Below are 65,564 nucleotides of genomic sequence, written 5' to 3'. Positions count from 1 at the left end.
TAAAGATATCTGAGCAAAACGTTCATTTAGCTCAGAAGGAACTAGCCGAACGGAGTCCCGAAACATGGAGTGCATTTACATTTTATACATTAAATGACGTAGGTAGATTCTGGCAGTTCGTACTCCTGACTGGTCGCTGTGAGTGGAGGGCGGTCCCCTTCAGGCTGATATCAATGTTCCATTGGTTCTTAGTAGTGTTCTTTGTCCTTGGAACCCAGCCCCGACAGAGGGGTGTGGGTGTGTATGTGTGTGCGTTCGTGCAGTGGCATTCCTGTGTTTCTGCAGTCATGAGATAAGAGGAGACAGTAACCAGCAGTTGTTGTCTTAGGGCCAGGGGTTCCCTGCCTGGAGGAATGTTGAGCAATTACCCTATTCTGGCAGTTTAGTTTTATTGCTCCATAACTGTTTTTGTGCGGTCTGCAGTTTTATAACACTGGGTATCCTGTTCATGCCTCAGCAATTTTGTGCTTTAGAAATGGGGTGTGTTGAACAACAGACCATGCTTATGAAAGAAGTAGTTATAACAAGTTTTAACTGTGTATTGTTATAAATCAAAAATATCATTTATTACAGAATCCAGCCATCATTTCCGATTTTTAAAATGTTTTACAGCGAAAACACAATATGTATTTATATTAGCTAACCACAATAGCCAAACACACAACGGCATGTTTTCACCATGTTTCCACCGCATAGGTAGCTTTCACAAAACCCAGAAATAGAGATAAAATTAATCACTAACCTTGAACAACTTCATCAGATGACAGTCTTATAACATCATGTTATACAATACATTTATGTTTTGTACGAAAATGTCGCTTATTTGAGGTATAAACCATAGTTTTACATTGCAGCCACCATCACAAATAGCACCAAAGCAGCCAGAATAATTACAGAGAGCAACGTGAAATACATAAATACTCATCATAAAACATTTATGAAAAATACACTGTGTACAGAAAGATAAACATCTTGTGAATCCAGCCAATATTTCCGATTTTTTTAAAGTGATTTACAGTGAAAACACAATATAGAATTATATTAGCTTACCACAATAGCTAAACACACAAAAACATTTATTCACCGCGAACATAGCTTTCGCAAAAACCAGCAAAAGATATAAAATTAATCACTAACCTTTGGACAACTTCATCAGATGACAGTCTTATAACATCATGTTATACAATACATTTATGTTTTGTTCGAAAATGTGCATATTTAGAACTGCAAATCGTGGTTATACATTGTGAATACGTAGCAACAATTCACCAGAATGTCCGGAGATATTTTGGACACTCACCTAATCTAACCAAAGAACTCATCATAAACTTTACTAAAAAATACTTGTTGTACAGCAAATTAAAGATACACTGGTTCTTAATGCAACCGCTGTGTTAGATTTTTAAAAATAACTTTAGTACAACATAATGCCGTATTGTGAGACAGCGCTCACATATTCTCCGCCTTGTTAGAGCCAACATTTACCACAAAAATACGAAATAACATCATAAATATTCTCCTACTTTTGCTGATCTTCCATCAGAATGTTGTGCAAGGAGTCCTAGTTCCAGAATAAATCGTTGTTTGGTTTTAGAATGTCCATTTCTTCTGTCGAATTAGCAACTTTGGTCTAGCCATGTCGAGCTCACGTGTCCTTCATCTCTTGGCGCATTGAACGAAAAATTCCAAAATTCCCAATAAACGTCGACTAAACTGGTCAAACTCGGTTGAAAATCCATCTTTATGATGTTATTATCATATGTATCAAATAAATTCAGAGCCGGAGCAATTCACCGTGTATACCGAACGCTTTTCAGAAGACAATGTGAGGTTCCCCTGCGCGCCGTCGAAAACTGACAAAATACCGGACCTGCCACTCCAAAAGCTCTTATTCGGCCTCACATCAAGCTAGACACCACATTCAACCTTTTACTGCCTGTTGACATCTAGTGGAAGGCGTATGAAGTGCATACAGATCCATCAATAAAAGCCAGTTGAATAGGCAGGCCCTGACACAGAGCCTCGTTTTCAGATTTTTCACTTCCTGTATGGAAGTTTGCTGCCAAATGAGTTCTGCTTTACTCACAGATATAATTCAAACAGTTTTAGAAACTTTGGAGTGTTTTCTATCCAATAGTAATAATAATATGCATTTTGTATGATCTAGAACAGAGTACGAGGCCGTTTAATTTGGGCACGATTTTTTCCAAAGTGAAAACAGCGCCCCCCTATTAAGAAGAAGGTAATGCTAAGTACTAACTTGTCAGTAATCAGAACCATTCATGCAGAATGATGAGTTCAACGTTTCTAAAGTTGCTGTATCACGTCAACCTTTTTTTAATGTCCCGACCCATCCAGGCTGTGATTGGTCGGTTCACGAAAAGTGACATTGATGAGCGCTTGTTTCAACAAAAGGCACCCGATATAACTAAATAGCCAGACCCAAACATTGCTTATCTTATCCCTATTGTCTTCTGTCTTACCGCTTCAGCTGCAAAACCCTTGACTAACAGTTGAACTGGTATCGCTGTTCTCTCTGCTCTCTCTTCTCTCTGCTGCCAGTGCCTTCAGGCTCCCTATGCTGAGATGATTGACTGGTAACGGCGCCAAATGAATCATTTGTTATTTTAAAACATTTGGCTGCATCAGCCTCAAGGGACTTCAACCTCTTCTCTCTCCTCTGCTCCACTTCACTATTTATCCAAATGTCACCACCTAACAGAGATGGAAAAGGGGCGGGGCCAGGTAAAGTTAGAATGGACTAGACCCAAAGTAATTGGCTGGGAGAGAGAGGCTGACAGATGTAATACCCAACCACAGTGGCAGTGGGCCGGCAGCCCACTCACCTGGGCCAGTCTGACATAGAGCATTGGTTGTTTTTATTTATGTGGAGGCTGGGGTTATTTATATATTTTGCGTTGCATCGGCCCCAATTGTCAAGCGGCCCACTGGGAACACCCGGTGGGCCGCTTGATGCTCCAGATGGCCAGTCCGTCATTGGCTCAGAGTATCCTGCCTTGGCAAATTGCGCTGTTAAGACACTGATGCCCTTTACAACCACGTACCTATGTGAGAGTGGATTCTCGGCCCTCACTAGCATGAAAACTAAATACAGGCACAGACTGTGTGTGGAAAATAATTTAAGACTGAGATTCTCTCCAATACAACCCAACATTGTAGAGTTATGTGCATCCTTTCAAGCACACCCTTCTCATTAACCTGTGGTGAGTTATTCACCAATTTTTTTTATATGTAAGTTGGTTAAATAAAGAGCAAAATTATTGATTATTATTATATTATTATTTGTGCCCTGGTCCAATAAGAGCTCTTTGTCACTTCCCACGAGCCAGGTTGTGACAAAAACATTAATTCTTATGTTTTAGTAAATGTATCGTATAGTGTGTGTGTGTGGCAGGCTTACAATGATGGCAAAAAAACACAGTTTGAGAGTGCGCTGACCCTGGTGCTAGAGGGGGTACAGCTGGAGGTTGAATGTTTGAAGGGGTACAGGATTAATAACAAGTTTTGGAACCACTGATCTATCTAATCATGGTCCCGTGTGGCTCAGTTGGTAGAGCATGGCGCTTGCAACGCAAGGGTTGTGGGTTCATTCCCCACGGGGGGACCAGGATGAATATGTATGAACTTTCCAAATTTGTAAGTCGCTCTGGATAAGAGCGTCTGCTAAATGACTTAAATGTAAATGTAATCAGGCCATTATGACCTCACAGAGAGACACATGGAATGGTAACCACTGTCACAGAGGAACTCATCAGAGAAAACAGTGAACAGACTGATGGTGTTAATCTCAGTGCACTGCTGAGGGAGGTGATTCATGTAAAATAAAAAAAGCTGTTGAAACCATGGTCTCTGCCATTAAAGTGGTGGCCCATGAAGAAATGTCACTGAGCTGATTGGTAAAAGTTGGAAAGGAAGGACTTACCATTCCTATAGGTCAAATAGCTGAGGTGAAATGTAGAATCAGAGCCTGGCCGGAGGGAGGAACAATGATGGATCAAGAAATCCACATCTCCATATTCATCCCCGGTGGTCTGAGTGCGCAAGAAGGACAGCAGCCTGCGGTTATGTAGAGAGCTGAATCGCGAGACCATCCCTGACCGTCATCTGTTTCCACGGATATCAGACCTGCTGGAGGATACACATGGTTCTTGAAACTCACCCAAGGCAGTGCTTACCATCAAGGATTCGTGGATGAAAGCCAAGCCACCGCATTCAGCACCCCCTGGGGGCTATATGAGTGGATCCGTATCCCATTTGGATTGACCAACGCCCCATCCGCTTTCCAGAGGTGTATGGAAGGAGTTCTAGAGGGCATATCTGGACGATGTTCTCTGTTATTCCAAGACGTTCAGTGATGTGGAAGACCAGAGAAGAAGAAGCCGGATGAGGAAGCGCGGTATCAAACTGCGGCCGGAAAGGTGTGAAGTCCTCAGACGACAAGTGAGGAAGCAGAAAAAATAGGATGTTCCATGGGTGGCTGCGCTGCAAGTCAACTCTAGAGAGGGTGGTGTGTCACCTGAAAGCCATCACACCAGGGAGATCAAGGCTGCACAGCACATGCAATAAAATGCTAATTAATTACTTAAAAATCATACAATGTGATTTTCTGGATTTTTGTTTTAGATTCCGTCTCTCACAGTTGAAGAGTACCTATGATAAAAAGTACAGACCTCTACATGCTTTGTAAGTAGGAAAACCTGCAAAATCGTCAGTGTTTCAAATACTTGTTCTCCCCCCTGTATATCATATGTGTGATATGAGTAGTATTTTAATATCCTACTCAAGGAGAGGTACTGTTACTGATATGCATGGAAGAGATCATGTCCAACAACGTTCAGGTAACCATAGTGCAGTTAACTTAACTGAATCAGTTCAACTGTCATCCATCTTTGATCTGACCCCATCAGAACCCATAATATACTCTTGTTTTACTCCATTGTCATAGATACAGTCACATGTAGTTGGTGTATGTTCATTTACATGGGATAAAACGTTTCATTTAATAAATAAACCTAATCATTACTTGACTGTTCTACTGTTGACTGACTATGTACTGTCTTCTTCCAGAGATCCTACTTGTTGAAACATACCAGTGATGCTGCAGAAATAACCTGAGACATGGCTTCTACAAGACAATCTGCTTTAGAGTACATTACAAATGGAAGGTTACGTCTCGTTGGAAGGCTCCAGAATCTGCCCCTCATTGTGGAAAACCTGTTCCAGCGCAAGGTTCTTCACGAGGAGGAAGTCAGTAAAATTCAGGCTGAAGTTGACCGTTTTGACCAAACCAGAAAAATACTGGACTGGGTCTCAGCCAAAGGAGAGGCTGCATGCTACGAGTTACTGATGATTCTCGACATCACAAGGAAGAGGACCTTAGGCGACGCTGACTTACAGCAATGGATCAGCTGCTTCCCCTTCGAGGAAGACCCAGAGATGACAGACTACCTTGTTGGTAAGTGATTGTATAGTATCCTATTAGTATACACTATATACAGTTGAAGTCGGAAGTTTACTTACACCTTAGCCAAATACATTTAAACTGAGTTTTTCACAATTCCTGACATTTAATCCTAGTAAAAATTCCCTGTCTTAGGTCAGTTAGGATCACCACTTTATTTTAAGAATGTGAAATGTCAGAATAATAGTAGAGAGAATGATTTATTTCAGCTTTTATTTCTTTCATCACGTTCCCAGTGGGTCAAAAGTTTACATACACTGAATTAGTATTTGGTAGCATTGCCTTTAAATTGTTTAACTTGGGTCAAATGTTTCGGGTAGCCTTCCACAACCTTCCCACAATACGTTGGATGAATTTTGGCCCATTCCTCCTGACAGAGCTGGTGTAACTGAGTCAGGTTTATAGGCCTCCTTGCTCACACAGAGGTTTTCAGTTCTGCCCACAAATGTTCTATAGGATTGAGGTCAGGGCTTTGTGATGGCCACTCCAATACCTTGACTTTGTTGCCCTTAAGCCATATTACCACAACTTTGGAAGTATTCTTGGGGTCATTGTCAATTTGGAAGACATTTTGCGACCAAGCTTTAACTTCCTGACTGATGCCTTGAGATGTTGCTTCAATATATCCACATAATTGTCCTTCCTCAGGTAGCCATATATTTTGTGATGTGCACCAGTCCCTCCTGCAGCAAAGCACCCCCATAACATGACGCTGCCACCCCCGTGCTTCACGGTTGGGATGGTGTCTTCGGCTTGCAAGCCTCCCTATTTTTCCTCCAAACATAACGATGGTCATTATGGTCAAACAGTTCTATTTTTGTTTAATCAGACCAGAGGACATTTCTCCAAAAAGTTTGATCTTTATCCCCATATGCAGTTGCAAACCGTAGTCTGGCTTTTTATGGCGGTTTTTGGAGCAGTGGCTTCTTCCTTGCTGAGCGGCCTTTCAGGTTACGTCGATATAGGACTCATTTTACTGTGGATATAGATACTTTTGTACCTGTTTCCTCCAGCATCTTCACAAGGTCCTTTGCTGTTGTTCTGGGATTGATTTGCACTTTTCCGCGACAAAGTTTGTTAATCTCTAGGAGACAGAATGCGTCTCCTTCCTGAGCGGTATGACGGCTGCGTGGTCCCATGGTGTTTATACTTGCGTACTGTTGTTTGTACAGATGAACGTGGTACCTTCAGACGTTTGGAAATTGCTCCCAAGGATGAAGCAGACTTGTGGAGGTCTACAATTTCTTTTCTGAGGTCTTGGCTGATTTCTTTTGATTTTCCCATGATATCAAGCAATGAGTTTGAAGGTAGGCCTTGAAATACATTCACAGGTACACCTCCAATTGACTCAAATGATGTCAATTAGCCTATCAGAAGCTTCTAAAGCCATGTCATCATATTCTGAAAATTTCCAAGCTGTTTATTAAAGGCACAGTCAACTTAGTGTATGTAAACATCTGACCCACTGGAATTGTGATACAATTAATTATAAGTGAAATAATCTGTCTGTAAACAATTTTAGGAAACATGACTTGCATCATGCACAATGTAGATGTCCTAACCGACTTGCCAAAAATATAGTTTGTTAACAAGAAATCTGTGGAGTGGTTGAAAAACGAGTTTTAATGACTCCAACCTAAGTGTATGTAAACTTCTGACTTCAACTGTAGTATACAATTGGCTGGGCTGAAAATAGCAGACATGTTGAAATTTGTCTTTCAAATATTATTTTAGGTCTGGTTAATTTAGCTTACTGTGCGACTCAGTGAACATCGTTTGTACTTTTGGCACTATTCATTTGGTTCCATGCTGCTGGGGAAGCTATTTTAAGTGCACATTGAAGGGGGTTAATGTACCTTTTTAGATTGTTCATCAAAAACAAGGACGACCAATGTCCATTTCATGAAGTAAAAAACCTTTATTATGATGGCATGTTCAATAGAGATTGTGTTATTGTCCTCCTTGATGAAGGCTATGCTGAAACGTGTCAGAGTCTTTATAGATATTGTTCTATTGAACATGCCCATCATAATAAACGCATTTTAACTTTGTTTTTACTGCCCCTCGGTCCTTCTTGTTTTTGATGACCATTTATCCCCAAAAGATCACCTTCAATCTATGAAGATCTACTAGTGTATCCTTGTAGCTTTCTATCCTGATTTTCTCTCGTCCTTTAGATTGGCTTTTATTTGTTGGCACAGTGCATTTACTCTCTCTTCCCTTAATACCCTTATTTAGGTTCAAAACCCTGTCACAGATATCAGACACAGCTGAAATGTGAAGCACGGAGGATTACAGAAGCACGGAGGATCACAGCGGGTGCATGGAAACAAAGCTGTGGTCTCCCACCAGAGAGATGTAGAAATGAGGGGACTTTCTCTTACACCCCTCTTGTGTTAGATACACATGTGGATTCATCTGACTCTAAAATTAAAATGAAGAATAAAAGATGCAAGAAAGTTCGCCCTAAAAAGCTAAAGAGCTTCATCCCCATGGCCAAACAGGAAACATCCCCGGCTGAGCTGCTAAAAACACATGAGAAAAAAATCCTCCTGGTTGGAAAACCTGGAATTGGAAAAACAACAGTCGCCCATCAAATGTTGAACCTCTGGGCAGAGAAAGATCACAGAGAACTAGATTACCTGTTTTATTTTGACGTGAGAGACATTTCACACAGAAAACCCATGAGCCTGGAGGACCTTCTCTTTAACATGTACAGTGAGCCAAAAGGAAGCAAAGAAGAAGTGTTACAGGATATTAAGAAGAACTCTGAAAACGTTGTCATCATATTTGATGGAATCACAGACCTCTCCTATCTATCGGTAGTAAAGAACCTTGTGGAGAAACTCCTCCCTGATGCAAAGATTGTGACCACATGCAGACCAGATCAATCTGAAGACTTCCTGACAGACTGGCCCACAGACTGGTTCAGAGTGGAGGTCAAAGGGTTCAGTGATGAATCCATCAGGACTTACTTAACACAGATGCTGAGTGCTGAGCCTGACTCCTTGAGCAGTGTGTTAAACAACCTAGAGTTGTTCAGTCTGTGCCATGTCCCAATGTACGCACTGATGGTGGTTGCCTGCATTTATTTCCCTACCTCAGAGGCTCCTAAACAGACATGCACTATAACTGAAATGTATAGCAACATCCTCCGTCACTGCATCCAAAAACACAGTGCCAAACGATGTAAGGATACCAACAAGTGTCTCAAAGAAAACAAAGAGAAAATATTGTCTTTGGCAGAAATTGCTTTTGATGCGACAAATGAAAAAAACATGAACTTGACAACACTGAGTTGTGAAGAAAGCAGTGTCCATTTTGCATTCTTGGGGGCACTTATGGTTAAGGTTGCACCCACAGCGTCAGACACCTACTCAGCATTTCTCCACTACACAATGCAGGAGTTCTTTGGTGCCCTTTGGCTCTTACAGAATCCAGACAAAATCAGAGAGGTTCTACAGAAGTGCCAGACTGAAGAATGGAAACACACAAAACACTTGATTCCTTTCCTGTGTGGCCTTCTGAATGAGAGGAATATTAGATTGGTAAACGGTCTAGTTCCAGATCAACAGATCAAGAAGACGTCAGAATGGTTCTTCAAGGAAGTGGTGAACACATTTCTTCCATCTCAAACAAACCAAGATCATGCAGAAGGTGGTGCTCCTGAGTTTGAGATAGATCTTCTGTTTTTGTGTCAGTGCTTGTATGAATATCAGTCTACTGATGCCTGTCAGCTTCTCCTGGACAAACTGGACTATCATCTAGACCTGAGTGGAGAACATCTTGATCCTCACCAGTGCTGTGCAGTCTCTTACGTGACCAGTCAGTCTGCAGAGAGAAATGTTGGCTTGGACCTGGACAGCTGCACTGTGTCAGACCAAGGAGTAAGGCTGATACTGGGCTCTCTGAAGAACGTCAGACATCTTGGGTAATATTTGTGTTCTCTAATTCACCAGTTTATTTCCAATTAATCAGCCAAAGAAAGAGAAATGGGGATGAAGCAACCCATCTTTAAAAAAATATATCTTATATTCTCTTCCCTGCAGATGCTTAGTTATAAACACTTCTGTGTCATGCTACTTTTAAATAATTAGTATAATCTTATTTATAATCTATTATTTAAAGACCATCCTCTGGTGATTCATCTGACCCCTCAATGCTGTGTCAACTCTGGACAACTTTGCTGAGAAGTGAGGCAGAGATGGACTTCACCAGCTTACTTGGTCTCTGTGGAAATGAGTTGCACCTTCCAGTCCAGGGTGAAAGACGAGTGTTTGAGAGAGCAGAAGAAGTGATGAAACAGAGTCTAGAGAGGGTTCGTCTCTGTCTACACTGGGGTCAGAGAACTGTTCTCAGTGAAGCTCTCAGCAAAACCATTTTAAAGTGTCTAACAAATATCAACAAGCTCAGGTGAGTGTTTTCACAGCCAATGTATATTTACTCAATGTCTTTGTGACTATTAATTTATTTAAGTCAATTGAGAACGTATTGTTCTTATTTCCAATGACAACCTATCAAAAGGCTAAGACGGACAAACAAGACATTACAGCAACACAACAAGATGGACACACATGACAACAGTATTCAGTCTATAAAAGAGGCAGCAGTCACATTCTCCCTGCTTCTATCTGAACATAGACATTCTTTTGTTTTATGGGTCACAGGTTTACCCCTCTACAGCATCAGAGAGGATCCCCTGAAAGACTGGAGACAGAAGAGAAAGCAGTCCTACTAGATTTGTGTCTACAAGCAGCACTAGATCACAGAGATACAGTCCAGAGAACTGTGAACACACTGCTGTCAATGTTCTCTGTGTATCAAACTGAGAGATATGACATCCTGCTGGATCTGTACTCTCATGTGAAGTACAATAGGAATCAAACAGCCAGGAGTGTCCTTCCATCATTGAACCCGCTTTACCAGCCAGCTCCTGCAGTCTGGTCCATAGACCTCTCAGAGAGAAAGGCCTCCCTCCTCCTAGAAGTGCTGAAACTCCAACCAGAGAAGAAACCAGTAGAGCTGAAGGGCTGGTCAGATGAAGAGAGTGAAGTGAGGAGTTTCCTTCAGTGTCTGCCCTACATCTCACAGCTGAGGTGAGTTGGATCAGTACAGTTCAGAGATTGTAGTTGTCTGTCCCTGTTGTCGTGTCTTTGCTATGCCGGATTAAGTGTTATGACATGCTATTCTATAAAATACTTTCTTCGTAATTAATATTACCTGATTGAACTAATCATGTAAATGTAATTAACTAGAGAGGAGGGGCACCACGAAAGAATATTTATAGAGCTGTTATCTTCCCGAATAAACTCTTAAAGACCGAGTAATATTTTACATCAATAGCAGTCAATATTAATCGTCACCTTATTTCAGTCTCATCTGAAAGTTGTAAATTCTTGGTTATCTTCACGAACCCTGGCTAACAAGTTGAATCAGCAATACAAAATTGGGTTTAATTATTTATTTACCAAATACCTAACTAATCCAACAGAATTACATACAGTGGGGCAAAAAAGTATTTAGTCAGCCACGAATTGTGCAAGTTCTCCCACTTAAAAAGATGAGAGAGGCCTGTAATTTTCATCATAGGTACACTTCAACTATGACAGACAAAATGAGAAAAAAAAATCCAGAAAATCACATTGTAGGATTTTTAATGAATTTATTTGCAAATTATGGTGGAAAATAAGTATTTGGTCACCTACAAACAAGCAAGATTTCTGGCTCTCACGGACCTGTAACTTCTTCTTTAAGAGGCTCCTCTGGCCTCCACTCGTTACCTGTATTAATGGCACCTGTTTGAACTTGTTATCAGTATAAAAGACACCTGTCCACAACCTCAAACAGCCACACTCCAAACTCCACTATGGCCAAGACCAAAGAGCTGTCAAAGGACACCAGAAACAAAATTTTAGACCTGCACCAGGCTGGGAAGACTGAATCTGCAATAGGTAAGCAGCTTGGTTTGAAGAAATCAACTGTGGGAGCAATTATTAAGAAATGGAAGACATACAAGACCACTGATAATCTCCGTCGATCTGGGGCTCCACGCAAGATCTCACCCCGTGGGGTCAAAATGATCACAAGAACGGTGAGCAAAATCCCAGAACCACACGGGGGGACCTAGTGAATGACCTGCAGAGAGCTGGGACCAAAGTAACAAAGCCTACCATCAGTAACACACTACGCCGCCAGGGACTCAAATCCTGCAGTGCCAGACGTGTCCCCCTGCTTAAGCCAGTACATGTCCAGGCCCGTCTGAAGTTTGCTAGAGAGCATTTGGATGATCCAGAAGAAGATTGGGAGAATGTCATATGGTCAGATGAAACCAAAATATAACTTTTTGGTAAAAACTCAACTCGTCGTGTTTGGAGGACAAAGAATGCTGAGTTGCATCCAAAGAACACCATACCTACTGTGAAGCATGGGGGTGGAAACATCATGATTTGGGGCTGTTTTTCTGCAAAGGGACCAGGACGACTGATCCGTGTAAAGGAAAGAATGAATGGGGCCATGTATCGTGAGATTTTGAGTGAAAACCTCCTTCCATCAGCAAGGGCATTGAAGATGAAACGTGGCTGGGTCTTTCAGCATGACAATGATCCCAAACAAACCGCCCGGGCAACGAAGGAGTGGCTCCGTAAGAAGCATTTCAAGGTCCTGGAGTGGCCTAGCCAGTCTCCAGATCTCAACCCCATAGAAAATCTTTGGAGTTGAAAGTCCGTGTTGCCCAGCAACAGCCCCAAAACATCACTGCTCTAGATGAGATCTGCATGGAGGAATGGGCCAAAATACCAGCAACAGTGTGTGAAAACCTTGTGAAGACTTACATAAAACGTTTGACCTCTGTCATTGCCAACAAAGGGTATATAACAAAGTATTGAGATAAACTTTTGTTATTGACCAATTACTTATTTTCCACCATAATATGTAAATAAATTCATAAAAAATCCTACAATGTGATTTTCTGGATTTTTTTTCTAATTTTGTCTGTCATAGTTGAAGTGTACCTATGATGAAAATTACAGGCCTCTCTCATCTTTCTAAGTGGGAGAACTTGCACAATTGGTGGCTGACTAAATACTTTTTTGCCCCACTGTATACACGGAAAGAATCATACCTTGATTACAAATTACGTCATAAAGGAAAACGTCCCTGGCGGGCGGAACGGATATGACAGCTTGTTACACAAAAGAAAAAGTACTGGGTTTGAGTGAAAGAGCGGGAAGCTGGAACAGAGGCGAAGCTGTGCTATCGTAAATACAATATCTTATGCATTCTAAATTACCGCCCATTTGGAAAAGGAAAATGCAATAAATATTTACTCTGAGCTGCGCTTCAGTAGGTTGGTGTTAGATGGAAGGCCGTGTTTCCCAACCGGGTCCTTTGTCCTTTGAAGAATGTCTCTGGTGGTCAATTGGATAGTTGTGTGGTAGACGGGATACTCTGTCTGTCCTATCCTAATTTATGTATGCAGCTGCTAACCCAACGGCTAGGACGTATCACTTCGGTAGTGAATAAGAGTTCAAAGTTCATACCATTCGCAACCAAAGCTCATGCTGATGTTGGCTTCGTTCTGTAGTTATTACCTGAAACATTCTGACATCGGACCGTCATCCTAATGTACCCAGAACAGAAGGTTACATTTTCGTCAATGGCTTATATAGTGGAGGGAGAGAGTGTGTCTGAAAAGTTTATAACCCATGTCTCTTCACAGGGGCGGGCCACTGGTTGAGCAGAGGCCCAAACTTATGAAAACCCAAATCTCTCATTTGGAAGCTAAAATTACATTTAATCTCTTCACAAATAATTTAATATTCAAACATTTGAATTAAACAACAATTCCATGTGAATCCGATACCTCTGATGTGCAGACTTTCCACTGTAGAGTTTGTCATTCTATCATTGATGAGAATGTGCCAGATGACAACCGAACTGACATAATATACCTTAAGTATCACCGCATATGTTCACTTGGTCGGATTACCAGAATATAGTTAATTTCCCCCCAACTTCTGATGTTCCCAGAATCTCTATGTTAACCAAAAGGGGTTTTCTAACGTCACATCAGTAGAGTAGGGAGAGTAAAGGGGGGAAGAGGTATTTATGACTGTCATAAACCTACCCCCAGGCCAACGTCATGACACTGTATTTCCCTTTAGAGAGGAAGTTTGTAGCTTTCTGCAGTAAATTAATATACTAAACAGACACTTAGTGTTTAAAAAGATGCAATCTTACTTTGTGGTCAGGATTATAAGGAACAATTGAAGTGGATGATGAGTTTAGAAAGATAGTCATTGTATTTTACACACCATAATGTGACCTTCAGAAATACATATCATATCTCACATATTAATATATTCGTTGTTAAACTGTTCTTGCAGTTTTACTCCACCACAGGATCAGAGAAGATCCCCTGAAGAGAGGAGAACGAGAGAGAAGACATTACTACTGAATCTGTGTCTTCAAGCAGCTCTCCATGAAAGAGGAACCATACAAACAACTGTAGAGAAAGTGTTGTCACTGTCTAAAGTATATCACAACCAGAAATGTGATTTCCTGCTGGATCTGTACTCACATGTGAAGGACTATGAGACTCAAACAGGCAGGAGTGTCCTTCCAGCATTACAGCCAGTTTACCAGTCAGCTCCTGCAGTCTGGTCCATAGACCTCTCAGAGAGAAAGGCCTCCCTCCTCCTAGAAGTGCTGAAACTCCAACCAGAGAAGAAACCAGTAGAGCTGAAGGGCTGGTCAGATGAAGAGAGTGAAGTGAGGAGTTTCCTTCAGTGTCTGCCCTACATCTCACAGCTGAGGTGAGTGAGTTTATCCAACAAGAGTCCACATGTCATTGAACTGGTGTAGATAGTATTTATGTTTTACACTGTCTTTATCTTTTTAATACATGCACATATGGAGATGCTGTAGAAACTCTAATTCAATAGGAATTGAAATTGAACAAAATTCAAATTGATAGTTGTATTGTTTTAAAAGATGGAGTCATATGGTGCTATTAGTTTTCAGTTCCCCAACCCTGTTACTCATATCAGTCCTCATCACTCACCTGTATATCATCTGTGTTTTAAACTGTTTGTTCAGGTTTCCTCCACTGAAGGATATTATAGAGAGGAGAAAGAGAGAGAAGACATTCCTACTGAATCTGTGTCTTCAAGCAGCTCTCCATGAGAGAGGAACCATACAAACAACTGTAGAGAAAGTGTTGTCACTGTCTAAAGTATATCACAATCAGAAATGTGATTTCCTGCTGGATCTGTGCTCACATGTGAAGGACTATGAGACTCAAACAGGCAGGAGTTTCCTTCCAGCATTACAGCCAGTTTACCAGTCAGCTCCTGCAGTCTGGTCCATAGACCTCTCAGAGAGAAAGGCCTCCCTCCTCCTAGAAGTGCTGAAACTCCAACCAGAGAAGAAACCAGTAGAGCTGAAGGGCTGTTCAGATGAAGAGAGTGAAGTGAGGAGTTTCCTTCAGTGTCTGTCCTACATCTCACAGCTGAGGTGAGTGTTTTTTCAGAGATGTGTCACGTTGTACCAGTTATTTATCTGGTTTATAAAACATCTGTTTATCCATATCCCTCCATTAGTATGTTTTTACCATTCTGCCATGTAAACATTATTATGTGTCTGATGGTGATTCCTCTGCATTACTTGACCAGAGAATCCAGGATAACATGTATTAACTTCTTATGGCTGCAGCCCGGTGTCGGTACACTTATGACAACAGCCAGCTCAAGTGCAGGGCGCGAAATTCAAAATATATATTTTTTAAATATTTAACTTTCACACATTAACAAGTCCAATACAGCATATGAAAGGTACACATCTTGTGAATCCAGCCAACATGTCTGATTTTTTAAATGTTTTACAGCGAAAACACCACGTATATTTATGTTAGCTCACCACCAAATACAAAAAAGGACAGACATTTTTCACAGCACAGGTAGCATGCACAAAGCCAACCTAACTAACCAAGAACCAACCAAACTAACCAACAAACAACTTCATCAGATGACAGTCTTATAACATGTTATTCAATAAATCTATGTTTTGTTCGAAAAATGTGCATATTTCAGGTATAAATCATAGTTTACATTGCAGCTACAATGAGAAATTGCACCGAAAGCAGACAGAATAATTACAGACACCAACGCCAAATACCTAAATACTCATCATAAAACATTTCTGAAAAATACATAGTGTACAGCAAATGAAAGACAGGCATCTTGTGATTCCAGCCAATATTTCCGATTTATTAAGTGTTTTACAGCGAAAACACAATATAGCGTTATATTAGCTTACCACAATAGCCAGAAACACAAGCCATTTCCCAGTAGCAAAAGTTAGCGATCGTAACAAACCAGTAAAAGATATATAATTTTTGACTAACCTTGATATTCTTCATCAGATGACAGTCCTATAACATCAGGTTATACATACACTTATGTTTTGTTCGAAAATGTGCATATTTAGAGCTGAAATCAGTGGTTATACATTGTGCTAATGTAGCTACTTTTTCCCACAACGTCCGGATTTTTTTCTGACACTTTTTCTGACACACATATTCTGACCAAATAGCTATTCATAAACATAACTAAAAAATACATGTTGTATAGGAAATGATAGATCCACTAGTTCTTAATGCAATCGCCGTGTTAGAATTCTAAAAATAACTTCATTACCACATAAGGCTTACGTTATGTCGACCGAGTGCCCAAAACCTGGGCGCAAAACTAATAGTACACAGTTCGACAGATATATGAAATAACATCATAAAATGTTTCCTACTTTTGCTAATCTTCCATCAGAATGTTGTACAAGGTGTCCTTTGTCCAGAACAGTCGTTGTTTGGATTTAGAACGTCCTTTTCACTCTTGAATTAGCAAGTGCACTAGCCAAGTGGCACGAAGCTCTCCTTTCTGAACAAAGGCACATAACGCAACACGCCTAACGTCCCGAATAAATTTCAAAAATCGAATAAAACTATATTGAAAAAACATACTTTACGATCATATTGTCACATGTATCAAATAAAATCAAAGCCGGAGATAGTAGTCGCCTATAACGACAGCTTTTCAAAAGGCAATCCCAGGTTCCTCCTCGCGCCTTCCTGAAAACAGGAAATGGGTGACACGTCATTCCAAGAGGACGTATTCCATCTCAGACCAAGATAAACACCCCATTTCTTCTCTCACTGCCTCTTGACAACCAGGGGAAGGTGTATGACTAGCATGTATACTAATAGGTATCATGCCCATTTATAGGCAGGACCTAGAAGAGAGCCTCGATTTCAGACTTTCCACTTCCTGGTCAGGAAGTTTGTGCCAAATGAGTTCTGTTTTACTCACAGATATAATTCAAACGGTTTTAGAAACTAGAGAGTGTTTTCTATCCAATAGTAATAATAATATGCATATTGTACGAGCAAGAATTGAGTACGAGGCCGTTTGAAATGGGCACCTTTTATCAGAGCTACTCAATACTGCCCCTGCAGCCAAAACAGGTTAACAATGTTGTCTGCCTTCTCTTTCAGGTTGTTTGTTTGTTATGGTAAAGAGACCTGGCTTGTTCTGTCTAAACTCAGTGTTGCTGCAGCTGAGTTTGATACAGAGACAGGAGAGAATATCTTAAAGACATTATCCTCCATGTGCAGATACATATATGATGATGATGATGATGGTGATGATCCATTTAGAGAGAGTCATTTCCTGTTGGATCTGTACTCACATGTGAAGGACTATGAGACTCAAACAGGCAGGAGTTTCCTTCCAGCATTACAGCCAGTTTACCAGTCAGCTCCTGCAGTCTGGTCCATAGACCTCTCAGAGAGAAAGGCCTCCCTCCTCCTAGAAGTGCTGAAACTCCAACCAGAGAAGAAACCAGTAGAGCTGAAGGGCTGGTCAGATGAAGAGAGTGAAGTGAGGAGTTTCCTTCAGTGTCTGCCCTACATCTCACACCTGAGGTGAGTCTGAACATGTGTGGTGGTTAGTGATTATGTGATGCTAGTGGTTATTATCTTGTAGAAACATTTGACATATGAAACTTCAAGTGTTGGTAAATCTTGTAGCGGTATTGTTAGAGAGGGGTAAAGGTAAAGATTTTGCTGGGGCGCCAGGCAGGTATTAACCCTGCAGAAAGGAAAAGAGTAGGATAGAGAGAGACCCACTACCCTACACACACACATCAGCAGAAGAGACTGTCTAGAGTGTAGCCTGTTAGCCAGATAGCCAGTGGAGAGAAAAGATAAGACACACCATATATCAAATCAAATCAAATTTTATTTGTCACATACACATGGTTAGCAGATGTTAATGCGAGTGTAGCGAAATGCTTGTGCTTCTAGTTCCGACAATGCAGTAATAACCAACAAGTAATCTAACCTAACAATTCCACAACTACTACCTTATACACACAAGTGTAATGGGATAAAGAATATGTACATAAAGATATATGAATGAGTGATGGTACAGAACGGCATAGGCAAGATGCAGTAGATGATATCGAGTACAGTATATACATATGAGATGAGTAATGTAGGGTATGTAAACAAAGTGGCATAGTTTAAAGTGGCTAGTGATACACGTATTACATAAAGATGGCAAGATGCAGTAGATGATATAGAGTACAGTATATACATATACATATGAGATGAGTAATGTAGGGTATGTAAACATTATATTAAGTGGCATTGTTTAAAGTGGCTAGTGATACATTTTTACATAAATTTCCATCATTTCCCATTATTAAAGTGGCTAGAGTTGAGTCAGTATGTTGGCAGCGGCCACTAAATGTTAGTGGTGGCTGTTTAACAGTCTGATGGCCTTGAGATAGAAGCTGTTTTTCAGTTTCTCGGTCCCTGCTTTGATGCACCTGTACTGACCTTGCCTTCTGGATGATAGCGGGGTGAACAGGCAGTGGCTTGGGTGGTTGTTGTCCTTGATGATCTTTATGGCCTTCCTGTGACATCGGGTGGTGTAGGTGTCCTGGAGGGCAGGTAGTTTGCCCCCGATGATGCGTTGTTCAGACCTCACTACCCTCTGGAGAGCCTTACGGTTGTGGGCGGAGCAGTTGCCATACCAGGCGGTGATACAGCCCGACAGGATGCTCTCGATTGTGCATCTGTAGAAGTTTGTGAGTGCTTTTGGTGACAAGCCGAATTTCTTCAGCCTCCTGAGGTTGAAGAGGCGCTGCTGCGCCTTCTTCACAACGCTGTCTGTGTGGGTGGATCAATTCAGTTTGTCTGTGATGTGTACACCGAGGAACTTAAAACTTACTACCCTCTCCACTACTGTCCCGTCGATGTGGATTGGGGGGTGCTCCCTCTGCTGTTTCCTGAAGTCCACAATCATCTCCTTTGTTTTGTTGACGTTGAGTGTGAGGTTATTTTCCTGACACCACACTCCAAGGGCCCTCACCTCCTCCCTGTAGGCCGTCTCGTCGTTGTTGGTAATCAAGCCTACCACTGTAGTGTCGTCCGCAAACTTGATGATTGAGTTGGAGGCGTGCATGGCCACGCAGTCGTGGGTGAACAGGGAGTACAGGAGAGGGCTCAGAACGCACCCTTGTGTGGCCCCAGTGTTGAGGATCAGCGGGGTGGAGATGTTGTTACCTACCCTCACCACCTGGGGGCGGCCCGTCATGAAGTCCAGGACCCAGTTGCACAGGGCGGGGTCGAGACCCAGGGTCTCGAGCTTGATGACGAGTTTGGAGGGTACTATGGTGTTAAATGCTGAGCTGTAGTCGATGAACAGCATTCTCACATAGGTATTCCTCTTGTCCAGACGGGTTAGGGCAGTGTGCAGTGTGGTTGCGATTGCGTCGTCTGTGGACCTATTGGGTTGGTAAGCAAATTGGAGTGGGTCTAGGGTGTCAGGTAGGGTGGAGGTGATATGGGCGTTGACTAGTCTCTCAAAGCACTTCATGATGACGGAAGTGAGTGCTACGGGGCGGTAGTCATTTAGCTCAGTTACCTTAGCTTTCTTGGGAACAGGAACAATGGTGGCCCTCTTGAAGCATGTGGGAACAGCAGACTGGGATAAGGGTTGATTGAATATGTCCGTAAACACACCAGCCAGCTGGTCTGCGCATGCTCTGAGGACGCGGCTGGGAATGCCGTCTGGGCCTGCAGCCTTGCTAGGGTTAACACGTTTAAATGTTTTACTCACCTCGGCTGCAGTGAAGGAGAGCCTGCAGGTTTTGGTAGCGGGCCGTGTCAGTGGCACTGTATTGTCCTCAAAGCGAGCAAAAAGTTATTTAGTCTGTCTGGGAGCAAGACATCCTGGTCCACGACGGGGCTGGTTTTCTTTTTGTAATCCGTGATTGACTGTAGACCCTGCCACATACCTCTTGTGTCTGAGCTGTTGAATTGCGACTCTACTTTGTCTCTATACTGGCACTTAGCTTGTTTGATTGCCTTGCGGAGGGAATAGCTACACTGTTTATATTCGGTCATGTTTCCGGTCACCTTGCCCTGGTTAAAAGCAGTGGTTCGCGCTTTCAGTTTCACGTGAATGCTGCCATCAATCCATGGTTTCTGGTTTGGGAATGTTTTAACTTCTTTGGGCTGCAAGCCCGAAGTCGGGCACAATATGACAACAGCCACTTCAAGTGCAGGGCGCGAAATTCAAAATATATATTTTTGAAATATTTTACTTTCACACATTAACAAGTCCAATACAGCAAATGAAAGATAAACATCTTGTGAATCCAGCCAACATGTCCGATTTTTAAAATGTTTTACAGCAAAAACACCACGTATATTTATGTTAGCTCACCACCAAATACAAAAAAGCACAGACATTTTTCACAGCACAGGTGGCTTGCACAAAACCAACCAAACTAACCAAGAACCAACCAAACTAACCAAGAAACAACTTCATCAGATGACAGTCTTATAACAAGTTATACAATAAATCTATGTTTTGTTCGAAAAATGTGCATATTTGAGGTATAAATCATAGTTTTACATTGCAGCTACAATTGGAAATAGCACCGAAGCAGCTAGAACAATTACAGAGACCAAATTGAAATACCTAAATACTCATCTTAAAACATTTCTGAAAAATACATGGTGTACAGCAAATGAAAGACAAACATCTTGTGAATCCAGCCAATATTTCAGATTCTTTAAGTGTTTTACAGCAAAAACACAATATAGCATTATATTAGCTTACTACAATAGCCAACCACACAACAGCATTGATTCAAGGCAACAGTATTGATAGCGACAAAACCAGCAAAAGATATTAATTATTTCACTAACCTTCATAAAATTCATCAGATGACAGTCCTATAACATCATATTACACAATACATATATGGTTTGTTCGAAAATGTGCATATTTAGAGCTGAAATCCGTGGGTATACATTGTGAAAACGTAGCAAATATTTTCCAGAATCTCCGGATATATTTCTGACACTCACCTATTCTGACCAAATAACTAATCATAAACGTTACTAAAAAATACTTGTTGTACAGCAAATGATAGATACACTAGTTCTTAATGCAATCGCCGTGTTAGAATTCTAAAAATAACTTTAGTACGACATGCAGCTTACGTTATAGCGAGACAGCGCCAAAACTCAAGGCGGAAAACACAACAACACATTTTCGACAGAAATAGGAAATAACATCATAAATTGGTCCTACATTTGTTGAGCTTCCATCAGAATCTTGTACAAGTGGTCCTTTATCCAGAACAATCGTTGTTTGGATTTAGAATGTCCTTTTTCCCTCTCGAATTAGCAAGCAAAACTTGCCAAGTGGCGCGAAGCTGTCCATCGCCAACAAACGCAGAGAACGGAACATGCCAAAACTCCCGAAAAAATTTCAATAATCTGATTAAACTATATTGAAAAAACATACTTTACGATGATATTGTCACATTTATCAAATAAAATCAAAGCCGGAGATATTAGCCGTCTATAACAAAAGCTTTTCAGAAGCCAATGCGGAAGTCCTTTCCGCGTCTTCCTGAACAAAGGAAATTGGGGTCCTGTCATTCCAAGCTCTCTCTTTTGACCATAGAAAGAGCTAGAGACCCCATTTCACCTCTCACAGCCTATTGACATCTAGTGGAAGGCGTATGAAGTGCATGTATACTAATAGATTTCAAGCAAACGATTAGGGAGGCCCTGGAACAGAGCCTCGATTTCAGATTTGTCCCTTTCTGACAGGAAGTTTGCTGCAAAATGAGTTCTGTTTTACTCACAGATATAATTCAAACGGTTTTAGAAACTTGAGAGTGTTTTCTATCCAATAGTAATAATAATATGCATATTGTACGAGCAAGAATTGAGTACGAGGCCGTTTGAAATGGGCACCTTTTATCCAAGCTACATTGCCTATAAATGTGCTTGATATGTATTAGTATACATGCACTTCATACGCCTTCCACTAGATGTCAACAGGCAGTGAGAGAAGAAATGGAGTGTATAACTTGATCTGAGGTCGAATAAAAGCTCTTGGCATGACGTGACACCAATTTCCTGTTTTCTGGAAGGCGCGTGAAGGGACCTGGTATTGCCTTCTGAAAAGCTGTCGTTATAGACGACTAATATCTCAGGCTTTGATTTTATTTGATAAATGTGACAATATCATCGAAAAGTATGTTTTTTCAATACAGTTTTATTAGATTATTGAAATTTTTTCGGGACGTTAGGCGTGTTGCGTTGTCTGCGTTTGTTCACGAAGGAGAGCTTTGCACCACTTTGCTAGCTTTCCGTGCTAATTGACTGGAGAAGAGGACATTCTAAAACCAAACAACGATTGTTCCCGACAAAGGACCCATTTTACAACATTCTGATGGAAGATCATCAAAAGTAGGACCCATTTTATGATGCTATTTCATATATCTGTCGAACATGTGTACTATTAGTTTGCGCCCAGGTTTTGGGCGCTCTCTCGCCATAACGTAAGCTGGATGTCGTAATGAAGTTATTTTTAGAATTCTAACACGGCGATTGCATTAAGAACTAGTGTATCTATCATTTCCTATACAACATGTATTTTTTAGTAACGTTTATGAATAGTTCTTTGGTCAGAATAGGTGAGTGTCATAAAAATATCCGGACATTCTGGGAAAAAGATGCTACGTTAGCACAATGTATAACCACTGATTTCAGCTCTAAATATGCACATTTTCGAACAAAACATAAGTGTATGTATAACCTGATGTTATAGGACTGTCATCTGATGAAGCTTATCAAGGTTAGTCAAAAATTATATATCTTTTGCTGGTTTGTTACGATCGCTAACTTTTGCTGCTGGTAAATGGCTTGTGTTTCTGGCTATTGTGGTAAGCTAATATAATGCTATATTGTGTTTTCGCTGTAAAACACTTAAGAAATCGGAAATATTGGCTGGATTCACAAGATGCTTGTCTTTAATTTGCTGTACACCATGTATTTTTCAGAAATGTTTTATGATGAGTATTTAGGTATTTCACGTTGGTGTCTGTAATTACTCTGGCTGCTTCGGTGCTATTTGTGACGGTAGCTGTGATGGTAGCTGCAATGTAAAACTGATTTATAGCTCAAATATGCACATTTTTCGAACAAAACATAGATTTATTGTATACCATGTTATAAGACTGTCATCTGATGAAGTTGTTTCTTGGTTAGTTTGGTTGGTTCTTGGTTAGTTAGGTTGGTTTTGTGCATGCTACCTGTGCTGTGAAAAATGTCTGTCCTTTTTTGTATTTGGTGGTGAGCTAACATAAATATACGTGGTGTTTAAAAGGGCCCAGGTTTTGGTAGCGGGCCGTGTCAGTGGCACTGTATTGTCCTCAAAGCGAGCAAAAAAGTTATTTAGTCTGTCTGGGAGCAAGACATCCTGGTCCACGACGGAGCTGGTTTTCTTTTTGTAATCCGTGATTGACTGTAGACCCTGCCACATACCTCTTGTGTCTGAGCTGTTGAATTGCGACTCTACTTTGTCTCTATACTGGCACTTAGCTTGTTTGATTGCCTTGCGGAGGGAATAGCTACACTGTTTATATTCGGTCATGTTTCCGGTCACCTTGCCCTGGTTAAAAGCAGTGGTTCGCGCTTTAAGTTTCATGCGAATGCTGCCATCAATCCATGTTTCTGGTTTGGGAATGTTTTAATCGTTGCTGTGGGTATTACGTCGCCGATGCACTTTCTAATGAACTCGCTCACCGAATCAGCGTATTCGTCAATGTTGTTGTTGGACGCAATGCGGAACATATCCCAATCCACGTGATCGAAGCAGTCTTGAAGCGTGGACTCAGATTGGTCGGACCAGCGTTGAACAGACCTGAGCGCTGGAGCTTCTTGTTTTAGTTTCTGTTTGTAGTCTGGAAGCAACAAAATGGAGTCGTGGTCAGCTTTTCCGAAAGGAGGGCGGGGGAGGGCCTTATATGCGTCGCGGAAGTTAGAATAACAATGATCCAGGGTTTTACCAGCCCTGGTAGCACAATCAATATGCTGATAGAATTTAGGGAGTTTTGTTTTCAGATTAGCCTTGTTAAAATCCCCACCTACAATGAATGCAGCCTCAGGATGTGTGGTTTCCAGTTTACATAGAGTCAGATAAAGTTTGTTCAGGGCCATCGATGTGTCTGCTTGGGGGGGAATATATACGTCTGTGATTATAATCGAAGAGAATTCCCTTGGTAGATAATGCGGTCGACTTTTGATTGTGAGGAATTTTAAGTCAGGTGAACAGAATGACTTGAGTTCCTGTATGTTGTTATGATCACACCACGTCTCGTTGATCATAAGGCATACCCCCCGCCCTCTTCTTTTTTTATTTTTTTATTATTATTTTTATTTTATTTGAGGGGTGGATCGGCTTAATATTGCGGAAAGAATGTTGCTTCCAATGTAATTGTCTGCATCATTTCCAATCCCCCATATTTTGGGGGGTAAATATATATATCCATACACGCATGCATAGATATACACATATATACATTCACATACCTATATAGACATACATACTTTTTAAAGAATATACCTTTATTATTATTCCCCGCAACCCTACCACCGATCCCCCAATTGGAGTAAACTGATAAACACTTCTGCTTTTACCTTCAATTTATACATCTTATACACATTTTACAGACACAGTCTACTTTGTAATAGTTCTCTCTTGTTTGTTCTTAGTCCTTCCACTATTTCTGTTGTCCATCCAGTTTGATTTCCACTTGTAACTGCGCTATTTCACAAAAGCTCCGCACCTATACACATTTCACAGATCCCGTATGCCCTACATTGTTTATCTTGCTATTAGTCCCACCCTTCAGCTCCACTCAACCCTTCCCATCTATCTTCCAACATCATCCATTTCGGATTTTTATTTGCCATATATTTTTCAACTGTGCTGTGATGCTTCACAAAAGATTTGAACCTTCCTATTCTCATAGCTTCTACAGATTGTAAATTAAAAATAAGCAATTTTGCTAAAATAATTATTATATTATTGATTGATTGACTATGGCTTTTCAAATCCCCCAGTATTGCTATCTGTAGCGTTAGTTCTAGGCAAATGTTGCAATTCTTCAGCCATTCCTGGACCTGTGACCAAAAACGAGCTACATACGGACAATACCAAAATAAATGATCTAATGACTCTGCCTCCTCACAGCAGAATCTGCAGAGCTGGGAAGATTGTATCCCCCATATATATAACATTCTATTAGTTGCAAGAATTTTGTATCGTAATTTAAATTGAAAAATGTGAAGTTTTGAATCCGGCGTTGTTTTGCGTATCAATTCATAAACCATGTGCCATGGAATGGGTACATCGAACATCTCTTCCCAACTATTTTGCAATTTATATGGCACAGCTGTCAGTTTTTTGGTCCTTAAATGAAATTGGTATATGTTTTTATTTATCACACTTTTCTTTAACCATTTATGTTCTTTAATATAGGGCCGACATAGATGTTCCTTACTTTTTTCCCCTTCTACTTGCCTCTTCCATTTTTGTGGTAATACTGCAATTAATTGGTTGTAATTTTGGGTAGAGCAGACATTTCCATATGTCTGTGTTAGCTGCATGTGTGACATAACTCCACCAGTCCTATTTATGATATCATTCACTAAAATTATACCTTTTTAAACATTTCTTCGATAAATACATTTTTTTTTATCAATTACTATATTTGAATTTAACCACAATATTTGTTGTACTATTTGTTCCGTCCTTTCAGGTGGATTAAACTGAAATTGCAACCAACTTTCTAAGGCTTGTTTAAAAAATAAAGATATTTTGGAGATTATTTCCTTTTCAAACAACCGAAAGTGAGCAGGTGTAATCTGAATAAAGGGAATAGGCCCTTTTTGAATATAGGATGAAACATTCGTACCAATTTACTAGAGAACCAGTTTGGATTTAAGTATAACTTTTGTATGACGGATGCCTTTAGTGAGAGGTCTAATGCTTTAATATTTAATAATTTCTGCCCTCCGAATTCATATTCGTTATATAAATAGGCCCTTTTAATTTTATCTGGCTTGCCGTTCCACATAAAATGGAATATTTTTTGTTCATATAATTTAAATAGCAGGTCACTAGGTGTAGGCAAAACCATAAGCAAATAGGTAAACTGTGATATGACTAAAGAGTTAATCAGGGTGATTTTTCCACAAATAGACAGGTATTTTCCTTTCCATGGTAGCAAGATCTTATCTATTTTTGCTAACTTTCTATAAAAATTTATTGGAGTGAGATCATTTCTTTCTTTTGGGATTTGTATACCGAGTATGTCCACATCTCCGTCAGACCATTTAATTGGTAAACTACATGGCAATGTAAAATGTGTATTTTTTAGTGATCCAATACGTAATATGGTACATTTATCATAATTTGGTTTTAATCCAGAGAGGATAGCAAAGGTATCTAGATCCTCTAAGAGGCCGTGGAGAGACTCTAATTGTGGTTTTAAAAGAAAACATGAATCATCAGCGTACAATGACACCTTAGTTTTTAAGCCACGGATTTCTAATCCCTTAATATTAATGTTTGATCTAATTTTAACAGCTAACATTTCGATGGCAATAATAAATAGATATGCCGATAGTGGACAACCTTGTTTTACTCCTCTAGATAGTTTCAAACTTTCTGAGGTGTAGCCATTATTTACTATTTTACACCTAGGGTTACTATACATAATTTTAACCTATTTTATAAGAGATTCCCCAAAATTGAAATATTCTAGGCATTTATATATAAACTCCAGTCGTACGTTATCAAAGCCTTTTCAAAATCAGCTATGAAAACCAGGCCTGGTTTCCCCGATATTTCATAGTGTTCTATTGTTTCCAGTACTTGCCTTATATTATCTCCAATGTATCGTCCATGTAAAAAACCTGTCTGATTAGGATGAATAATATCTGACAAACTTGTTTTTTTCTATGCGCCAAGCATTTTGCTAGGATTTTTGCATCACAACACTGAAATGTAAGAGGTCTCCAATTTTTTAAATGGACTGGATCTTTATACATACCACTTGGGTCCTGTTTCAGTAATAATGAAATCAGACCTTCTTGTTGCGTGTCTGATAATCTACCATTTATATAGGAGTGGTTAAAACAAGCTAATAATGGTCCTTTGAGTATATCAAAAAAAGTTTTGTATACTTCCACTGGTATGCCATCCAGCCCTGGAGTTTTCCCATCCTTAAAGGCCCCAATTGCATCAAGCAGTTCCTCCTCTGTAATTTGGCCTTCACATGAGTCTTTCTGTACAGATGTTAATTTTTTTACATTATTATTAGGAAAAAAATCCATACAATTAGTTTCAGTTAGTGGAGATGAAGGAGCCTGAAACGAAAACATATTCTTAAAGTACTTTACTTCCTCTTTCAAAATATAATTTGGTGAATCATGCGTGACTCCATCATTTGTAACAAGTGTTAATACATTTCTTTTGGTATTTCTATATTGAAGATTGAAAAAGAATTTGGTGCATTTTTCCCCATATTCCATCCAGTTCGCTTTATTTTTATAATATATTACACTGGATCTTTCTTGAATAAGTTCCTCCATTTCTTTTTGTTTTTCCTCTAACTTATTCTATGCCTCTATGGTACCATTTTTATTGCTATCTAACGGTACTGTTAGTCCTTCAATTTCCTTTGTTAATATGGACTCTTTTGATCTAAATTGCTTTTGTTTTATAGATGAGTACTGAATTGCATGGCCTCTAAAGGCACACTTAAAAGTGTCCCATACAATACGGGGATCTGCTGAACCTATGTTATGTCTGAAAAAGTCAGTTATAAATTCTACTGTCCTAGTTCTAAACAATTTATCATCTAGTAGACTTTGATTAAATTTCCAATATCCTCGCCCACGTGGAAATTCTGTAAGAGTAATATATATGCCAATTATGTGATGATCCGACCGCATTCTGTCCCCTATCAACACTTTTTAAACTTTTGGTGCCAGAGAGAATGGCATAAGAAAGGAGTCAAGACGACTAGCTTGATTAAGCCTCCGCCATGTATATCTCACTAGGTCAGGGTATTAAACCTCCTCCATGTATATCTCACTAGGTCAGGATATTAAACCTCCGCCATGTATATCTCACTAGGTCAGGATATTAAACCTCCGCCATGTATATCTCACTAGGTCAGGGTATTAAACCTCCGCCATGTATATCTCACTAGGTCAGGGTATTAAACCTCCTCCATGTATATCTCACTAGGTCAGGGTATTAAACCTCCTCCATGTATATCTCACTAGGTCAGGATATTAAACCTCCGCCCGGACCAAGCAGCGTGGCAACGGGCAGCAGCAACAGCAGCAGCGGTACCAGGAGGAATGGTCATGGGAGGAAATCATGAACGGAAAAGGACCCTGGGCAAAGGTTGGAGAGAATCGCCGCTCTCGGGAGGAGAAGGAGGCAGCCACAGCCCAGGAGCGGTGGATTGAGGAGGCAGCACGTAAGAGAGGCTGGAAGCCCGAGAGGCTCACCCAAAAATTTCTTGGGGGGGGGATAAAGGGGAGTGTGGCGAAGCCGGGTTGGATACCTGAGCCAACTCCCCGGGCTTACCGTGGAGTGAGAGGGCGTCGTACTGGTCGGTAAAGCGCACGGTGTCCCCAGTACGCGTGCTTAGCCCAGTGCGGGCTATTCCACCTTGCCACACTGGTAGGGCTAGGTTGGGCATCGAGCCGGGTGCCATGAAGTACATGGCACCAGCCTTACAGGTGGTGTCCCCGGTTCGCCTGCATAGCCCAGTGCGGGCTATTCCACCTCGCCGCACTGGCAGGGCTACGGGGACCATTCAACCTGGTAAGGTTGGAGAGGCTCGGTGCTCAAGAGCGCGTGTCCTCCTTCACGGTCCGGTATATCCGGCGCCACCTTCCCGCCCCAGCCCAGTACCACCAGTGCCTACACCACGCACCAGGCTTCCAGTGCATCTCCAGAGCCCTGTTCCTCCTCCCCGTACTCGCCCTGAGGTGCGTGCCCTCAGCCCGGTACCTCCAGTTCCGTCACCACGCATCAGGCCTATAGTGCGTCTCAGCCGGCCAGAGTCTGCCGTCTGCCCAGCGGTGCCTGAACTGCCCGTCTGCCCAGCGGCGCCTGAACTGCCCGTCTGCCCAACGCCGTCTGAACTGTCCGTCTGCCCAACGCCGTCTGAACTGTCCGTCTGCCCAACGCCGTCAGAGCTGGCCGTCTGCCAAGCGCCATCGGAGCCATCCGTCTCCCCAGCGCCATCTGAGCCATCCGTCTCCCCAGCGCCATCTGAGCCATCCGTCTCCCCAGCGCCATCTGAGCCATCCGTCTCCCCAGCGCCGTCTGAGCCATCCGTCTGTCCCGAGCCGTTAGAGCCGCCCGTCTGTCCCGAGCCGTCAGAGCCGTTCGTCAGTCAGGAGCCGCTAGAGCCATTCGTTAGTCAGGATCTGCCAGGGCCGCCAACCAGACAGGATCTGCCAGAGCCGCCAACCAGACAGGATCTGCCAGAGCCGCCAACCAGACAGAATCTGCCAGAGCCACCAACCAGACAGGATCTGCCGGAGCCGTCAGTCAGCCATGAGCGTCCAGAGCCGTCAGCCAGTCATGAGCTGCCCTACAGTCATGAGCTGCCCTACAGTCATGAGCTGCCCTACAGTCATGAGCTGCCCTACGGTCATGAGCTGCCCTACGGTCATGAGCTGCCCTACAGTCATGAGCTGTCCTACAGTCATGAGCTGCCCTCCAGTCATGAGCTGCCCTCCAGTCATGAGCTGCCCTCCAGTCATGAGCTGCCCTCCAGTCATGAGCTGCCTTACAGTCATGAGCTGCCCTACAGTCATGAGCTGCCCTACAGTCATGAGCTGCCCTACAGTCATGAGCTGCCCTACAGTCATGAGCTGCCCTACAGTCATGAGCTGCCACCCAGTCATGAGCTGCCACCCAGTCCGGAGCTGCCACCCAGTCCGGAGCTGCCACCCAGTCCGGAGCTGCCACCCAGTCCGGAGCTGCCACTCAGTCCGGAGCTGCCACCCAGTCCGGAGCTGCCATTCAGTCCGGAGCTGCCATTCAGTCCGGAGCTGCCATTCGTCCTGAGCTACCTCTCTGTCCTGAGCTACCTCTCTGTCCTGAGCTACCTCTCTGTCCTGAGCTACCTCTCTGTCCTGAGCTACCTCTCTGTCCTGAGCTACCTCTCTGTCCTGAGCTACCTCCAAAATCATGTGGGGGCCTTGGGGAGGATTCTTAGGCTAAGGTCGTGGGCGAGGGTCGCCACTCAAAGGACGCTAAGGAGGGGGACAAAGACAGTGGTGGAGTGGTGTCCTCGTCCACCGCCGGAGCCGCCACCGCGGACAGATGCCCACCCAGACCCTCCTCTTGAGTTGTAGGGGTGCGTTCGGAGTCCGCACCTCAGGAGGGGGGTACTGTAACGTCCTGACCAGAGTTATTATGTGTTTTGCTTGTTTACTGTTGGTCAGGACGTGAGCTGGGTGGGAATTCTATGTTGTGTGTCTAGTTAGTCTGTTTCTATGTCCAGCCTAATATGGTTCTCAATCAGAGGCAGATGGTAATCGTTGTCCCTGATTGAGAATCATATATAGGAGGCTTGTTTTGTGTTGGGATTTTGTGGGTGTTTGTTTCCTGTCTCTGTGGTTGTCTGCACCAGATAGGTCTGTCTCGGTTTTTGCACATTTTGTTATTTTGTATGTTGTTTGTAGTGTTTCACTTGTTCTTTTATTAAACATGTTGAACACTAGCCGCGCTGCACTTTGGTCCTCTCCTTCACCTATGGAAGAAAGCCGTTACACTAGGTCAGGGTATTAAACCTCCGCCATGTATATCTCACTAGGTCAGGGTATTAAACCTCCTCCATGTATATCTCACTAGGTCAGGGTATTAAACCTCCGCCATGTATATCTCACTAGGTCAGGATATTAAACCTCCGCCATGTATATCTCACTAGGTCAGGATATTAAACCTCCTCCATGTATATCTCACTAGGTCAGGGTATTAAACCTCTGCCATGTATATCTCACTAGGTCAGGGTATTAAACCTCCGCCATGTATATCTCACTAGGTCAGGGTATTTAAGTCTCCATATATCCACAAATTCCAATATATCCATGACATTCATGATTTCCTTAAGTGCCTGATGGTGATAGTTTGTAGTGTGATTTCCTTTCCGGTCCATAGAGGTATTTAATTAAGACCGTAGTAAAATCTCCCGCCATAATAATATAGTGTAGTTTTGCTTGTAGAGTTGATAAATTCTTATATATATTTTCAAAGAGGCTTGGATCATCATTATTCAGACCGTATAGATCCGAATAATCTTCTTACCAGAAAGATGTTTGTTTCTGTCGGCGTGATGCGTGAAGAAACCAGCTGGCTGCACCGACTCCGATAGCGTCTCTCGAGTGAGCCATGTTTCCGTGAAACAAAGAAGGTTACGTTATAAAACACCCATCACAGCACAGGGGTAACCCCACCAATAATACCTCATACAATAATGATGGCAGAGCAATTTAACGGCAACTTCATAGAAACTATTTACAAGAAAGAACCCAGTCATCAACATTAGAGGATTTGCAGTAATCTGTATTACCTCCCAGTGGAGGAGTGCAGAGGGTATGAATGGTGGGGGGGTCATAGACAAACAAAGGCCTTAAAATGTCCACAATCTTCTGGGCCACATGTCATTAGTACCACATCAATACAGTTCAAATAACAATACACAATAAACTGGCAAGAAACCTCCCCTTAACTAAAATGTCAACCCAAATACGTCTGGCAGGGCAATAATAGTCCAGCCATGCTGAACCTCATAGGGAAGAGCATTGAAAACAATAATAAAGTCTGCTGCAGTGTAAAGCACTGGAGAGAGTGAGGGAAGAGAGAGAGGGGGGGGGGGGGGGGGGGGTAGAGAGAGAGAGGGGGAAGAGAGGGGAAGAGAGAGAGAGGGGGTAGAGAGAGGAGAGACACAGAGAGAGAGAGAGGAGAGACACACAGAGAGAGAGGAGAGACACACAGAGAGAGAGTGAGTGGGAAGAGAGAGAGTGAGTGAGAAGAGAGAGAGAGAGAGACGAGAGGGATGAGAGGGAGAAGAGAGAGAGGGAGAGGAAAGAGAAAGAGGGAGAGGAAAGAGAGAGAGGGAAGAGCGAGAGAGAGAGAGGAGAGAGAAAAAAAGAGGGAGGAGAGAGAGAAAGAGAGAGGGAAGAGAAAGAGGATAGGGAGGAGAGAGAGAGGGAGAGAAATGAGAAATGGACGAGAGAGAGAGAGAAGAGAGAGTTGAGAGAGATGGAAGAGAAAAACAGAGGCATGGGAAAGGTAAGAAAAAGAGTATGAAGAGATAGAGCGAGAGAGGAGAGAGGGACAAGAGAGAGAGAGAGGGACGAGAGAGAGAGGGACAAGAGAGAGACAGAGAGACAGAGAGACAGAGAGAGAGAGAGACATAGAGAGAGAGAGACAGAGAGAGAGAGAGACAGAGAGAGAGAGACAGAGAGAGAGAGAGACAGAGAGAGAGAGACAGAGAGAGACAGAGAGAGAGAGACAGCGAGAGAGAGAGAGAGAGACAGAGAGAGACAGAGAGAGAGAGAGAGACAGACAGCGAGAGAGAGACAGAGAGAGACAGAGACAGAGAGACAGAGAGAGAGACAGAGAGAGAGAGAGACAGAGAGAGAGAGACAGAGAGAGAGAGAGACAGAGAGAGAGAGAGAGAGAGACAGAGAGAGAGAGACAGAGAGAGACAGAGAGAGAGAGACCGAGAGAGAGAGAGACAGAGAGAGAGAGACAGAGAGAGAGAGAGACAGAGAGAGAGAGACAGAGAGAGAGAGACAGAGAAAGAGAGACAGAGAGACAGAGAGAGACAGAGAGAGACAGAGAGAAGATAAATTAGAAAGGAAAGAGAAAAAAGAGGGAGGAGAGTAATGTGTAATGTGAATGTCTCTAAAACGAAATACTTTAACATATAACCAAACCACATTACGTAAATGTATAACTACTTCATATATTCATGACTTGTTTCATGTGTTCATCCATATCTGAATCAGCTGTTACTGTCCTTGTTGCAGTTTCTATCGATGGAGGTCTGATCCCTCAAAGCAGATCAAGTTCCTGGTGGATCTCCTGTCTCAAGCAGCAGAGTGGGAGGAGCAGACAGGAGAGAAGACACTGAACCTGGTATCATCAGTGTGGACTTACAGCACCTTCCCCTTCGGTGATGATGATGATGATGGTGACGATAATAAGGAATATCAATGTGATTTCCTGCTGGATCTGTACTCACATGTGAAGGACTATGAGACTCAAACAGGCAGGAGTTTCCTTCCAGCATTACAGCCAGTTTACCAGTCAGCTCCTGCAGTCTGGTCCATAGACCTCTCAAAGAGAAAGGCCTCCCTCCTCCTAGAAGTACTGAAACTCCAACCAGAGAAGAAACCAGTAGAGCTGAAGGGCTGGTCAGATGAAGAGAGTGAAGTGAGGAGTTTCCTTCAGTGTCTTCCCTACATCTCACAGCTGAGGTGAGTTGGATCAGTACAGTTCAGGGATTGTAGTTGTCTGTCCCTGTATTTCCCTTTAGAGAGGATGTTTGTAGCTTTCTGCAGTCTTTGTCTTTTTAAGACATTGTCATATGAAACTTCAAGTGGTAACATTTATACTCAGAATACCAGATTCCCTGAAATAACAAATGTTGCCCAGAATTGTGAATCTATATTCACATATACTCAGAATACCTATTCTAGAGAGGTCTTGTTACAATAAACCTGAACGTTTATATTCAGAATATCTAATATATAAACCAAATGTCTTTTATGTTATGTATCTTTCTCTGTGACATTATATTTCCAGATAACATGTATTCATGTACAGTGAGGTCAACGTATTGGGACACGTTTGTTATTTTGTCTCTGTACACTTTGACATGATACAATGACTGAGGTTAAAGGTCAGACTGTCAGCTTTAATGTCAGGGCATTTACACCGTTTAGAAAGTGCTGGAGTACAGAGCCAAAACAACAAACCATGTGTCACTGACTGAGGTTAAAGGTCAGACTGTCAGCTTTAATGTCAGGGCATTTTCACCGTTTAGAAAGTGCTGGGGTACAGAGCCAAAACAACAAACCATGTGTCACTGTCCCAATACTTCTGGACGTCACTGTCTCCTAAACGTCTGATTTGATGTTCCCCATGTTTTGCTGTTTCAGCTGTGATGATGACAGGTTCTTCCAGACTGTGTGTGAATCCATCCCTGTGAGGTCCAGAGAGGAGGACCAGCAGTTGGCCTCTCTCCTCCAGGCCTTGGGCTCCACCCTGTCACTGGGAGGAGAGTTACCCCGGAAAACCTGCAGGTCTGTGGGGAGAGTCCTGGGTCTCTGTGCCTCCAGAGTGGACCTCACTCTCACCCCCAGCAAGATCTCTCTCAAAGGAGCCGCACTTCTTTTGAGACATGAGTCAAAGCTCCACAAGCTCAGGTATGTTCAGTAAGACAGCTTTTAAAGGTCTATTGAATAGTTGATTTTCCTTACTGATCATTTTATCTGACAAGACTTCTCTGTTTCAAGTGACTTGAGTTTTGTCTTTTCATTCCAGGCTGAGTGTGGGTATGGCAGTGAAACTGTCCAGACTGGTTAGGAGGACAGAGAGAGGTGCTACTCCACTGACTGTCCCAGAACTCTCCCTGGTCCTAAAGAGCAGCCATCTACCAGAGAGAGTGTTGCCCAGGGCTCTGAGTAGTGTGGCGTCCCTGCTGAGACTCTGGAGGGTTCAGTGTCTGGACCTGACTAACTTCCGGATCCAGGTTCACTCTCTCATCACACTGCTGTGTCACCAGGGACCTCTCTCTCTCAGGTCAGTCTGAAGCTGATGTTTTTTAAAAGTAGAAATAGTAACGTCATTCATGTGTTTTTCTTCATATTTCTGACTGCCTGTTTGTTCCTACCTCCTAGACTGAACTCAGACACTCTGCAGCAGCTGACTGTAGTTGTGTCTGAAGCTCAGGACAAGGACTTGACTCAGTGGTTCCTGGAGAAGGTTGGTGGAGACCTGACCTCCTGCAGGCTGGACTGGGAAGTGCTTCTCTCTCTGCTGCAGCATTCAACCCACAACATCACTGTGGACCTCAGGAAGAACAGGCTTCTAGAGAAGAACATATCAGATCTTCTCCCCTTTCTGGGAAGGGTTACTCTCAAGAGGTGGGAGAACTTCTTTCTCTTTTCAGACTTTCTAGATATAATAAAATAACTATTTGTATCCAGTGACATGTTGTTCTGAGTTTTCCTCTGTATTATCATTAGGGTTTTATTCAAGAGGTGGGAGATCTTTATTCAATATTCATAGACTTTAATTATTCATGTCCTATCCAGCCAGTTGTTGCTATGTGAGTTATCCTTTATAAAACCTTGACATAACCACAACAATCCATTCTCCATGTTTGTTCAGGTCCAGTTCCAGCTTTGTAAAGTCCTCCATCAGACACATCTATGACAGTAGAGACAGTGACTGTGTGTCCAGTTTCTTGAGGTCTTCAGACCATTGGATCAACCTGAACAGCAGAGAGCTGGACAGAGTGGACTGTTCTGCTCTGTGTTTTACCCTGCAGCACAGCCACCAAGTCAAAGTCAACCTGCTGTGGACCTCCATACCACCGGGGGAGATAGAGAGCATCCTGCCTCTTCTGGACAGAGTCTCCCAACTCAGGTTTAGTTCAATCAATCAAGTTTATTTTATATAGCCCTTCGTACAAAGTTGGCACTATTTGACCATGCTAGAATGGATAGAACTATGAGGCTTTCCACTTCCTGACTGATTTAACCTCTAACCCTAACCTTAGTGTAACGTACTAACCTTAACCTCAGCTAGGGGTGGAATTGAAGGGGAACGCCTGGGAGTTGACCTGATAAACAGAGTTGTTTTGTCTTTATCAGTGTTTTAACGTGTGATGGTGTGTAAATAAGTCTCTCTCTGTCTCTGTCTCTGTCTCTGTCTCTGTCGCTCACTCTCTGTCTCTTGCTCTCTGTCGCTCTCTCTCTCTCTGTCTCTCTCTCTGTCTCTCTCTGTCTCTCTCTCTGTAGTGTTGACAGGAAGTTACTGCTGAGTTTCCTCCAGTGCTGTGCTGCCTCTCAGATCCAGCAGGGGGGACCATCACCACCAACAGCAGTATGGCTGCTCAGGTCTCTGCACTACAGGCTGGACTTCTCCTGCTCCTCCTCTGTGGACCTGTCAGCTCAGGACCCAGGAGAGGCTCTGTGTCTGACCACTGACCACTGCAGGGCCATCAAGTCTGTTCTGAAGCAGAACCACCACAGCACCCAGCTGGTCCAGAACCAGGTCCAGCTCATCCTAAGAGACTGTGAGGTGGAGGACAGAGCACTGAGGGAGCTGCTTCCCATCCTGCATATTGTCAAGCTGAGGTTAGACACACAAAGACAAACATTTGGCAAACTAGTTTATCAGTAGGAGTTAAACCTACTCTGTGTCATAATGTTGTCTCTGCTTCTTGTCCTCTCAGTTACAGCAAAGCTCTGCTACTTCAGCTGCTGGACCTTGTGTGTGAGGGGATTGAAGAGGGGCTGCTGAGGCACGCAGAGTCCCTGTGGAGAGCCCTGGATGGGGAGCTGGACCTCAGTGAGACCAGGCTGGATCAGAAGGCCTGTGGATCTCTGGCCCTGGTTCTGGAACACTCAGAGGGTCTGTCAGAACTGGACCTCAGCCACTGTCAACTCACAGACCACCACCTACAGCCCCTGATCACACACCTGCATAAAGTACAAGTCCTGGAGTGAGTGGCTTTCAGTGTGTGTGTGTGTGTGTGTGTGTGTGTGTGTGTGTGTGTGTGTGTGTGTGTGTGTGTGTGTGTGTGTGTGTGTGTGTGTGTGTGTGTGTGTGTGTGTGTGTGTGTGTGTGTGTGTGTGTGTGTGTGTGTGTGTGTGTGTGTGTGTGTGTGTGTGTGTGTGTGTGTGTGACTAGATTACAAATGTCTCTCTCTCTCTCTCTCTCTCTCTCTCAGCCTGAGCCACAATGACATCACTGATGCTCTGACTGACAGAATACTCCAACTGGTCTCTACCAACACTTCAATACACACTGTACGGTAAGGGTGTGTGTGACGGTGAGCAGAGCATGTGTGTGTGAGATCATATGGGTGTGTCTGTTGCTGGGGGCAACAGTTGGCAGATAGAGATGTGTTGTCTAATGTTGTAATAATGATTAATAATTATCATCTTCTATAGACTCTTCAACAACAGAATCCAGGACAGAAGACCCTTCCTGACAGACAAGAGGATTGAGATCTGGTGAAACAACATCAGGTCTTAGTCCAGGAAGAGAAGGCTGAATCCAGGACAGGAGACCCTTCCTGACAGACAAGAGGTTTAACATCTGGTGAAACAACATCAGGTCTTAGTCCAGGAAGAGAAGGCTGAATCCAGGACAGAAGACCCTTCCTGACAGACAAGAGGTTTGAGATCTGGTGTAACAACATCAGGTCTTAGTCCAGGAAGAGAAGGCTGAATCCAGGACGGAAGATCCTTCCTGACAGAAAATAGGTTTATCATCTAGTGAAACAACATCAGGTCTTAGTCCAGGAAGAGAAGGCTGAATCCAGGACAGAAGACCCTTCCTGACAGACAAGAGGTTTGACATCTGGTGAAACAACATCAGGTCTTAGTCCAGGAAGAGAAGGCTGAATCCAGGACAGAAGACCCTTCCTGACAGACAAGAGGTTTAACATCTGGTGAAACAACATCAGGTCTTAGTCCAGGAAGAGAAGGCTGAATCCAGGACAGAAGACCCTTCTTGACAGACAAGAGGTTTAACATCTGGTGAAACAACATCAGGTCTTAGTCCAGGAAGAGAAGGCTGAATCCAGGACAGAAGACTCTTCCTGACAGACAAGAGGTTTGACATCTGGTGAAACATCAGGTCTTAGTCCAGGAAGAGGAAGAGAAGATGGATGTTGAAGATGGACATAGAGGTTTCAAGAGTAGTAGGCAAGGCCCAGTCCTGTGACATTTTAGTGACTGAGGACATGGTTAGGAAGGCCCCAATCACTCTCTCACTCACTCACACACACACACACACACACACACACACACACACACACACACACACACACACACACACACACACACACACACACACACACACACACACACACACACACACACACACACACACACACACACACACATTCACACACACACACAAAGAAGTTTCACTCTCACCCACACGTGGAACGCAAAGAAGAATGAACATTGAGAGAGAAGTGACATTGATTAAAGAAAAGAAGAAGAAATGAATTATGAATTTATGAAGATAATAATGAAAGGTTAAATATGTTAAATGAAAGCCTGGGGAAACATCGTGGGAGATATTACAAGGTGATTCAAGTAATGCAGTAAAATGGTTCAGAATGTTTTAATGTTGGTTGCTTTAAGGTACGATGCTTCTAGACTGTGTTGGTTAGGTTTAAAGGACAAGGCCTTATGGTCTGTAGGAGGTTGGTAATGACATGTTATAATGATGAAATGGTATAATTATTGAAGGGTTTAAAAATGTTGAATGTTTAGGAAGTAATGGGAAGAATAGGATCGAGTGGGATTATAATTGAGTAGGGAATGTTAATGTTTAGAAATAAATGGAAATAAATGTTTTAAAAGTTAATGATAATGGAGTGTACTAAGGGTGCTATCTTGCTTTATTTACTGTTGATGTTGCTTATCATTGATTGGTGATATTGATTTGTGATTGACTGATTTATGTGGGATGCCTGTTTCTGACATTTTGAATAAACTTGCTTTATTGTTCTGAAACCCTGTGTCATCAAAGAGTCATACAAGTGCATGTCGTTTTACTTTCAGTTTCTGAAATAGACTTAAATAATTGAGGATTTTTTGCATCTGGTTAGTTAGTCTAGAGGAGACCTGAGTGGCAGGTATAAATAAAATCACATTTTATTGGTCACATACACATTGTTAGCAGATGTTATTGCAGGTGTAGCGAAACGCTGACAGTCATAAGAGGGGGGATTCTGGGCTAAACCAACCCAGTTTACAGGGGGCACCCCATCATAGTTTTCTACAGAAGAAACTCTGTCCTGGATGATCCTGAAGAGGTGCATGGTTTATAGAGTGAGGGCGAGGCAGCATAGGCATTAGGCTCTGAGGAAATCCCACATTACTGTAAGACCTTACTGTTGAGTCTGAGCCACAGTCCCTAGCTGTCGACTAGCTCAGTGGTAAGGCAGAGCGGCAGATCTGTAGGGGTTAATGACCAGGAATTACTGGACTGCTATTGGGTAAGCAGGGTGGAGTTGAATGGTTAATCGTGCAGACAATTTGGGGGCTCGTCCAGGATTAATTTGTGGGAGTCAGGAATATCCGGGGAATATTTCGGGTTATAGGAAATATCCAGAATAGTGGAGATCTCAGAATATATCTTGGAAACTTTGTGGAAGCTTTATAGGTGATCTATTTTAATAGGTCAGTGAACAGAGGGAGTTGCTACAGAGGAACGGTTCAGAAAGATCTTTAGATCATTAGAGGCAGCCATCGGCAGTGACTATTAACCTGTTAGTGAATAGGGGGCGCTATTTTCACTTTGGGAAAAAATCATGCCCAAATTAAACGGCCTCGTACTCTGTTCTAGATCATTAATATGCATATTATTTTTACTATTGGATAGAAAACACTCTGAAGTTTCTAAAACTGTTTGAATTATATCTGTTAGTAAAACAGAACTCATTTGGCAGCAAACTTCCATACAGGAAGTGAAATTCTGAAAATGAGGCTCTGTGTCAGGGCCTGCCTATTCAACTGGCTTATATTTATGGATCTGTATGCACTTCATACGCCTTCCACTAGATGTCAACAGGCAGTAGAAGGTTGAATGGGGTGTCTAGCTTGATCTGAGGCCGAATGAGAGCTTTTGGAGTGGCAGGTCCGGTCTTTTGTCAGTTTTCGACGGCGCGCAGGGGAGCACCACATTGTCTTCTGAAATAAGTTACGTATACACAGCAAAATGTTCCGGCTCTGATTTTATTGGATACATATGAGAAAAACATCATAAAGTAGGATTTTCAACCGAGTTTGACCAGTTTATTCAACGTTTATTGGGAATTTTGGAATTTTTCGTTCCAGGCGCCAAGAGTTGATGGGCATGTTCGCGCCACATGGCTAGCGAAAGTTGCTAATTCGACAGAAGAAATGGACATTCGAAAACCGAACAACGATTTATTCTGGAAATAGGACTCCTTGCACAACATTCTGATGGAAGATCAGCAAAAGTAAGAGAATATTTATGATGTTATTTTGTATTTTTGTGTAATATGTTGGCTCCAACACGGCGGAGAATAGGTGAGCGCTGTCTCACAAATTGTAGTAAAGTGTATCTTTCATTTGCTGTACAACATGTATTTTTTAGTAAAGTTTATGATGAGTTCTTTGGTTAGATTAGGCGACTGTCCAAAATATCTCCGGACATTTTGGTGAATTGTTGCTACTTATTCACAATGTATAACCACGATTTGCAGCTCTAAATATGCACATTTTCGAACAAAACATAAATGTATTTTATAACATGATGTTATAAGACTGTCATCTGATGAAGTTGTCCAAAGGTTAGTGATTATTTTATCTCTATTGCTGGTTTTTGTGAAAGCTATGTTGGCGGTGAATAAATGGCGTTGTGTGTTTGGCTATTGTGGTGAGCTAATATAAATATATATTGTGTTTTCGCTGTAAAACACTTAAAAAATCTGAAATATTGGCTGGATTCACAAGATGTTTATCTTTCATTTGCTGTACAACATGTATTTTTCATAAATGTTTTATGATGAGTATTTATGTATTTCACGTTGCTCTCTGTAATTATTCTAGCTGTTTTGGTGCTATTTGTGACGGTGGCTGCAATATAAAACTACGATTTATACCTCTAAATATGCACATTTTTGAACAAAACATAAATGTATTGTATAACATGATGTTATAAGACTGTCATCTGATGAAGTTGTTTCTTGGTTAGTGATTCATTTTATCTCTATTTGTGGCTTTTGTGAAAGCTATGTTGGCGGTGAAAACATGGCGTTGTGTGTTTGGCTATTGTGGTGAGCTAACATAAATATATATTGTGTTTTCGCTGTAAAACATTTAAAAAACCTGACATTGTATTGGCTTTTGTGAAAGCTATGTTGGCGGTGAAAACATGGCGTTGTGTGTTTGGCTATTGTGGTGCGCTAACATAAATATATATTGTGTTTTCGCTGTAAAACATTTAAAAAACCTGACATTGTATTGGACTTGTTAATGTGTGGAAGTTAAATATTTCTAAAAAAATACTTTGAATTTCGCGCTCTGCGAAGGCAGCGGAATGTGGTGGGTGTCCGCTAGCGGAACCCCGGGGCGAGAAAGGTTAACAAATTGTGAAGAGGCCGTTGGAGGCCGTGACTATAAAGAAATTGTGTGAAGAGGCCATTGATCATGTTTCCCAGTGTTCTATTGCACCTTTCGACTCACCCATTCCCTATCGGATGGTAGGGAGTCGTGTGCAACTTCTGGACTCCTGCAGCACTCAACAACTCAGCAATCAATTAATTTCAAAGTTGGCCCCTTGGTCGGAGTGGATACGCCGAGGAAAATCATTCACACAGAAGATGTTGTTCCACAGCTGAAGGGCCACTGCTTTAGCTGATTGGTTCGGACACAAGAAGACATGGGCCATCTTAGTAAAATGGTCAGTGATGACCAGAACATCCAAGGACTTGTTGTTGGAGTCTTCAGCAGACCAGAAGTCCACACACACCAACTCAAGGGGCTCAGTCGTGATGATATTCTCCAATGGAGCTCTGGACTCTGGCTCAGTGGCCTTAGTGATCACACATCTCCTGCAGATCTTGACGTACTCTCTCACATCAGACTCCAGACCATGCCATAAGAACCTCTGTCTCGTCAGGTACAACGTCCGCTGTAGCCCCTGATGACCGGCTTTATCGCCCTTCAAGACTGTCGCCCTCATGGAGGTAGGTACTACATACTGGTGCATCTTCTTTGACAACGAACTTTTGCAGTATTCATAGTACACCCATTTTCAGTGAGCTTCTCCCAGGTCTTCAGGATCCACAGAGCCTTGATTGGTTCATGGCCACATTCCCTACTAGAAGGTCTCCGGCCTCTGTCCACGTAGAATACAACTCTGGTGAGTGTGTCATCCTGATGCTGCTTTGATATCAGGTCATCACGGGATAGGACTCTCACATCTGACATCTCAGATGGCACCAGTGACTGAGTGAGCTGAGGCTCTGTAGACCAGCCTCCCCTTGTGACTTCAGGACTGCTGACACCGCTTCCTTTGGACAGGATGTACGTTAATGGATTGTTGTCTGTCCATACAGTAAAAGGCTTGCCCCTTAACCGATGACTAAACTACTCACAGACGGCCCAGCGTAAGGCAAAACACTCTAACCAATGGGCAGGATACTTTGACTGTGCATAAGTAAGTGATTTGCTAGTGAATGCTACACTTCTGACGCAGACCAATCCTCTGGCATCTATTACAGTACCATGTAGTTGAACTACTGTATGTCTGTCTGTCTGAGTATTACAGTACCATGTAGTTGAATTACAACTTTGACAACAACAGAAACGCATGGATTAGTAACACTCTGCAACTGTAGGACACATGTGGAAAGGAAGAGAAACTGCGGATTCTTCAAAACAACTTATTTTATTGTTATATTTGCAAATCTGGAGGTGTCAACAATCACTCAAAAAGTGCAAAGTTAAGAACCCAACGAACTAGAGTTGGGTCTCAGCTTCTATAGGAAAGGTACAGAGATAAGAGCCCAACGAGTTGGGTCTCAGCTTCTATAGGAAAGGTACAGAGTTAAGAACCCAACGAGTTGGGTCTCAGCTTCTATAGGAAAGGTACAGAGTTAAGAGCCCAACGAACTAGAGTTGGGTCTCAGCTTCTATAGGAAAGGTACAGAGTTAATACTATCTTTATTTCTGATTTTTGTGACTCCTCTGTTTGGCTGAAAAAATTGCTATTTTTTACTGTGACTTGGCTCTGACATAACATAATCGTTTGTGGTGCTTTTGCTGTAAAACCTATTTGAAATCGGACACTGTGGTGGGATTAACAAGAAGTGTATCTTTAAAATGGTGTGAAATAGATGTATGTTAGAGGGATTTCTGTTGTTTTGAATTTGGCGCCCTGCACTTTTACTGGCTGTTGTCATACCGATCCCGTTAATGGGATCGCAGCCATAAGATGTTAACTTCTTATGGCTGCAAGGCAAAGTGTTGAGTAGCCAGTGAAATCGTGCCCATTTCAAACGGCCTCCTACTCAAATCTTGCTCGTACAATATGAATATTATTATTCTTTTTGGATAGAAAACACTTTCTAGTTTCTAAAACAGTTGGAATTATTTCTCTGAGTGAAACAGAAGTCCTTCTGCAGCACTTTTCCTGACCAGGAAGTGAAATGTCAGAAATCGATGCTCTTTTCAACATGATGCCTATACATGGTCTTGACACTTAGGAGTCTGCTGACACTCTATACGCCGTCCTATTGGTGTAAAGAGGATGTCAGAGAAGAAATTTTTGTGCTCATCTTGTTCTGTGGTGGAAAAAAACCTATTTCTTTGACGTAACCGTCCACTTCCGGTACTCTGAAGGAAGTGGGATTGACTTCTGTTTTGCCTTCGTAACGAACGGCTAACATCTCCGGCTCGAATTTTTTTTGATACATGTGACCATATCATCGTAATGTATGTTTTTTCAATATAGTTTAATCAGATTATTGAAACTTTATTCGGGAGTTTTGCCGTGTTCCGTCCTCTGACTGTGTTTACGTTGGAGAAATTTATGCCACTCGGCTAGTGCCAATGCTAATTGAAGAGGGAAATTTGCCATTCTGAATCGAAACAACGACTCATCTGGACAGAGGACACCTTCTTCAACATTCTGATGAAAGATCAGCAAAAGTAAGACCCATTTTATGATGTTATTTCATATATCTGTCGTGCATGTGAACTGGCCGTGGGCGCCCAATTGTGTCTGTCTATTGTAGCTACGCTAATATAGCGATACATTTTGTTTTCGCTGTAAAACATTTAATAAATCGGAAATATTGTTTGGAATCACAAGATGCCTGTCTTTCAATTGCTGCAGACTATGTATTTTTCAGAAATGTTTTATGATGAGTAATTAGCTATTTGACGTTGGTGTCTGTAAATATTATGGCTGCTTTCGGTGCAATTTCGGATTGTAGCTGAAATGTAAACTATGGTTTATACATGAAATATGCAAATTTTTCGAACAAAACATATGCTATACAATAAATATGTTATCAGACTGTCATCTGATGAATTTGTTTCTTGGTTAGTGGCTATTTATATCTTTATTTGGTCGAATTTGTGATAGCACCTGATGGAGTAAGAAACTGATGGAGTTAGAAAAGTTGTGTCTTTTGCTAACGTGGTTAGCTAATAGATTTACATATTTTGTCTTCCCTGTAAAACATTTTAAAAATCGGACATGTTGGCTTGATTCACAAGATGTGCACCTTTCATCTGGTGTCTTGGACTTGTTAATGTGTGAAAGTTAAATATAAAAAAAAAATAGATTTTGAATTTCGCGCCCTGCACTTTGAGCTGGATGTTGTTATAAGTGTACCGGTGTCGGGCTGCCCCCGTAAAAGGTTAATGAAATCGCAGTGTTAGAATTCTAAAAATAACTTCATTACGATATGCAGCTTCGGTATAGCTAGAGTACCCAAACGTTGGGCGCCCACGACTAGTTCACATGTACGACAGATATATGAATTAGCATCATAAAATGTTTCTTACTTTTGCTGATCTTTCATCAGAATGTTGGACAAGGTGTCCTTTGTCCAGAACAATCGTTGTTTGGATTTAGAACGGCAACTTTCCCTCTTGATTTAGCACGCGCACTAGCCAAGTGGCACGGATCTCTCCATCGTAAACAAAGTCAGAGAACGGAACACGGCAAAACTCCCGAAAAAATGTCAATAATCTGATTAAACTATATTGAAAAAACATACTTTACGATGATATGGTCACATGTATCAAATAAAATCAAAGCCGGAGATAGTAGTCGCCTATAACGGCAGCTAAACAGAAGGCAATCCCACTGTCCACCTCGCGCTCCCCAGAGTACCGGAAATGAGGGACACGTCATACAAAGAGCTTGTATTCTACTTCAGACCAAGATAAACACTACATTTCTTCTCTCACAGCCTCTTGACATCCAGGGGAAGGTCTATGAAGTGCACGTAGACTCTTACGTATCATGCCCATGTATAGGCAGGAAGTAGAACAGAGCATCGATTTCAGACTTTCCACTTCCTGGTCAGGAAGTTTGTGCCAAATGAGTTCTGTTTGACTCACAGATATAATTCAAACGGTTTTAGAAACTAGAGAGTGTTTTCTATCCAATAGTAATAATAATATGCATATTGTACGAGCAAGAATTGAGTACGAGGCCGTTTGAAATTGGCACCTTTAATCAGAGCTACTCAATACTGCCCCTGCAGCCATAAAAAGTTAAATTCACCCTAAATGTCTTTTGATAAACCCAACCTGCAGATTGTGAAAACACTGGATTCAACCTTATGTTATTCAGTCAATTCTTAATGTAACAACTTTAAACTCAGGATTCTGTAAAAGCCTACCTCAATGAGTATATGCGTTTACTTTCAGCTTCCTGTGCCAACCGGAAGTCCCTTAAATTGGGGTCATAGGGGCTGTTTCGAAGGGTTAAAAAAGTCTGATCTTTCCAGAACATCATACTTGTGATTAGGCAACCCTCGTGAACTGTAAATCAATAATTTCGCCCATCAGATTTCCAAGAAAAGCTCACACACACAGCAAGGACGGAGTGACACAGTGTGGGGCTTAGAGACACTTAGAGCCTGCAATAGTTACCTTTGTTCGAACTATCAAAGAACCGTCAGACCTAGAGCTCTGAAACTTTAGAAACCTGTTCTAGAGCTCAAGTCGATAGTGCACGGTGAGTTGTGTGGCTCTAGAAGGTTCTCAGACCAAGAAACAGCCTCGTACATTTGCATAACTTCAATTCATTTTGACCATCACGAAAATGACAATATTTTGAAAAGTCCCAGAGTCGCAAGACTATGTGCATTGAAACCACCTCGGCTCATAGAGACGGACCCTAACGTTTTTGTCCGAGAGCTCAATCAAGGACCCCGTAGCAACGCCCTGAAAATGTGGATTTTCAGCACCATTTAAGGTCGCTGCTTGGGCTCCAAATGACCTATCGAGCCTAAACTTGGGTTTCTGGGTCGCCTCAGCTAGGCCTACACATAATGTCAGAACTGGACCCGCAGCTAGAACGTAACTACTTGTTTTATGTTTTTATTATGGTTTAAACAGAAGGTGCTGTGAATTTTGGGCCTGCTCTGAAATTTGTGATAGTTGGATTCTAAACGATTTTGAAAAAGTGGGTGTGGTGTCATTTTGTATCAGTTTGGTGTCAGAATGATATCTAATTGACTGATGGACGGTGACTTGCTGGCTGACTTTTGTCCATTTGCAATATGTTTAAACAGTGATGAACCATCACCAAATTGACATTCTGAAATCAACACTAGAAATGGCAACACCATAGTCTCTAGGCCGTGCCGAGATCAACAAGACACCCCGCTTGACCATTGATCGCTCTGAGCGCAGCGACTGTGAAAAAAAGTAGGCCCAAAACGAAGCCTGTCCCTAAATTTCAGGTGCTTTTGGGGCACAGCGGCGGAACCGTTAGGGTTAGAAGGACAATTCAACCAAAGGAATGTTCCTAAGGTCCTCTCGATCTGTACAAGCCCAACTTTGACTGTATGGCATTAACCCTTAAGGAAGGTTTTCCTGTTTTTGCAAAGGCACCCAACTCTAATGATTATGAGAATGTTCATGTACACAAACCTTGTCATAAACGTAGACGTTGCAAGTGGTGTGTATACTAAGGATGATAGAGATGGACATTATCATCATGTCGACCTTTTGTTCTGTGCTATGTGTCAAAGGATGAGGAATGTGCTTAAATGGTATTTAGATACTGCCAAAATGTGTATACAAATCAAATCAAGTCAAATGTATTTATATAGCCCTTCTTACATCAGCTGATATATCAAAGTGCTGTACAGAAACCCAGCTTAAAACCCCAAAAAACAAGCAATGCAGGTGTAGAAGCACCCATGTATACCCATGTACTTATTGATTAAGGAGTGTTATTATGTTAAGGACAATGCGGGATTTGATACCCATGCCTGGGACTGGCTAGACTTAACCTTTCTTGCCCAGGGGTTCCGCTAGCGGAACACCCACAACAAGAGATCTCTTCTAGGCAACCCAGCCTTCCATCTACGACCAATCTAACGAAGTGCAGCTCAGAGTAAATATTTCTTGCATTTTCCGTTTCCAAATGGGCGGTTATTTAATTAAAATGCATACGATTCTGTATTTACAATAGCATAGCTTCACAAGGTCTGATCAGAAACCCAATCCCTTTGCATATGCCTGGTAGTATTGAATAGAACACACTCCAAAGATTCCAAAACTGTTAAAATGATATCTGTGAGTATAACAGAACTGATATGGCAGGCGAAAACCTGAGGAAAATCCATCCAGGAAGTGGCATTCTTTTGAATTGAGTGTTTTTCCATTGAAAGCGTATCCACCATATACATGGATGGGACCTAGACTGCAGTTCCTATGGCTTCCACTAGATGTCAACAGTCTTTAGACATTGTTTCAGGCTTTTATTCTAAAAATGAGTAAGAATGACAACATTTTCTGAGTGGTCGGTTGAATGAACCAGAGCTTTTTGCACGCACGACCGGGAGCGCGCCCTCCGTTCTTTTTCCTTTGTATTGAATACGCTATTGTCCGGTTGAAATATTATTGATTATAAAGACAATAGACAACCTGAGGATTAATAAAAAAACATTGTTTGACATGTCTCAATGAACTTTACCGGTACTATTTGGATCTATTCGTCTGCCTGTTGTGACCGCCTTTGAGCCAGTGGATTACTGAACAAAACGCTCCAACAAAACTGAGTTTTTTGGATATAAAGAGGGACTTTATCGAACAAAACGAACATGTATTGTGTAACATGGAGTCTTGTGAGTGCAACCATATGAAGATCATCAAAGGTAAGTGATTCATTTTATCGCTATTTCTGACTTTCGTGACTAATCTACTTGGCTGGAGAATGTTTGTATGCTTTTGTATGCGGGGCGTTGTCCTCAGATAATCGCATGGTGTACTTTTGCCGTAAAGCCTTTTTGAAATCTGACACAGCAGCTGGATTAACAAGAAGATAATCATTAAGCCAATGTATAACACTTGTATGTTTTATGAATGTTTATTATGAGTATTTCTGTATTTTGAATTTCACGCTCTGCAATTTCAACGGATGTTGTCGAGGTCGGACACTACCGTCCCACCTGCCCATAAGAAGTTAACTCCATGTTGACCCAGTCTGTACATTCTCCTGAGCTCAGCCTTTATTCTGCTTACACATGTCTATTAATTAACCCTATGTTTTCTGTCTCAGTACTTATGGGAGAACCGTCTAGATACTGGAAAATCAACCAAAGTCATGAACTTTCACCTACATAACCTCCCATTGGAACTCAAAGAGTTCCACACAATTAAATGTTCCATTATAGATGAGAAGGGGAGCATCTTCTGAAACTCTATGGAGGTAATCAACCTCTCATCCATCTTAACAATCTGAGCTCCACTTTCTCATACACACTGGTGAGTCAGGAACAAACATCTCCAATCATCTAGAAAGGAGTAAAATATCCATTCTCAAGCCAATTATCCTTTAATCACTAGACATGCAAAAACAGAACGTAAGCAGAACATGTATGCCTGTGCTGTTGTAGGCCTGAGGGAAGTAATTACCTGCTCCTGTGACTAGCCTTAAGGCATGTGATTGTATTGTATATGTATGTCTGTGCCATTACAGGCTTTGGGAGAGCCATTGTGTAGTCCTATGAGTATCATGGGAAAGACACCTACATTTGTGTATGAATACGCCATCAATAGAATCGGTAAACAAGCAATAATTGAGACAGAAAGATAATGGTAGCAACAGGCCAACGGGTGTTAATCATATACATAGAAGGGAGTGACCATGTGTGTTATCTGAAAGTGGAAACCTATAAAGCCTGAGGTCTGTGGCAAGAGATTTCAGTTTTTCCATGGAATTGCTCGGCTCTGTTACTTTGTAATAAAGTCTAATTGAATTCACAAGTTCCGGTATTGGTGAAGTATTTGATTCAATATTTTCCACAACAACAACCGAAAACCAATTTGCTGTTGCTGGGACTGCTGATAACAACGTTGTGGGGTTTGGAGCAACTGGGGCTCTAGCAAGTACTGCATCATTCACTGGTCGTAAATCTTCCTCTTTGGGTGGCCTCTGTGCCAGGTTGCTGCTCCTGACAATTTCTAGCAAAATGTCCAGGTTTCTGTCACTGGGTGGTTGGTTGTCCCCTGCCTCTTCCTCTGTGTGCCCCACGTCCACCGCCTCTTCCTCTGGGTTTCGCACGTCCCCTGCCTCGTCCTCTGGGTGGCCCACGTCCCCTGCCTCGTCCTCTGGGTGCCCCACGTCCCCTGCCTCGTCCTCTGGGTGGCCCACGTCCCCTGCCTCGTCCTCTGGGTGCCCCACATCCCCTGCATCTTCCTCTGGGTGCCCCACGTCCACCGCCTCTTCTTCCCCCGGTGCCTTGGTAGAACTGTAGTTGAGCAGCCTGTAGTTTCTCGCCCTTCCCTTCTTTAGCCTTTTTCTTTTCTTTCCGCTTTCTTATCCTGTCTGCAGAGGAGATTTCTGTCGGCCACAAACTTCACTGCATCTTTTCTGGGGTCTCTCAGCTCTTTTGTGATGTCAGCGATTTTGTCATGTCACCATTTTTTTCTGGATCCACACCTCTGGTCTCCAGTCATCGTAGACGGCATCTCCCACCGCCCCTGGTCATGGCATGTGGGTTGGGGAACACCACCAGGGGAGCCTGTTTTCTGTCTTGTTTCTGAAAGGGTTTTAGTCTTGTTTAACCTGTTTGGGCTGCAGGGGCAGTATTGAGTAGATGGATAAAATGTGCCCATTTCAAACGGCCTCGTACTCAATTCTTGCTCGTACAATATGCATATTATTATTACTATTGGATAGAAAACACTCTCTAGTTTCTAAAACCGTTTGAAATGAGGTCTCTGTTCTAGGGCCTGCCTATAAATGGGCATGATACTTATGACTATACGTGCACTTCATACACCTTCCCCTAGATGTCAAGAGGAAGTGAGAGGAGAAATGAGTTGATTATCTTGGTCTGAGGTGGAATAAATCGTCTTGGAATGACGTGTCCGCCGTTTCCTGTTTTTTGGAAAGCGCGAAGAGGAACCTGGAATTGCCTTCTGGAAAGCTGTCGTTATAGGCGAATACTATCTCCGGCTTTGATTTTATTTGATACATGTTACAATATCATCGTAAAGTATGTTTTTTCAATATAGTTTTATTAGATTATTGAAATTTATTCGGGACGTTAGGCGTGTTGCGTTGTTTGACTTTGTTCATGAAGGACAGCTTCGCGCCACTTGGCCAGTGTGCTTGCTAATTCAAGAGGGAAAGAGGTCCTTCTAATACCAAACAAAGACGGTTCTGGACAAAGGACCCCTTGTACAACATTCTGATGGAAGATCACCAAAAGTAGGACCCAATTTGGGATGCTATTTCATATATCTGTCGAACTGTGCTATCGCTTACGTTTACCTGAATCAATGTTGTTGTTGTGTGTTGGCTATTGTAGTAAGCTAATATAACGCTATATTGTGTTTTCGCTGTAAAACACTTAAAAAATCTGAAATATTGGCTGTATTCACAAGATCTTTGTCTTTCATTTGCTATACACCATGTATTTTTCAGAAATGTTTTATGATGAGTATTAGGTATTTGACGTTGGTGTCTGTAATTACTCTGGTTGCTTCGGTGCATTTTGTGACGTAGCTGTGATGGTAGCAGCAATGTAAAACTGATTTATACCTCAAATATGCACATTTTTTGAACAAAACATAGATTTATTGTGTAACATGTAATAGGACTGTCATCTGATGAAGTTGTTTCTTGGTTAGTTTGTTTGGATCTTGGTTAGTTAGGTTGGCTTTGTGCATGCTACCTGTGCTGTGAAAAATGTCTGTCCTTTTTTGTATTTGGTGGTGAGCTAACATAAATATACGTGGTGTTTTCGCTGTAAAACATTTAAAAAATCGGACATGTTGGCTGGATTCACAAGATGTTTATCTTTCAAATGTTGTGTTGAACTTGTTAATAAGTGAAAGTAAAATATTTCGAAAAAATATATTTTGAATTTCGCGCCCTGCACTTGAGCTGGATGTTGTCATAAGTGTACCGGCACCACCCTGCAGCCTGAAGAAAGTTAACCTTTTGTCAATAGGGGGAGCAGTTAGCATTTATTTTTTCTGGGTGTTGCCAAATTAAACTGCCTCGTACTCAATTCTTGCTCGTACAATATGCATATTATTAATTCTATTGGATAGAAAACACTCTCTAGTTTCATATACCGTTGGAATTATGTCTGTGGGTGACCCAGAACTCTTTCTACAGCGAAATCCATGACAGGTACTGCGAAGGTCTGAGAGCGAAGCTCTGGTCTCAGATCAGTTTTAAAGGTCTGTGTGTATCCTATGGAACGACATGAACTGCACCCGCCTTCCCCTGGATGTCAGTAACCAATGAGAAGTGGAATGGGCCTTCTACGTAGCTCTCAGAGGTTATAAAAGGCCAAGGAGTGAGGGCAGCCCTCTTTTCGACGCTGACCATTGCGCAGAGAAGGACCTCGGGATGCCATTTTCAAACGCTCAGTTATCAACCTTAGATGTATCCGTCTGTAATTTAATTCAATATAGGTGTTAGAAACATCATAACGAAGCTATTTTAAACCGAGTTATATCAGATTATGCGAGTATATTGCTATTTTTCGGAATTTCCTCAGTATTGCGTCTTGAGGATTTGGACACGTTGGGGGCAAAATAGCTATTGTTAGCTGCTATATCAGAAGTTGAATGCAACGTTTTACAACCAAGCAACGATTCTTTTGGACAAAGGACCACTTGGCCAAGATTCTGATGGAAGCTCGTCGACAGGTAAGAGCTATTTATGATGTTATTCCGTTTTTATGTGGAAAAATGTAAACTCAATAATGGCGATTAGTGACACCATTATTGCGGCACTAGTCTGGCTGTAACGCACACTGTATGTCTAGTAATGTTAATTTTAAAAATCTAACTCAGCGGTTGCATTAATAACTAATGCATCTTTCATTTCATGTCCAACCTGTATTTTTTTAGTCAAGTTTATGTATAGTTTTCGATAAAAATAGTTGTATTTTAAAGATGGTGCCGGGCAGATTGCTTGAGTAGTTTGACACTATTTCCATTGTGTAAGCACGATTTGTGCCGCTATATATGCACATTTTCGATCAAACTCTATATGGATTGTGTAATATGATGTTACAGGAGTGTCATCGGAAGAATTCTGAGAAGGTTAGTGAAAAAATTAATGTATTTTGGTGATGATAACGCTATAGCTCATTTTGCCTTGAATCGATGCTCGGGTAACGTTTGCAAATGTGGTATGCTAATATAACGATTTATTGTGTTTTCGCTGTAAGACACTTTGAAAATCTGAAATATTGTCTGAATTCACAAGATCTGTGTCTTTCCATTGCTGTGAGCTGTGTATTTTTAAGAAATGTTTTATGATAAGTAAATTGGTAATACACGTTGCTCTCTGTAGTAATTCTAGTCGCTTTGGGGAGATTTGTGATGGTGGCTGCAATTTGCAAACTATGATTTATACCTGAAATATGCACATTTTTCTAACAAAACCTATGCTATACAATAAATATGTTATCAGACTGTCATCTGAAGAGGTTTTTTCTTGGTTAGTGGCTATTTATTTCTTTATTTGGTCGAATTGGTGATAGCTGGTGATGGAGTGGAAAAATAGTGGAGTAAAAAAAATTGTGTCTTTTGCTAACGTGGTTAGCTACTAGATTTACATATTGTGTCTTCCCTGTAAAACATTTTAAAAATCAGAAATGGTGGCTAGATTCACAAGAAGTGTATCTTTCATCTGGTGTCTTGGACTTGTGATTTAATGATATTTAGAAGCTACAATTTACTTGTGACGCTATGCTAGCTATGCTAGTCAGTGGGGGGGTGGTGGGGGGTGCTCCCGGATCCGGGTTTCAGAGGCAGTAAAAGTTAAACATAGTTTGTGAAGGTTGTTTGGGTTCAGGCTTGGCTCTGGTTTTCCTCCTTGTCCACGGGAGTGACGAAGTCTGCCCTTTCACTGCAGGGGAGAATTGGAGAGAACTCCTCCCTCAACCTCCTTTTCTTCTTCTTCCTCTGAACTGGAGGGAATCGTCATCTCAGCAGCTTCTGTATCAGAGGTCTGGGTACAAGGGTTCTTTGTTGGTCCTCGGTCTGACCACTTCTTCTTTGAAGACTGTGGCTGCAGCTGCTGCTGTTTGAGGGACAACAACTTGAGAGGGAGCTGAGGGCGCGGGAGGGTGTTGATGGGCTGCCTGTGGTGGTTCCTGTGGTGGTGCCTGTGGTGGTGCCTGTAGTGGAGCCTGTGGTGGTGCCTGTGGTGGAGCCTGTGGTGGAGCGTGTGGTGGAGTGTGTGGTGGTGGGGGTTGATAGGAAGGGGGGCAATAGGGCGGGGGAAAGTCTTCCTTATTTCGTCGTTTAGTAGCGTCACTGTTGGTTGGGGGCTCAGTCTCAGTAGTCTTTACCATTATGTTTTTACACTGTTTATCATATCTGTCTGTCTTCTTCTCTTTCTCACTTTTCTAAAACTTCCCCAGTCAACTGTCACTGTTCCCTTTAACTTTCCGTTCTTCCTTTCATTCTAGTTTTACTCAATGTGGCTTTTATTGGAAAGTCAGCTAAAAGAACAGGACTGAAGAACTGTGGTCCCTCTCAGAGGCTCTTTGTCTTATGCCGTGTGACCAAGTTACTCAGAAGCAAAGATGATTGGAAACAATACAGGTCTATTCTGTTCCTCAAGTTTACCTCCCGAGTTGCTAGGAATGTCCTTGACTACACGCCTAGACCAGCTGCTGGGAGCAGAAAGGGACCAACCCTTTACAGAAGCACAGCATTGGAAGAATAGAAATGTCTTACTATTGTTAAGCACATAATTGTTAACTAATAATATTAAACAAATCAGGTTAACCTCACTAGGGTAGGGGGCACGATTTTCACCTCCGGATGAAAAACGTGCCCAAAGTAAACTGCCTGCTACTCAGACCCAGAAGCTAGGATATGCATATAATTGGTAGATTTGGGTAGAAAACACTCTAAAGTTTCCAAAACTGTTAAAAGAATGTATGTGAGTATAACAGATCTGAAATGGCAGGCGAAACCTGAGGAAAATCCATCCAGGAAGTGCCATTACCTTGAAATGGCTGTTTTTCCAATGAAAGCCTATCCACCATTTAAAGGGATAGGACCCAGTTTCCGTTCCCTATGGCTTCCACTAGTTGTGAAAAGTCTTTAGACATTGTTTCAGGCTTTTATTCTGAAAAATTTGGGAGAATGACAACTTTGAATGAGTGGATAGTGGGATGTCCCCAGAGCTGTTTAACCACTCAACTCCACCCTGCTTTCCCAATTGCAGTCCAGTAATTCCTTGTCATTAACCCCTACAGATCTGCCGCTCTGACATTACCACTGAGCTTGTCTTTAGCTAGGGACTGTGCCTCAGAATCAACAGTAAGGGCCTTACAGTAAAGTGGGCTAAGCTCAGAGCCTAATGCCTATGCTGCCTCGCCCTCACTCTATAAACCCTGCACCTCTTCGGGATCATCCAGGACAGAGCTTCTGCTGTAGAGCACCTTTTATGGCTGCAGGCCGGTGTCGGGCTCAATATGACAAAAGCCCGTCCAAGTGCAGGGCGCGAAATTCAAAAGATATTTTTTAGAAATATTTAACTTTCACACATTAACAAGTCCAATCTAGCTAATGAAAGATACAGATCGTGTGAATCCAGCCAACATGTCCGATTTTTAAAATGTTTTACAGGGAAGACACAATATGTAAATCTATTAGCTAAACACCTTAGCAAAAGACACCATTTTTTCTTTGTCCACCAACACCACTAGCTATCACCAATTCGGCCAAATAAAGATATTGATAGCCACTAACCAAGAAAAAACCTCATCAGATGACAGTCTGATAACATATTTATGGTATAGGATAGGTTTTGTTAGAAAAATAGAATAACTAGACTAGACTAGAATAAATACACAGAGCAACGTGTATTACCTAATTACTAATCATAAAACATTTCGTAAAAATACACAGCATACACTAATTGAAAGACACATATCCTGTGAATACAGACAATATTTCAGATTTTCTAAGTGTCTTACAGCGAAAACACAATAAATCGTTATATTAGCATAGCACGTGCAAACATTACCCCAGCATTGATTCACAGCAAAAAGAGCGATATCATTATCACCACCAAAATGTATAAATTTTTTCACTAACCTTCTCAGAATTCTTCAGATGACACTCCTGTAACATCATATTACAACATACATATAGAGTTTGTTCGAAAATGTGGATATTTAGCCACCAAAATCGTGGTTATACAATGAGAAAAGTAGCCGAGCTGGTCAGAAAATGTCGGACGCCATATTAGACAGTGTTCTAGTCTTATACATAAATACTCATAAACTTGACAAAAAAATACAGGGTGGACAGCGATTGATAGACAATTTAGTTCTTAATGCAATCGCTGAATTACATTTTTTAAATTATCCTTACTTTTCAATACATGTTGCGCCAAACGAAGCTACACGAAACAAAATGGCGGCATAAGCGATTAACATTTTTCGACAGAAACACGATTTATCATAATAAATAGTTCTTACTGTGAGCTGTTCTTCCATCAGAATCTTGGGCAATGAATCCTTTCTTGGGTCTAATCGTCTTTTGGTCGAAAGCTGTCCTCTTGCCATGTGGAAATGCCCACTAACGTTCGGCATGAACTGGAAACGTGCCCAGAGGTTCAAAGTGTCTCAGAAAGAAATGCCTCAAAATCGCACTAAACGGATATAAATTGCTATAAAACGGTTTAAATTAACTACCTTATGATGTTTTTAACTCCTAAAACGAGTAAAAACATGACCGGAGAAATATTACTGGCTAAACAACAGGTTGGAAGGAGGCAAGTCCAACGACCATCGTGCGTAAGGCGCAGAGACGAAAAGAACGGTACTTCCGGTCATTGGAGTTTTATACAGGCCCTGATTGCGCAATCGACTCCATTTAAAGCGTCACCCCTTACTGACATCTAGAGGAAAAGGTAGGCAGTGTTTGTATCCTCATAGCATTTACAGGGACTTTACAACTGACTTGAAATCAGGGGCCAAGATTTCTGAAATCTGACTCCCTGTCAGGAAAAGTGCTCTAGAAGGAGTTCTGTTTCACTCAGAGACAAAATTCCAATGGCTATAGAAACTAGAGAGTGTTTTCTATCCAATAATAATAATAATATGCATATTGTACGAGCAAGAATTGAGTACGAGGCCGTTTAAATTTTGAACGATTTTCCCCAAAAGTGAAAACAGCACCCCCTGTCCTTAACCTGTTTGGGCTGCAAGCCCGACACCGCCCACAATATGACAACATCCAGCTCAAAGTGCAGGGCGCGAAATTCAAAAGCTAGTTTTTAAAAATATTTAACTTTCACACATTAACAAGTCCAATACAGCATTTGAAAGATAAACATCTTGTCAATCCAGCCAACATGTCCGATTTTTTAAATGTTTTACAGAGAAAACACCACATATATTTATGTTAGCTCACCACCAAATAAAAAAGTGGACAGACACGTATGATTATGATTATGATGTATGAATTATGATTCAAGTAGCATGCACAAGCCAGCCTAAATAACCTAGAACCAACCTAAACAACCTAGAAAAAACTACCTCAGATGACAGTCCTATAACATGTTACACAATAAATCTATGTTTTGTTCATAAAATGTGCATATTTTAGCTATAAATCAGTTTTACATTACTGCTCCCATCATTGCTACATCATAGCTACAGTCTGAAATCACACGGGAGTAGCCAGAGAAAATACAGACACCAACGTCAACTACTAATTACACCTCATAAAACATTTCAGAAAAACATATGGTGGATAGCTAATGAAAGACAAATATCGTGTGAATAGAGCCAATATTTCCGATTTTTGAAGTGTTTTACAGCGAAAACACAATATATCGTTATATTAGCTTACAACATTAGCTAGCATACGGCAGCATTGATTCTAGTCAAGCGCTAGCATAGCACAGTTCGACAGATATATGAAAAAGCATCCCAAATTGGGTCCTTATCTTTGTTGATATTCCATCAGAATGTTGTAACGGGGTCCATTGTCCAGTAAAGTCTTTAGTTGGGTTCCAGAACGAACTATTTCCCTCTGGTTAGCAAGCACAATGGCCGTGCGGCGCTAATCTGTCTTTCTTCAAAAAATTCTTCCGTCGCATCACATCTAAAGTCCAGAATAAATTGCAATAATATAATTAAAGTATATTGAAAAAACATACTTTAGGATGATTTTGTGACATGTATCAAATAATATCGTAGGCAGAGGTCATATTCACCTTTAACGAGCGTATTCCAGGAGCCGAGTCCAGGTTCTGCCTCGCGCCCGGAAAAAAAATTAAACTGCGCAGGTCTCACTAGATGATGTGGTGTTCAGCCCCTGGAAGAGATATTCGACTCCTTTCTTCTCTCACTTCCGCATTACACCCTGATGAAGGCGTGTGACGTGTTTCTACGGTCCTAAGTGACATGACCTTGTATAGACAAGGTCTTAAAGAGAGACATAGCATTTTGGAAATCTCAATTCTGGATAGGAAATGGGCTGTAAAAATAGTTCTGTTCAACTTAGAGAAATAATTCAAACGTTTTTAGAAACTATAGACTGTTTTCTATCCAATAGTAGTAAATATATGCATATTGGAAGATCAAAAATTTCTTAAGAGGCCGTTTGAAAATGTGCGCATATTTTCCAGTTTTTTCAATATTCACCCTGCAGCCATAAGAAGTTAAGTTAACCACTCAACTCCACCCTGCTTTCCCAATTGCAGTCCAGTAATTCCTTGTCATTAACCCCTACAGATCTGCCGCTCTGATATTACCACTGAGCTTGTCTTTAGCTAGGGACTGTGCCTCAGAATCAACAGTAAGGGCCTTACAGTAAAGTGGGCTAAGCTCAGAGCCTAATGCCTATGCTGCCTCGCCCTCACTCTATAAACCCTGCACCTCTTCAGGATCATCCAGGACAGAGCTTCTGCTGTAGAGCACTATGACGGGGTGCCCCCTGTAAACTGGGTTGGTTTAGCCCACAGCTATGACGGGGTGCCCCCTGTAAACTGGGTTGGTTTAGCCCAGAATCACCCCTCTTACGACTCCGTCAAGCATTTCGCTACACCTGCAATAACATCTGCTAAATATGTGTATGTGACCAATACAATTTTATTTTATTTATACCTGTCACGACTTCCAATGTTCGGGCGGTGCTCGGCGGTCGTCGTCGCCGGGTCTACTAGCTGCCACCGATCCCTTTTCTTTTTCGTTTAGTTTTGTCTGTCTTGTTGTTCACCTGTGTCTAGTTTAGGTTATTAGTGGGGTATTTAATCTCGCCCAACCCTCTTGGTTTTGTGCGGGATTGTTCGTGTAGCTGTCATTTGTTTGGGTTGCGTTTTGGTTCGTTCTGTTGAACAGGTGTTTTTTCTGGACTGCATTCCTGTTGTTTTGGTGGCTACTGTTGTGGTCCTGTTCCTGTTCTTTGGACTTGTAAATAAACGCCCTTTCTTGCAATTCGATCTCTCCTGCGCCTGACTCCACACCCACCTCTCCTAGGGAGAACCTGACAATACCGGCCACTCGGGTCTCCTCTAGACTAACTAACCAGTTGCAAACAATCCTCAATTATTTAAGTCTATATCAGAAACTGAAAGTAAAACGACATGACTCTGTTGACACAGGTTATTCAGAAAAATAAAGTTTATTCAAAATCCCAGATCAATCAGTCAATCACAAATCAATATCACCAATCAATGATAAGCAACATCAACAGTACATAAAATTGATAGACACCTTCTACGCCCTTAACTATACCCTTATTGAGGTGTGACAATAAAATATTTTTTGTATTTTACAACTTTATGAGAAGCACAGTAATTAATACATAGAAAAACACGTTCTTAACTTCTACAACTTTATAAACTGTTTTTTGTCTCCCCCCTCAGGATGATCAGTCCCTCAGTTGGCGTCTACAAATTCTACCAGCTACTTTAACACACTTCTATCAATGAGGTAACCTTAAGGATCCCTCCTAGAATATTACTTTAAAAGAGGATAATAAAAATCTAATATGAGAATAATAATGTTTTTTATATATTTCAAGCTAAAAAGCTACAGCAAAAATCTTCTTCCAACAGTCCACAGGTCCTTAACTGCTTAAGGTTCTACCAGCTAATAGAGTCGTACCCTTCTCCTGTGTGTTCTTAGTACACTCCATTATCATTCACTTTTAAACCATTTATTTCTAAACATACATTTTTAAAAAATTAACATTCCCTACTCAATTATAATCCCACTCGAACCTATTCTTCCCATTACTTCCTAAACATTCCAAATTTTTAAACATTTTAACATTAGACCATTTCATCTCATATGTATATACTGTATCCTTCACTAACTATTCTTTATTATCTATTGTATCTTAGCCTCTCTGTCACTGCTCATCCATATATTGTACACTTATATATTCTTATCCCATTCCTTTGCTATATTGTGTATTGGGTTTGGTTGTGGAATTTGTTAGATATTAGGTTTTGTTGTGGAATTGTTTGATATTACCTGTTAGATACTGCTGCACTGTCGGATCTAGAAGCATAAGCATTTCGCTACACTTGCAATAACATCTGCTAACCATGTGTATGTAACCAATAACATTTTATTTGGATTTGGACTAAGACCTGACAGCCATCTCTTCCTCTTCCTGGACTAAGACCTAACAGCCATGTCTTCCTCTTCCTGGACTAAGACCTAACAGCCATCTCTTCCTCTTCCTGGACTAAGACCTAACAGCCATCTCTTCCTCTTCCTGGACCAAGACCTAACAGCCATCTCTTCCTCTTCCTGGACTAAGACCTAACAGCCATCTCTTCCTCTTCCTGGACTAAGACCTAACAGCCATCTCTTCCTCTTCCTGGACTAAGACCTAACAGCCATCTCTTCCTCTTCCTGGACCAAGACCTGATGTTTAATCAGATCTCAAACCTCTCCTCTGTCAGGAAAGCGGTTCTGTTCATGATTCTGTTGTTGAAGAGTCTGTAGAGAAAAAATACATTATTATTATTTTAATGTTATTATTATCCTCTAATAGTTGCCCCGAGCAACATACACACCCATATGATCTCACACACACATGCTCTGCTCACCGTCACACACACCCTTACCGTACGGTGTGTATTGAAGTGTTGGTAGAGACCAGTTGGAATATTCTGTCAGTCAGAGCATCAGTGATGTCATTGTGGCTCAGGCTGAGAGAGAGAGAGAGAGAGAGAGAGAGAGAGAGAGAGAGAGAGAGAGAGAGAGAGAGAGAGAGAGAGAGAGAGACAGGGAGAGAGATCAGACATTTATCATGTAGTGACATACACACAGTCTTGTACAAATAACCTTGTGAGGACATACAATTCAGACCCTAACCCATACCTTAATTAAAAACCTAACCCTAAACCTAACCCTAGATCCTAATCCTAAACCTAACCATAGATCCTAATCCTCTACCTAATTCTAACCCTAACCCTAATTCTAACCTTAATCCTAAACCCCCTAGACATAGCATTTGACCTTGTGGGGACCAACAAAATGTCCCCAGTTGGTCAGATTTTTGTTTGTTTACTATTCTATTCTGGTCCCCAGAAGTATAGTTAAACACGTCCACACACACATTTACACACACACACACACACAGTCTTGTACAGCTAACCTTGTGGGGACATACAATTCAGTCCCATTCAAAATCCTATTTTCCCTAACCCCTAACCCTAAACCTAACCCTAATCCTAACCCGTACTCCTACCCTAACCCTAACCCTAACCTTAAACCTAACCCTAACCGTAACCCTAACCCAAAAACCTAAACTTTATCCTAACCCTAAACCTAACCCTAGCTCCTAACCCTAACCCTACAACTAACCCTAGCTCCTAACCTTAATATTTAACTTAATTCTAACCCTAACACTAATTCTAACCTTAACCCTAAACCCCCTAGAAATAGCATTTGACCTTCTGGGGACTAACAAAATGTCCCCAGCTGGTCAAATTTTACTTTGCTTACTATTCTTGTAGGGACTTCTGGTCCCCACAAGAATAGTTAAACACGTCCACACACACACACACACACACACACACACACACACACACACACACACACACACACACACACACACACACACACACACACACACACACACACACACACACACACACACACACACACACACACACACACACACACACACACACACTGAAAGCCACTCACTCCAGGACTTGTACTTTATGCAGGTGTGTGATCAGGGGCTGTAGGTGGTGGTCTGTGAGTTGACAGTGGCTGAGGTCCAGTTTTGACAGACCCTCTGAGTGTTCCAGAACCAGGGCCAGAGATCCACAGGCCTTCTGGTCCAGCCTGGTCTCACTGAAGTCCAGCTCCCCATCCAGGGCTCTGCACAGGGACTCTGTGTGCCTCAGCAGCCCCTCTTCAATCCCCTCACACACAAGGTCCAGCAGCTGAAGTAGCAGAGCTTTGCTGAGGCTGAGAGGACAAGAAGCAGAGACAACATCATGACACAGAGTAGGTTTAACTCCTACTGATAAACTAGTTGGTCAAATGTTTGTCTTTGTGTGTCTAACCTCAGCTTGACAATATGCAGGATGGGAAGCAGCTCCCTCAGTGCTCTGTCCTCCACCTCACAGTCTCTTAGGATGAGTTGGACCTGGTTCTGAACCAGCTGGGTGCTGTGTTGGTTCTGCTTCAGAACAGAGTTGATGGCCCTGCAGTGGTCAGTGGTCAGACACAGAGCCCCCCCCTGGTCCTGAGCTGACAGGTCCACAGAGGAGGAGCAGGAGAAGTCCAGCCTGTAGTGCAGAGACCTGAGCAGCCATTCTGCTGTTGGTGCCCCCTGCTGGACCTGAGAGGCAGCACAGCACTGGAGGAAACTCAACAGTAACCTCCTGTCAACACTAGAGAGAGAGACAGAGAGAAAGAGAGTGAGACAGAGAGAGAGACAGAGACAGAGATTTGAGCGAGAGAGAGAAAGAGAGAGCACCAGACAGAGAGGGGAGAGCGCGAGAAAGAGAGACAGAGAGAGAGTGAGAGAGAGAGCGCGAGAAAGAGAGACAGACAGAGAGGGGAGAGCGCGAGAAAGAGAGACAGAGAGAGAGTGAGAGAGAGAGCGCGAGAAAGAGAGACAGACAGAGAGAGAGACTTATTTACACACCATCACACAATTAAACACTGATAAACATGCTACAACTCTGTTTATCAGTTCAACTACCAGGCATTCCCCTTCAATTCCACCCCTAGCTGAGGTTAAGTATAGTGCATTACAGGGACGTCACCAGCGTTTCATTAACATTCGAGCTCTAAATTAATAAAATAATTTTCTGCAAATCTCCATCATTTTACACGACTGGAGACATTACAAAAATTATATATTATATAATTATATAATATTATATGATATTTTTTTATCCCACAAAAATCCCAAGATGCTCCGACATTGACATCAGAACAAGAAAACAAATGACTCGTGTCTTAAATGCAACCAATAGCATCGGCCAATGAAAGTAGTGGATACACAGATTGTAGGCCAACAATATAAGGAGGAAATTAGAGTCAACCAACTCTCCAGTGGCAAATAGTTTTGCCTTTCCAACTATCTAAATAGTTCATTAACAGCCATACTGACAGCCACAACTCATTTAGCTGTTCATTAACTTCTTTGATATAGGGGGCAGCATTTTCACTTTTGGATGAATTGCGTGCCCATAGTGAACTGCCTCCTACTCTGTCCCAGATACTAATATATGCATATTATTATTACTATTGGATATAAAACACTCTGAAGTTTCTAAAACTGTTTGAATGATGTCTGTGAGTATAACAGAACCCATATGGCAGGCAAAAACCTGAGAAAAAATCCAAACAGGAAGTGAGAATTCTGAAAATGGTCATCGTTCAACTCATCGCCTATTCATTTCCCTGTAAGATATGGATCTGTTTGCACTTCCTACGCCTTCCACTAGATGTCAACAGTCTGTAGAACGTGGAATGAAGCCTCTAGTGTGATGTGGGGCCGGATGGGAGGTATTTCAGTCATTGGTCTGGCAGATTGCCAGTTCTTGCTCACGCGCTTTCCTTATGATATCGCCATGCGTTCGATTACTTATAGAGACTGAAAAGAATGCTCCAGTTGGAACATTATTGGATATACATGATAACAACATTACTAAGTTTGACCAGTTTATTCGACTTGTAATATAACTTTTTTAAGTTTTCGTCCGACGTTTGCCTGCATCTGCGCGAGCGTTTGGACACGTGTACTACACATGCTAGCAAAAGTAGCTAATTGGACATAAGTAATGGACATTATCGAACAAAACAATGATTTACTGTGGAACTAGGATTCATGGCACTGCATTCTGATGAAGATAATCAAAGGTAAGGGAATATTTATGATGTAATTTCGTATTTCTGTTGACTCCAACATGGCGGAGAAATGTTGGTAAATCTAAGCGCCATCTCAGATTATTGCATGGTGTGCTTTTTACGTAAAGGTTTTAAAAAATCTGACACAGCGGTTGCATTAAGAACAAGTGTATCTTTAATTATATGTAAAACATGTATCTTTCATCTAAGTTTATGATGAGTATTTCTGTTATTTGACATGGCTCTCTGTAATTACTCCGGATATTTTGGAGGCATTTCTGAACATGGCGCCAATGTAAACCGAGATTTGTGATTTTTTTTTCTGGATTTTGGCCAAGTACCTATCCTAGAGAAGTTAACAACCATACTGACAGCCACAACTCAATCAGCTGTTCATGAACAGCCATACTGACAGCCACAACTCAACAATCAGCTGTTCATTAAAACTTATTCAGGACAGGGGGCAGCATTTTCACTTTGGATGAATTGCGTGCCCAAACTGAATTTCCTCCTACTCTGTCCCAGAAGGTAATACATGCATATTATGATTACTATTGTATAGAAAACACTCTGAAGTTTCTGAAACTGTTTGAATTATGTCTGTAAGTATAACAGAACTCATATGGCAGACAGAAACCCGAGAAGAAATCCAAACAGGAAGTGAGAACTCGATTTTCAAAACAGTGCCAAATGATATCCCTTTTAGTTATGGATGAGCAAACACTTCCTAGGGCTTCCACTAGATGTCACCATCTTTAGATTCTGGTTATATGATTCTACTATAAAGGAGGGGCTCATAGGAGCTATTTTACTGAGTGGTCTGCAGAAATTCTCGGTCTCATTGTGCGCGCTCACGAGAGAGAGTGCTCTCGTGCCAATGCTCTTTCTTCAGACAATGAAATTCTCCGGTTGGATCCTCATTGATGATTAATGTTAAAAACGTCCTAAATATGGATTGCATACATCATTTGACTTGTTTCTACGACCTGTAACGAAACTTTTTGAGTTTTTGTCTGGAGGGATTGCTCGTGCGTCATGAAAATGGATTACTGGGCTGAACATGCTAACAACAAGTGGCTAAATGATGGGCTTTATGAAACAAATTAGTCATTTATTGTCGAACTGGGAATCCTGGGAGTGCCTTCTGATGAAGTTATTCGAAGGTAAGTGAATATTTATAGGGTTTTTGTAGCTTTTGTTGACGCCAAAACGGCGACTATTTCTTTGGCTGGATTGTGCTCTAAACGCCGTTCTCAGATGAATCTTTTTCCGTAAAGTTTATTTTGAAATCTGACACTGTCACGACTTCAACCGAGGCAGGCTCTCCTTCCCGTTCGGGTGGCGCTCGGCGGTCGTCGTCACCGGCCTACTAGCTGCCACTGACTCTTTTTCCTCCCCTTCCTTATGTGTTTATTTGTATCACCTGTGTTCAGTTAGTTGTTAATTAGTGTGGCTTTATTAGTCAGCCAGCCCGTACGCTCCTTGTGCGGGATTGTTACATTGTAGCTTTTGGATTTCGGGAGTGGATGTTATTATTGTGGACTGGGTTTGTTTCTCGTGTCGTTGGACCGTTGTGTATGACACCCAGTACGTCCGTGTTGGACATTTTGTTTGCTAGTTGGGTATTAAAGACTCAACATATTGAAGCTCTGCTGTTCCTGCGTCTGACTTCGCACCCCCCGACACCCAGGTCGTTACAGACACAGCGGTTGCATAGAGGATAAGTTTATCTTTAATTATGTGAATTACACATTTTTTATCAATGTTTATTATGAGTATTTCTGCA

General features: G+C 41.9%; 1 protein-coding gene across 1 annotated transcript; it reads left to right on the top strand.

Moving 5' to 3' along the window:
* The first annotated feature begins 4,829 nt into the window (after window positions 1-4,829).
* On the top strand, window positions 4,830-37,385 carry LOC120042758. Its single transcript, XM_038987559.1, has 18 exons — window positions 4,830-4,859; window positions 5,245-5,476; window positions 7,883-9,413; window positions 9,611-9,895; window positions 10,150-10,578; window positions 13,867-14,295; window positions 14,579-14,995; window positions 17,028-17,456; window positions 32,988-33,437; window positions 34,122-34,388; window positions 34,507-34,764; window positions 34,863-35,108; window positions 35,356-35,613; window positions 35,988-36,326; window positions 36,425-36,694; window positions 36,923-37,006; window positions 37,146-37,196; window positions 37,285-37,385. Exons 1-18 carry the CDS (start codon window positions 4,830-4,832, stop codon window positions 37,298-37,300), a joined length of 6,021 nt encoding a protein of 2,006 aa, XP_038843487.1. The 3' UTR covers window positions 37,301-37,385.
* Window positions 37,386-65,564: the final 28,179 nt, after the last annotated feature.

Source organism: Salvelinus namaycush, unplaced genomic scaffold (assembly GCF_016432855.1).
Source record: "Salvelinus namaycush isolate Seneca unplaced genomic scaffold, SaNama_1.0 Scaffold77, whole genome shotgun sequence".
In the NCBI taxonomy this organism is placed as follows: domain Eukaryota; kingdom Metazoa; phylum Chordata; class Actinopteri; order Salmoniformes; family Salmonidae; genus Salvelinus; species Salvelinus namaycush.
This window is presented reverse-complemented; position numbering and strand designations above follow the sequence as displayed.

What these genes read in the sequence shown, in the direction of transcription:
- LOC120042758 (XM_038987559.1), top strand. Translation starts at nt 4,830, where the DNA reads ATGGAAGAGATCATGTCCAACAACGTTCAG. An exon ending in CCCTACATCTCACAGCTGAG is followed by an intron (nt 33,438 to 34,121) that starts GTGAGTTGGATC and finishes TTGCTGTTTCAG; the next exon opens with CTGTGATGATGACAGGTTCT. An exon ending in ACTTCAATACACACTGTACG is followed by an intron (nt 37,007 to 37,145) that starts GTAAGGGTGTGT and finishes CATCTTCTATAG; the next exon opens with ACTCTTCAACAACAGAATCC.